The 72,089-nt window shown below is 42.3% G+C and overlaps 1 protein-coding gene across 1 annotated transcript; it reads left to right on the plus strand.

Annotated features, from left to right (window-relative positions):
- The first annotated feature begins 6,694 nt into the window (after nt 1-6,694).
- Nucleotides 6,695-36,078, plus strand: LOC148017044 (uncharacterized protein At4g37920-like). The gene is made up of 6 exons (XM_087663452.1): nt 6,695-7,080; nt 7,171-7,727; nt 26,105-26,273; nt 34,991-35,235; nt 35,317-35,504; nt 35,614-36,078. The coding sequence occupies exons 1-6, from the start codon at nt 6,924-6,926 to the stop codon at nt 35,768-35,770; spliced, it is 1,473 nt and encodes a 490-aa protein (XP_087519578.1). The 5' UTR covers nt 6,695-6,923; the 3' UTR covers nt 35,771-36,078.
- Nucleotides 36,079-72,089: the final 36,011 nt, after the last annotated feature.

Here is a 72,089-nt window from a genome sequence, read left to right on the forward strand (position 1 = left end):
TTCTTCTTCCTCATGATAATCCATGACATAAGCTGGCTGTCCTTGGTACCCTGCATAGTGTGTGCCATAGGCATTATTTGCACCCATATCATGCTCATATGCATAAGATTGATGCTGCCCACCATTCATGCATAATGCACAAGCTTCATACTGCCCATATGGATCATTATATGCATGATTATCCACCCTTCCAACAAAATATCCATGTCTGTCTCCCATTTTATACATGCAGTCTGAGTATACAACTGTGGAAAATCCTCAATAACTTGAGCTCCAATTGTCCAAATTGAGTGTTTTATGGCTTTATTTGAAGCTTATACAATACTCTTTCAAATGAGCTATCAAGCTCTGCAAATGGATAAGTATAGACAATTCTGGAAATGCTTTTTGTTGTCAGCCAGACACACTCTGTAAAGAGTGAATGCCTTGTTTCAAGTGTCTTTTTTTACTTCTCATCAAAATTTGAGCAAATATCCAACACCAAGACACTCAAAGGAGTAGGGAAGAGCTGTAGGGTATTGAAATAGATGAAAATAACCTCTGCAATTCCAAAACTGAAGCAAATCTTGCTTAAGAATACCCAAGAAATGGTCAATATGAATCCAAGTCAAGATTCACTGAAGGAGATTCTCTTTTGCCCATAGGAAAGCCAATGAACATGTATGCCCTATTCATACCCCTACATACATCAAAATACTAACTCTTCCAAGCGTAGGGCTGAAGTAGATTGTATTGTACATTCATTGCATACTCATCCCTGCATTCCATTTGTCCAAGGGAGAATACATCTTGCTGCCATTCTTCATTACCATGTTGCATCCATAACATTGAACCGTTGCATCCATAACATTGAACCATTTGTCCATAGATGTTCATTGATCAATTTCCATTGATCAAACAACCAAATACTTGAGCATCATACCCTTGAGAATGCTCCATCGGTCTATGTTGTCCAAGTTCTTCAACCTTCAAGAAATGGTCATGGACATTTTGATGTGGGCAGCAGTGAATTACAAACTCCTTTTGAATGCAAGGCTTTTCCCTGATATGAAGTTGACTAGCATGCATGCCATATTCTCAAGCAGTACACCAAAGCAAAATACATTTGTCCCTGAAATCTGCTGCATAAATCACACTTCTGTTGCTGGTTATATATATGAGGAACCTTTAGGAAGCATCAAAGGCCAAAAGCCCATTATCAAGATGAGGAAATCTGAGAATATCAGCCCGCCTCTTCCTCACGACTTTGTTGGCCTGGATTCAAAGGCCAATGCATGGATGAAGGTGAAGTCTTTGTTTCCCCTATTGAAAATGAACGATAGAGACAATTTGCTGCTGGCGACTGATTATGCTAATTCCATGACTTCCGTTTGTAGACGCTTCGCACCCTTGCTATGTTCGTGCTCTTGTTGATGACGATGTGGATCATTCTACTCTGGATCACTCGCCATGGCTATTGTAGATAGAAAGCTTGTTGATACCAGAAATGCCTTCTTGTTGATGATGATGCGGAGATGAAACTGGTGCTTCTGCTAGTGCAAATCATAGCATTGGAAGCAATGTTCCAGAGACAGCAGCAGGATTTGTTTTCTTGTATCTTTCAATTTATCAACCTGTACTTTGCAAGTCTTCTTCTCCCAAATGCATATCACTAAAACGATTTGCACACACTCTATTATGCTGTACAAAGGCCACCGACTGCTGCAGTAAACAATAATACATGCTTCTTAACTAGAGAAGTGAAGTTTGTTTTTTTTTTTAAATTTGAAGCCCAAAGAACAAGTTCTGATGCATATGCTGCTTGATCTCCAAAAACGGACTAGGAACTAAACAGTCCCTGCACTCTGGAACAATATAGGACCAAGTCTTGGAGTAGATGATGACAGGATTCTGCACATTCTTATTCCAATCTAAATCTTCAATTTGGCCAGCCAAGGAGGAGCCGTTGGACGTGCAGCTAACCAGAGAAGAAAGGAAAGGGAAATGCTACTGTGTGAACAGATGATAAACATAGCCTGATCAGGTAAAATCGTCACATGGATGGATCTTGAGCCTCTTCATTGGCCCTCTCCACAGCAGTATGCTCAGCCCTAGCTCTAGCCTCACTTTGCAGCTCTACCCGAACGATCAAAACGAAACAGGAATGAGAAATTAGAAGGCCATTGAAGGTGCTGCTGGAGATATAGGAATGATGAAGATTGCTATCCTAATCAGCGCAAAATGTATTGAATGGAAGCAGGTCTAATGCTCTTGCCATTTGAGATTCGATCATCCACAGCAGGCGCAGAGTCTTTAGGCATAAATGAAGACTATGAGCATCCAAGGACCAGGTTACCAGATTTCTCCTCCCATTGTGCTTCCATCAATGCAATCTGAGGCTTCCATTCTTTGGCTTGCTCTTTCAACACATATGTTTCCTGCTTGCCTTCTCTTTCAGCTATAACTTGTTCCCTAGGGCGTGCAGCCCCAAATGGATTTGGCCTATAGGCTCTCAGAGTCTTTCACCAGTAGGTAAATGAGACGCGAGGAATTAGGCACTACAATGAATGGAAGGTGTTTTCTGGTTTTCCCGAGCTCAAAACTGTTGTTGCAACTTACCTTTTCTTCTCCCTGTTCTTCTTTCTTTGACAGCGATGGTGTGAGTTCTCAGAAGAGGGATTGCTTGCTCAAATGCCAGAAACTGTCTGGCCTGGGCCGATTGCGCTGGTCTTTCTGATGAAAATTCATGAGAATGCTGCAAGGAAAACGAGAACTAAAAATGAGATGCAGAGAACAAGATCGACTTGGTCAAATGAAGGCGAAGGCATGCATAGTCACAAATCCCTCTTCCTGGCCCTTTGTAGGAATGACGTCAGGCTCTTTGTAGAGATTTGATAAGCCTTCCTTCTCCAAGGCCCGGAATGATGTCAGGCTCTTGAACGACCAATGGAATGCAGCCCCTGGTACCGTTGATGCATAGATGCAGGCCAGAAAGCTTGTTGATGCCCCTTTTTTGTTGCTCTCTTACTGCTACTGCTACTGTTTTTTTTTCTACTACAGCTCTCTCATTCACCTTCATCCACATCTGCTTGCAGCTCCTCGAACTCCTCTTCCAAGGCACCCTGCTTAAGAAGATACTTGTCCTCGCACCGTCCCAATGTACCAATCCATCAGCCATCAAGCCAAGAGTCCAAAACTAATGATCACACAACAATGTGCACAATAGGGCATTGCCCTAGCCTTGAAGTGCCCCTAGTGTATTCACACCAAGTCACTTCATGACCACTATGACCAATGCTACTAGTACCCATCCAAATGTCCAAGGATATAACTCTTTCCCCCTAATGAATGATTGTTGTCCTTAACAATATCCTCAAGGACGAAGTGGGAAAACGGCTCTTCAATGAATGTAGCAACTTCCATGTAGCCTTTGCCTTGGGCAATTCCTTACATAATAATGTGCACGATAGGGCATCGTAGGATGGAAAAAATCCTCCTGCTCTTCGGAGCGTCAATGCATCCAGAGGTATGCGGCAGAAATCTCTCTCTCTCTCTCATGCTCATATCTGTGCTCATTTCATGCCTAGCCAAAGCTTATATTAACTGTAGATTTTTGTGGGATCAGATCAACGTAAACAGCACAAGCTCGTGGAGGAGGAGAAGGTCAGATCAGCGTAAACAACAGAAGCACAGACTCATGTACCTCAAGACGAAAGTTTCCTTGATCAAGGCATATGTCTACTCTTTAGGAAGCTTAATACATGAAGAATCAAGCTGTGGTGTCTCATTAGGTAGTAGAAACCATTGAGAGAAGATAGAAGCAGTAGAAGCCATGGAGAAAAGCTTGAGAAGAGGAGAGAGAAAGACTGAGTCTAGAAGCAAACCCTTCCCTCTCAAAAGTAACCTTGGTTTAAGTGTCCTTCAGCCATGTTTGACCCTCTTTTGATCCATATGTTTTCAAAATGAGGTAAAATTTGACGACCTGTCAAAGTAGTTATGAACCTCCATCTTGCCCCCATATCTTTGTGAAGAAACACTAAAATAACCACAGTTTAAAGTAGTACAACCAGTCTAGTCACTGTCAAGGAGAAACCAAACCATGTAACTGTGTCTTCAAGTCCAGTTACACAGAAATGATGCCTGTAACTAGATCTTCCATGAAAATGACCTCCCCAGCAAGATCATAATCATGAAAATGATGGAATTAAAGCCTACCTTGGATCAAAGCAAGGCTTTGATACCATTGTAATGAAGGTCCTAGACTACCATAAAATCTAACTATGGAACAATGGAAAATGAAGAAATCACTACATTAACCTATGGTGAAAACATGAATACAAGAAAGGATTCTTGGAACACACCCCAAGCTGGTGCCATGGAAACTCACCTCCATGTAGGTGAAGGACAAGAAAACTAATGTGACTACCAAGAAAACTTACATGAATAACATGTCCAAATGGCAAAAGGCCCCTAACTTTGGCTAGGGCTGCCTATTTATAGCAAACCCTAAACCCTAGACCTCTAATTTTATCACAAAGGCATTTAGCCTGCTGTCATTGTTTGCCATTGGCCTTATTTGCTTCATTACATTGCTTAAGGCCCTAGCTTGAGCCCTTTACTTAAATCATCAACTTGCAACAAACGTGTCCTTGTACTTCCAAGAGACAAGTTACCCCTTGCTTATGCCATTGATTTTGATGAGACCTTTACTCCCACTTGCCATATGACAACTATTCATACCATCTATGCATTGACAGCTCATAGTGGTTGGAATATACATCAATTAGACATAAAGATTGTTGCTTAATCTCTACTCTCTCATCAAGAAGTGCACCATTCACATCTGCATCAGAAATATGTCAATCTATGTTATCATGAGCAACTTACATAGGCTAAAAAATTGTCTCATTTGGCACTGTATGTGACTACACACCTCTAAAAAGAGACAATGAAGTGTCAAAGATATCATGGGAGCTTACATCTCTTTCTTTCATGTATAAAAATAAAGGCTGAATATCATCTTTCATAAAGACAATATCATGCTTAACCAAGATACACTTACTTTGTTGATGGTATAAATTATAACCTTTGCTTTCATTACTGTACCTAACAAAGATGCATTTTACAACCTTATCATCTAACTTCTTGTATTGTTGTACTAGTAGCAAAGCATAAGCTAAGAAACTAAAACCATGTAAGTAATTCACAATTAACTTTTTGCCATGTTAAGCCTTGTATGGAGTGATAGATTACAAAGTGTTGGTGGGACACTTATTAAGTATATAAGATGCACATAAAATAGCCTCAATCCAAAAACTATGTGGCAAAGATTAACTCTTAATCATACATCGTGCCATCTCCATGTATGATCTATTTTTCTCTTAGCTTCACCATTTTGCTATGGTGTATACGGTATTACACATTGTACTTTACCCCACATTCAACTAGATATACATTAAATTCCTTAGATATATGCTCATCCACTGATCAAAATGGAGGGTTCTCACTATACATCTAAAAAAAAATTCAGCCATACTAACAAAGTGTTTGTAGCATAAAAATAGTTCGGACTTAGCTTTTAACCGTACCTCCATTCATGCTTAGAATAGACATCAATGAAAGTCGCAAAGTACAAGTAGTTGCCAAAAGATGCTATTTGCACTAGAGCATAAATATCACTATGTAGAAGCTACAATTTGAGAACAACTCTCATTGAACTATCTATTAGACATGAAGAACATTACATTTTGCCCAATATATAACAGTCTTCGCAAATGTGTTTCTCAAGTGTCTCAAAAGTAGGCAATGAAGGCACCATATTAGATTTTTGTAAGTGTAGCAAACTAGCAAATTTTAGATGACCAAAATGTGCATGCTAAAACTTTGCACCTAAAATAGCTTATGAAACTACAACTACATATACCACATCTTTCATACATTTACCATAATAATTGAGCTTGTAGGGCCCATGATATATGAGCTAGATGTAATAATTGTATCACCATAAGAGATATCATAAACTATAAATTTGTCATCAATAAACTTCACAATCAAGCCAATCCTGGTGAATGCAAAAATTAACAATAAATTAATATTGATCTCTGGTACATATAAAGCATCCATAAGTGTAAAAGTATTACCATTTATAGTAGTCAACACAAAATTTCCAACTTTTTAAACACTATAAGAGGAGTTATTGGCATATGCCATAGTATTGCCCTTAGGGGCAGGCTTAAGAGAAGTGAACATATTGCGTAAAGAAGTAATATGCTTCGTGGGACCACTATCAACATACTATATATTGGAGGCCAAAACAAACCCAAGTCGAAAATATGAGGATATAATGTCCTGAAGAGCTCACTTGTAATTTATCTCGATCTGAGAATGCTCATCAAATCTTGTCCAAATCTGAGGAAATCAAGTGGAGGGTGTTGATGACTTTGCCTAAGAGGTTGAAGTCCAATTTGATACCAATTCTTGGATTTAGGGTTGTAGGAATGCAAGTACATAAGTAAGAGTGAGAGCATAGCTCATCGCCTATTGAGAGACATGTAAGGAGAAGATTTACAAGACTAAGTATACCCTAAAGTAGGCATATATGCAAGCGGGGGAAGAGACCTACGGAGGCAAAATAGTACCCCAAGCGTTTTAAAAGTATTCACACACATCGCTACAGAAATATGAGAACAAAACCCACATAGAATCCCACTACCTGGGCTGCACTTTTCAACCTAGTGTATTGAAAGAATTACGATATTGTTTTGGGTGAGTGTACCCAATGGGTATCATCACATAGGTAATCCACCGATATGGATGCCGCCTTATGCGCTGCCTGTGGACGCGCACGGTCGCCTGCTAGTATCCCAGCGGTCCTGATGGATTGCCAAAATTCTCCATCAGGTCTCGTGAAGATTCTCTAAGAACAATAGCAAGCAGACCGTCATATGGCTACGCTGGGGTTTGCCGCCAGCTCATTCGCTTCTTCGTCGACAGACCTGAGCACCCGATTGAGGCTGAATGGTGTCGCACGTCCCGTGTCTTCCCCGCCTCCTTTTCTCAAGATTAAACTCATCTCGCCCTGCAGTTTTCTGCCGGAAGCAGGTAGTTGGCTTTTGGAATACACACAGCTGCCGAGATTTTATTTGTGTAACGTGTTTCCATTGAAATTCACTGTACGTCATTTCTTGGCAGCAAATGGAGGTCAAACAAGAATGCTCTACCAAGCGAACCTTGGTGGAAGGCAGGTTTTTGAAAAGGCAGAAGTCTCTCCACAGTCTCAGGAGGAGATTGCATCTACACCTGCTTCTGCAACTGGGAAGTTGAGAGGTCTCAAAGACGGAATCGTCACAGCTGTGAACAGGGATATGCATGAAGAACTGCGAGGAGGTGGACAACAGTTCAACGATAGCCATGGCCATGGTATTGATAACCACAATCTTGGCAATGATGAAATGGAGCTTGAAGATGAAAAGTACAATCACAGCTATCCCACTAATGACAATGATCTTGCCAATGATGGAGTGGAGCTTGAAGATGACAACAGGATGGCTCGAGTTTGTGACAAGCTTATTGATATATTCATGATAGAGAAGACTAAACCAGAGGAATGGAGGAAACTACTTGCTTTTAGTAAGGAGTGGACCAACATCAAGCCATACTTTTTACGAAGATGTAATACTAGAGCACAAGAAGAGGTTGATGCCAAACGAAAAGGTGATCTTCTGAAATTGTCAAGGAAGATGAAGGAGGTAATTCAGGGCCTTTTGCTTCTTCACTTTGTCCTCCACAGTGACCATCGGATTCTTATAGACTGAACTCTAGTTATGTGTTTTGGTAGTGCTAGTTTTTTAAAGCATATGATGTAATGTACATCAACTGTAAAGCTCAACCTTGACATCCACTTGAGCCTTGTGAAGGAGCGGGGCATCAGATATCTAGTGGTGTGGCATGGAGAACACAAACTTACACACTTTTCCTTGCTACTTTGATTGGTATGTATTGCACTCATAAGTATGCATATCCCTCTGAAGTTGGCTGTAGAGACCATGTAAAAATGCCAAGGAGGCCTTATCGATTGTGTTGCCATTTGAATAGCCATGGCAAGAACCTTGATCACTAAGGTAAATAACAAGAGGAGAGCTACACTACTTCAAGTGCACAAACTTCTCCTCCAAGCTAAGTAAAGTATGTGAACCTTGGACAAAAAGTCTCCAAAAAGAAAAGAAGCAAAAACAGCTAGATAGTGTGGTCAATGCACTCATGCCATATTAGTGAGAGCAGCAGGGATATTGACTGCGTCTTTAAAATTTTCTTTTCATTGTCATCTTGTATGTGTAAGATAGTAAGTTTAGAAATCATGTGTTTATGAAATAAGTAAATTCAACTGAAATGAAGTCATGAAGCCATAGTGCGCTCAACATCTCATAGTAGGTTCCATGGATGATTGAGAATCAAGAACCAAAGTACGTCACACTTAGTGTACATTGATATCTTGGCAAGCCCCCGTAGGTGTCGATCATCTCATGTGCTCCATTTGTAATATCTTTGGAATAAAGTGTATCCAACCTAGTCGCCAACAATTTGCATGAAGTCCCAATGATGGGGAGTGCATAGGCAACATAAAGTTATATTAACAAGCCATGAAAGTTACATTGGTAAACCAACTTGATCCAGCTATTATACATCTTAGTCTGTTGGAATGGAGGATTTTGAAAGAAAAGGAGGTTATCTTGGAGTTTCCTGGCTGTGGGCTGCCTCGGAAGAAAAAGGGGCCATCTTGGAGGTTTCTACCTGTATCCCTCTCATTGTGGAAGACTCACAATGATGGATGCTATTTTGTAAATCAACCACTCAGTGCTTGTTTCAGTGCCGTGGACATGAAGTCGTTGACTCTTACTGCCAGAATGCAGTGATGCGGAAGTGGATGCACAGGCTGAGATAGAAGATGAAACATGGAGAGAGAGAGGAGACTCTGAGGAAGATGAATGCTGAATACTGAAAAGAGAGAGCAGCTATGTACAAGAGAGTGTGTGTAACCCTTAGAGACCTCAAAATACAATCTCTGATGAAACAGACTGAACCAGATCAGACTGTATACTGATGACTACACGTACAGCCTATAAATAGATGAAGAATGCAGCCAGATTGCCCTTGAAAACTGGGCCAACCTGATGCTAGAGATGCACAATAAAATCATAAAATAATAGATGCTGCATGCAATTTTCTGTATATGACTGATTGCCTGGAAATGATGTTAGACTGCTATCTGCCTGTTCATGATCATGGCCCAACATGTCAGATTGCTGCTGGCCTTTCCACAATGCGAGGCCTGACTGACATTCATAGGAGCTGATCCTCTAAGGCCCCCTCTTAAGACCCTGGACGGGTCATGAGACTAAGCTTAGGATCTGAACTGTAGATGTAATGTGACAGGGGGAAGAGCCTTGATGAAGAGATCCGCTAAATTGTCTTCAGTCTTGCAGTACTCCACTGTGACTATGCCGTCCAATATCTTCTCTTGCATGTAATGATACTTGATCTTGATACGGTTAGTTCTTGTGTGAAACTCTAGGTATTGAGCAATAGCTATGCAACTTTGTTTGTCATATAGAATGGTAGTAGCATGTCTTTGAGGGCAGCTAAGTTTACCCAGTAGTTTGCGAAGCCACATGGCCTCACATGTGGTGGTACACGCCATTAGATACTCTTACCTCTATAGAAGAAGGGGCCACCATGGGTTGCTTCTTGCTGCTCCATGAAACAACACCCCAATTCAATAAGAAACAATAGCCCAACCACAAAGCATAGATATTGTCACGAGGACGTGAAAATTTGATGCTTTGCTTATGTTTAATTGACATTTATGATTAATCAAATGTGCAATTAAAAGATGCACATGTGTTGCACATGTGAGGTGCAAGCTACTTTCTCACAGTTGAAGACCGAAGGACCCTGTGAAAAAGATGGGTGTCAAAGGCAAAAGTTGTAACAAGTTACACTTGTTAGATTCTAGGTGAATTTTGGTGTCAGTTTGCCCCTAGGACCATTAATTGGCCATTAAGTGTCAGTGGTGACACTAGGGACTAGGCATTAATTAATGGATTAATGCTTGTCCAAGGGTCAATTAATGCATGGGACCACTTTGGGTTGCAAATGGCCTAGCCAATTAATGTTTGGATGGGTAAGGTTAATTTTTTGGGCATGGATTAAGGGCTGAATTAATTTTCAAAATTAATTAAATTTGAAAATTAATTAAATGGCTGGAAATTGCTGAAAATGGATTAAGAAGGTTGCCACTTGGCAAAACTTTCCCATGCAAGTGGGGGAAAGGCTAAATAGGGCTGAAGGGAGAGGGAAATCTCGTTTTTTCATTTTGGAGTTGTTGGAAAGAGGTGTTGGACTGTTGCTGCCAGCTTTTGGGGCCAATTCCCAGCCATTGGAGACCATTTTGGTGATGGAGATTGCATATTCTTGACCTTGGGAAGCTGACAATTGCTGCTGATGCACTTTCTCCTGAAGATCACAGTCTTTGATACTCCTATTGTTATTGGTGCATCCGTTTGGGGCTGGTACAGTAGGGCAACAACTGATTTTCATCAGTTCTTCTCGACAAATCTCAAAATTTTCTCTCTCTACAGTATTCTCTCATCTCCTTCAGCCTATGCTCAGCCATTCTCAGCAATTCTCAGCCATTCGGAGGAGATCTCAGCCATTTTTGGTGGGCTCATCTGTAATTTCTGCAGTAAACCCTAATTCACAGCAGAAATTAGGGTTTAGTAGCCACCTTGGGATCCGTGCCAAAGATTGAAGGCTCAAGGGATTGAAATCAGCAGTTGATAATTGAAGATTATCAAGGGATTTCAGGAGCCAGCCCATCCCGAATTGATTTGGGGCAGCATTTGGCCAACCGTGGGTCAAATTGGAGAAGAAGTCTTGGGTGAAACAAGGGGCAAATGACCCAAAAGGCTTGCTGAACATTTATGATAGCAAGAGCAATTGGTTAGCAGGAGGAGATTAAAGAATCTCAAGTTGTACTCATTCCAATTGAATGAAAGCTAAAGAAATACCACAAGGGGCGCCAATTTTGGGGCCAACAAGGTGTCTGCTGTCCAAGAATGTTATGATAAAGTGTGTATTTCATTTTATGTGCATTTATTTATTGCTGTAATTAACTCTTAAATTAGCTTATCACCACCCATTCCAAGAAGGAAGGTTGGTTTCATGGTTCCATTGCCGGGATACATCAAATCTCCTGATTTGGTGGGCCCGAGGCACCTAATTGCAAGCCAAAGCTTTGTGCTAGTGCTAATTTTTGTGCTCAACTGAGAAATTACAGCAACATGTCTTCATACAGTGAGATGGAATCAAGTAGTGATGATGCCTCTCAGTATGGACATTCTCATGGAAATGAAGAAAATGCAATGCCTAATCTTGGACAAGGCTCTCATGATGGACAACAAGCTGAAAATGTTGTTGTTGGGCAAGATGTAGGGCCTTCAAGCCGTCATGAGGTAGATGACCAGCAAAGTGAAGAGGAATTTGATGACCAGTTCAAGAATCGGATGAGGGCAGCAGCAAATCTCTTTGTTGAATTGGCAAAGGATCCTTAGTTCACCCAATTTTTGAATGCTCCGAAGAAGGACAGCAAGGGCAAGAAGAAGTCAACTTCTACACCTTCGGGACAGCAAGGTGCATCGAAGGTAGTGCCAAATCCTTCACTTGAAGTTCCTAAAGAGACCAATGAAGCTAAACAGTTGGTACCTATGGGGCAAGGAATGCAAATGCAAGGCCATTACGGAAGTGCCAATCCAATGGATTTTGGACAACCGGGCATGCATGCTATGATGGGGCAGCTAGGATACTTTGGTGGTAGTACGATTTTTCATGCAATGGTTGGCCAAGGGCTGCATACGGGAATGCATGGCACAAATCCCTATGGTGTGCAGCAGCCAATGCATGGTGTACAAGGCCCATTGTATTCGGGTATGGCTGGAAATGTGCAAAACCCTATGTATGGTAGCATTGGCTTGATGACTGGGGCACAAAGTGGAATGTTTGGCAATGCATCTGTACCCCCGAATGCTTATGCGGCTCAAGGAATGACTGCTGGTCATCCAAATGCTTCATTTGGGCTTGGTTATGATGTAAATACAGCGAATGCACCCTTTTTGCAGCAGCCAGTGTATGACAACTTGATTCCCAAAGGGGAAGCAAAAGACTATGATGAGGGTGGAAAAGCAGTGAAGTTTGAGTCCTTCAGTGGTGCACAAGATAGGTTGAAAGCTTTGACCTTCATTCAGCAATTTGATGCAGCCTATTTAGGGGGAAACTTCACCGAATCCTGTAAGATTTGAAAGGCAGCCACTTTCTTGAAGGGGAATGCATTGTAGTGGTGGTCCACGCTCTTGATGCAAGGTAGAGCACCGTCAACATGGGTACAATTCAAGCAAATGTTTGCATCGAATTGGTTAACTAGTACCTTTGAGGTGGACATCATGACAGCTTGGAACAAAGCTTGATGCAAAGGAATGCAAGAATTTAGAGCAATACAATAAGAAGTTTTGGAATGCATTGCTGCCCGTCACTTCTTATCGTGCCGTACCCCTTCATGAGCAAGTGGAAAAATATGTATATGGGTTGCCCAAAGGAATCAGGGATTTTTGCATAAAATCCACCATGTCTAGCATGTCTCAGTTCATAGAGACTGCTGCTACAGCTGATGCTTTGCTGCGTGGAAAGGATTCGGGCTTCCAAGAGAGTGAGGAGAAGCTGAATAAAAAGTTGTTTGAGAAAAGGGGCATATTTGATAACTAGCCTAAAAAGAGGCCAAAACAGCAAAGAAAGGGCTCGAAAACATTGGCACAACGCAGGGAATTGATGGCTGCAAATAAATGCTTTATTTGTGAACAGGAGGGTCATATTGCAAAGAACTGTCCCAATAGGCAGCAAGCTGCAAAATCAGAAAAGTAGGCGGATCCTAAGGGTAAAAGGCCCAAAACATCAGTGGGATTGGTACATGATGTTGTTAGTGATCAGCCCAATGATGATGCTACTGAGTTGTGCAAAGCATGGGGCAAAATTAGGGATCAGCATGCATTGATCTTATTTGATAATGGTGCACAAGCCAACTTCATCTCTACTGACATGGCAGCCCGTCTAGGCATCAAAGAGGATGAGATGAGAGCCATGGGGGAAGTTGGAATGGCATGTAAGGGTCATGCAGAACCTATCACACCACTCATTGGAAAGCTTTGTTTGCACATACAGGGATATGTGGACAGCAAAGAGTTTTACATTGCTCCACTTGAGGGTTGTGATGTGTTGCTTGGTATGCCATGGTGCCACTGTATACATGCAGTGATTGATTCAGACGCAAAAGAGATCACTATTCAACATAAGAGAAAGATACTCACACTTGATGTAAAGTTGAAAGGGAAATTTATCCATGTTGTATCTGCAGTTGCTATTTCTAAAGTAATGAAAAATCATCTTTCAGTATATTTAGTTTTTGCTAAGGATAAGGATGATAGTGAGAATGTTGGGAATATGTCTAAATTAGAGAATGATTGCATGTCATTTCTGAAAATGTAGGCTGATTGCTTTTGTTAGTCACTTCCAAGGCAGCTACCACTTGAAAGACCCAAAGATCATGGCATAGACCTTATCCTTGGAAGTAGCCCTCCTAATAAGCCACCCTATAGAGTCAGTTCAGCCCAACAGGAGGAGATTATGACTCAGGTAAATGAGCTGTTAGAAAAAGGGCTGATTCAGCCCAGCTCATCTCCTTTCTGTTCTCCAGTGCTTTTGGTGCAGAAAAAGAATGGTTCATGGTGTATGTGCATTGACTATCGTGCTCTGAACAAGATCACGATAAAGAACCGCTTTCTGATCTCTCGGATCGATGATGTTATGGATAGATTGCAGGGGGCAGCAATATTCAGCCGTATAGATTTGAAAAGTGGGTATCATCAGATACGCATTAGACTAGAGGATGTGCCTAAGACAGCTTTTAGGACATCTTTTGGGTTACATGAATTTCTTGTCATGCCTTTTGGACTTACGAATGCTCTTGTCACTTTTAATCGGATGATGGATCGCATCTTTTGACCACATAGAGCATTTGTGGATACTCTCTTTGATGACATGATTGTCTATTCAAAGAATGAGACAGAGCATAGAAAACACTTGGACATTGTTTTCAATGAGCTACGTAAGCATAGGCTGGTTATCAATGACAAGAAGAGTGAATTCTTTTTGCATGAAATCCACTTCTTGGAACATATTGTATCGGCTGATGGTATTCGTATGGACCCTGCTAAGGTTGAAGCAATACGTTCATGGCAAGCTTTGAAGAATGTTCATGAGATCCGCAGCTTCTTGGGTTTATGTTCTTACTATAGAAAGTATGTACGCGGGTTTGCTGAAATTGCATCTCCATTGCATGCTTTGCAAAAGAAAGATGTGCCATTTAGATGGACAACAATGGAAATTTCAGCATTTGAAAAGTTGAAGGAAAAGATGACTTCAGATCCTGTGCTTGTGTTGCCTGATCTACGGAAGTCATTTGTGGTTTAGTGTGATGCATGTGGTAACAGCATTGAGGCTGTCCTTATGCAAGATGGTCGAGTTGTGGCTTATGAGCGTCGAATTCTCCATGGTACAGAGAGGAATTTACAGGTTTATGAGAAAGAGCTCTTGGCTGTAATTCATGCATTGTCTATGTGGAAACATTGTTTGTTGCGGGTTGATTTTACAGTGCAGACAGACCATCAGACTTTGAGGTACTTTCTGATGCAAACAAAGTTGTCAGAGAAGCATATGAGATGGGCAAATTTTCTCTCTATGTTTCATTTTCGGTTTGTACACATTGATGGTAAAAAGAATGTTGTGGCTGATGCATTGTCACGTAAGCCACAAATTTCAGCCGTCATTATGGTTTATTACATTGAGTTGGATGCCATGAAAGAGCAATATACTGCTGATTCAGACTTTGCTAATGTTTATGATCAGCTTTGCAATGGCCAAAGGTATAAGCATTTTATGCTAAGAGATGGGTTTTTGTTGATGCATGGACGACTGTGTGTCACAAAGTAGTTGAGGCATAGAGTGATCATTGAAAGTCATGCCCCTCCGTATGCAAGACATAGAGGTATTGATGCCACAGTCAAGGCAGTGGAGCATTTCTTTTATTGGCCAGCTTTGAGGCATGATGTAGAGCAGTATGTTAGGGCATGCATCATATGTCAGAAGGTAAAGCATGATAGGCAAAAGATGTCGGGCTTGTTGCAACCCTTGCCTATTCCAGATAGGCCTTGGCAGAGCATTGCTATGGACTTTATCTTTGAGCTTCTTAGGACACCTACAGGGAATGATGGGATATAGACTATTATTTGCAGGTTTAGCAAACAAGCCCATTTCATTCCGGTGAGGAAGAATATAAAGGCTGATCATATGGCACGATTATTTATGTAGCACATTTTCAAGTATCATGGTATGCCTGAGTTGATCATCAGTGATCGAGACCCTCGGATGACCAGTCTATTCTGGAAGGGTTGCTTGAGAACATGGGTACCACGCTGAAATTCTCATCATCCTTCCATCCACAGACAGATGGTCAGTTTGAGGAAGCAAATTCCACAGTGTTGGATCTTTTGAGGTGCTATGTTTCAGACCACAAGACATAGTGGGAGCAGTATTTGCCATTGGTTGAGTTTGCATACAATAATACAGTGCATAGTTCCACTGGCAAGGCTCCATTTGAGGTGGTTGAGGGTGGCAAGAAGGTTCCACCTATTTTGCACACTAAGGATAAGATCTTTGAGGCTGATTGCTTTGTGGAAAGCTTAGATGCAGCCTATGCAAAGATAAAGTATGCACTTCAGAGATCACAGGACAAGCAAAAGTGGGCAGCTCATCACCATAGACGTGCTTTGCAGTTTGTAGAGGGCGATTATGTATTCCTGCGTTTCGAAAAGGCAAGGCTGAAAAAGATGAAGGGAAGAGAGAGGTTGTATCCGAAGTTAAGCATGAGATACTATGGGCCCTTTCAAGTGTTGGAAAAGGTCACCTATGTTGCATATCGGCTGAAATTACCTCCACATTGGTGGATACTCAATGCCTTTCATGTTAGTTTGTTGAGACCTTTTCGTGGTGATGTGCCAGAAGATGTATCTGCTGAAATTTAGCTAGAGGTTGAGGAACTAGATGAGATTTTGGTACCCGAGCAGATTTTGGCACATAAGGAAAGGAAGGTTAGAGGTAAAGTTTCCAGAAGATATTTGGTGAAGTTTCAAAATTATTCACCAATGGATGCAAAATGGATGGAAGAGGATGACTTGGCAGACCATCATCAGTTTTTGCAACTTTATCTCGATGCCTTTCAGTTAGAGCTGACTTTGGATCGGGCTTACTTAGGTTCAGCAGAGCGGGCGTCTGGAGCATTGCCTGATGCTCTAGGGGGAGGTAGCACTTCCACTCCACCGGTTTTGGACAGCTCTCGTATGTATTCAGCATGTATCCAAGGTACTGTGCTGACAGTATGTCTGCCATGAGGTCACTGCTCGATGTACTAGTCACTGTGAGATACATGTATATGAGTATGGTTGTCACCGCGGCTCTGAGACTCTACTTATGCATGAGTTGTTGGACCAGTTTAGCATGAGTTTTTGGACCAGTTTGGCATGAGTTTTTGCCTCAGTTTTGAGATCAATTTCTGATTAGTGTCAACTCAGTTTTTGATTAGTTTGAGAACCGTTTATGATCACTTTGGGATCAGTTTTGCATCAGCTTTTGCATCAGTTTTTGATCAGTTTTTTTTAAACCATCAGCTTGTGATCAGTTTGGAGTCACATTTGTAGCCATTTGTGATGAGTTCTCATATCAGTCCATGATTAGGTCATGCTCAGTTTTTAATAGTTTACAGCTGCATCTAGATGAATGTCATTGACAATTCAACCATAGTTTCCGCTCGGTTTATGCTTTACTATGGTTGTGTAGTCAACACTGTTGAGAAACAAAAGTTTGGAATGCGTCCGATGAGTTTTTGGCAACAGTTCTGAACTATTGTTGAGCTTTATGCTATGTTTATGCTGGCTGGAAATTTTCAGCAAATGGTGGGCATATGAGATAGATAGTCAGCAGTGGCCAATGTTGTGTTGACTATGATGCCTTGTGAAAATTCCAGTGCAGTATTGTTTGCTTTGACACATTACAGTGCAATCGAGGACGATTGCAAGGATTTCAAGGGGGTGGTTGTTAGAGAGGATCACAGCCAGGCAGGTACAGCCAGCCTGGTGCAGTCCAGTCGGACTGCTGCAGTCGGACCTGCAGCAGTCGGACTGCCACGTGGCAGTCCGACTGCCTGCAGCCATTTTATTCCAGGCTGCGCCCCAGTTTTGAGCCCCGTTCTAGGTGATTTTTCGCCTATTTATTGCTGACGTTTTCAGCAGTTTGGCCACTATTCTCTGTCGCAGATTACAGACCGGTGCCGTGCAGATCTCTGTCTCTGTTCACAGATTTCAGACAGCAGACAGTGCAGACTGCAGCAGACTTCGAGGTGGACAGCAGGTCGCATCGTCGAGGTGGAGACACGCAGTCCAGCGCACTGCGCCCATGTATATCTTTGTATTCAGCATTCTTTATACAGCAGATCTTCAGTGTACACTGTCTCTTTCTCTCCCTTCTCTCTCTGCGTTCTCTCTCCCTCAGTCCTACGCTTCCGCACCGCTGCACTCTGACATGGTATCAGAGCAGTGTTTGAGGGCTGACTGAGCGCAGAATCAACCTGAAGAGGAGTTTCCATCGCGACACAAATTTGCGTTTTTTGCGTTTAAGGGCAGACAGGAGGGCTGCGCCTTGGAACAAGGCTGAAACAAGTGTGGGCGCACAGGAAAGGAGTACAGGTGGTGGATTTGCTGCTGTTTTACTGCTGTTTGACGCGGAGAAAGTTTGAGTTTTCAACCTAAAAGTGCAGGTTTTGCTTTTTCATTGCCTCCGGTGGGTGAAGAAGCTTCGGGACACGGAAGAGCCTTAGCAGGCTGAGTTTACTCAGTCAGAGGGGGCTGCTTTTGCGTTTGAGAAGGCATTGCAGGTGAAGATGTCTACAGAGATGGACTTGGAGTTCCAGGCGATTATGGACCGGAAGGTGCCTGTCCTACCGGCTCTTCCTACAGATCAGAAGCTCGACGGCGACAACTACCGCATTTGGCGCGTTATGATGTTGGCCATTCTGGAGTCCTATGATTTGGCGGAGTTGGTACAGGAAGATATTGACCGGCCTTCGGTAAGAGATGAGTCCAAACTCTCTTCCGATGCTCGTGCGGAGTTGGCCAGGGCCCAGTCTCATTGGGACAAACTGAATGCCAGGATTCGATCCTTTCTCTTTCTATCATGCACTACAGCCGTGATCGCTCACATCGAGCACTTGACGGTGGCTCGTGAGATATGGCTGGAGCTTGATCAAATGTACAATCGGATGACCCTGATGAAGAGGGTTTCTTTGGAGGTACAGATGCGGACCTTGTCCGTCAATAAGTCTTCTTCGCTAAGGGAACACATTAACAAGCTAAGGCAGCTACAGATGCAGGTTCAGAATGCGGGGAAGCCGATCTCCTCCGAAGACATGGTGATCACACTTTTGTCCCAGTTGCCGCCACGATTCGGTACATTTTACTCTGCCCTTATTGCTTCGGGGCGAGAGTCTACTCTTCGGTGGGAAGAGTTGGTTCCTATGGTCTTGGACCAAGAGGAACAGTTAAAGGGACAGAATGCTTCCAAGACGGAGGCGTTGACAGGTCAAGCCTCTCAGAAGAAGGGGAAGGACCAAAAGAAGAAGAAGGGGGATAACAAGTCCAAGAAGGACAAGGACAAAGACTCCACATGCCATATTTGTGGAAAGACTGGCCATTGGAAGAAGGATTGCCCTGACAAAGACTCGAAGGACACCAAGAAGAAGGAAACCAAGGATTCTGGAGCGGTGGCTGCACCCTCATCAGCTGCATTTCTACATTTAGTTGTCATTGAGGACGCTTCACCGAATGCTTCTGATGCTGCGATGGCGGCTTCCCAATCTCGAGAGTGGATTATTGATAGTGGTGCCTCACGGCACATGACTCCTTCATCAGATGGTGTTGCCCAGCTGCGACCTTCGCGTGGGCAAGTTCTCATTGGAGACAGCTCTTCAGTTTCTATTGCAGGTCGGGGTAAGATGCAGCCTATTCCGGATGGACGAGGTGGCACCCATACCTCAGAGGTTTTGCATGTACCAGGATTGGGGTACCATCTCCTTTCAGTCCATAAGATTTGCTCCCTTGGTCTTCTGGTGGAGTTTGACAGTTCTACAGTGCGAGTCCTTGATCGTGAATCGAGGAAGGTTCTATCATCTGGATATGAGGAGAACGGCATTTACAAACTGAAGTCTTCCACTGCCCTCTCTACTCTTCTTCTTACCTCACAGTCAGTCTGAATTATGGCATGCTAGGTTTGGTCACCTGAACTATGACTATCTTTGGAAGGCGTCACGGGGACAGCTTGTTCGAGGGTTGCCAGATATAGTGGTGAGCCAGCAGCCATGTGTCTCCTGCATATGGGGGAAGCAGCATCGGGATGCCATCCCCCACACAGCTTCGCGGCGGTCTACTTCACCGATGGAGTTAGTATCTACGGATCTATGTGGCCCTATGAGGAATGAGTCCCTGCGTGGGAGCTCGTACTTCATGCTGATCGTGGATGACTATAGCAGGATGACATGGGCCTACTTTTTGGCACTAAAGTCAGAAGCTTTCTCGCACTTCAAGGATTGGCTTCTCTTTGAGGAGAACCGATCAGGCCGGAAGTTGAAGACCTTGCGATCCGACAAGGGAGGTGAATTTGTGTCTAATGAATTTGCTTGGTTTTGTGCAGATAGAGGAATTCACCAGGAGTTTGCCAATACTAATACTCCTCAAGAAAATGGTATTCTAGAACGGAAGAACTGCAGTGTGATCGAGATGGCGCGCACCATGATGGAGCACCGACAGACCCCTCAGGTTCTGTGGGCCGAGGCTGTGGCTACTGCAGTCCACATCCTTAATCGATCCCCTACTTCGGCCGTGGAAGGGATGACTCCATTTGAGGCTTATTTTGGGACGAAGCCAGATGTTTCTTACTTTCGGGTCTTTGGGTGTGATGCCTATGTTCACATTCCCAAGGCTCACCGTGACAAATTTGAAGCGGCTTCCCGAAAACAGGTATTTGTTGGCTACAGCTCCCAGTCCCAAGGCTACCGACTGTATGATCCCGTCAAGCGGGATGTATATACTAGCCGTGATGTGCGGTTTGTGGAGGTTCCGGCTACTTCAACGGGTGAGGAGCATCCCGTTCTTGGAGATCCAGGGGAGAGTTTGGCTCCTTCTACAGTTCCACTGGAGCCTGTGCCGTTTGATTATGATTCTGTTTCTGACACAGAGTCTACTGTTCCACCGGATCCTTCTGAGGAGTTACCACCGGTGGACATTCCAGAGTCTTCTACTGATGGAGAACGACGAGGGGAGGTTCGGCCTCCTCCTCGCTGGGCCCGTGACACACTCCGTGATTCAGGGATCGAGGGGGTTCCTGAGGAGTGGGGACCGCAGGATGGTCCGCGGCGGTCACGGAGGCACCAGGCGCATTCTTCGGAGCTAGTGTGCTCCAATTATTGTTTGATGTCTCGAGTTATGCAGGATCGAGAGCCCACCTCCGTGAAGGAGGCTTTACAGTCCACCCCATGGAAGAAAGCTATGGAAGCTGAGTTGGAGGCTATTGAGAGGAATGGCACTTGGTCACTTGTGCCACGCTCCCCGAAGAAGAAGGTGATTGGAGTCAAGTGGGTCTTCAAGACCAAATATCTCAGTGATGGTACTTTGGATAAGCACAAGGCTCGCCTTGTTGCTAAGGGTTTTGCCCAGCGCCCAGGGATTGACTGTCATGACACCTTTGCCCCTACAGCTCGTATGGCAACCATTAGAGCTGTTCTTGCTTTGGCTGGCCATAGGAGATGGCCTATTTATCAGCTGGATGTGAAGTCGGCCTTCCTGAATGGTGATTTGAAGGAGGAGATCTACGTTGAGCAGCCTCCTGGCTTTTGTTCTTCAGATGGGAAAGTCTACAGGTTGAAGAAGGCCCTGTATGGTCTCAAGCAGGCCCCGCGAGCTTGGAACGAGAAGATTGATTCGTTCCTCCAGTCTCAGTTGGAATATCGGCGGTCCAAGGCCGATCCGCAGCTGTATGTTCACACTTCCGAGGATGGTTGTGTGCTGTTTGTATTATATGTTGATGATTTGATTGTCACAGGTGATGATGCACAGCAGGTCCAGGAGACAAAGTCAGCTTTACATCGGACGTTCGAGATGACGGATTTGGGGCTACTCCATTTCTTTTTAGGCCATGAGATTTATCAGTCTCAGAGGGGGATCTTTCTCTCCCAACAGAGATATGTTCAGGAGCTCTTGGTGACTTTTGAGATGGAAGATTGTCGGACCCTCTCTACTCCTATGGATCCGAACTGGAAGGCCACTTCCCCCTCAGCTTCTCCTTTGGCGGATGCTTCCCGCTATCGACAGTTGATAGGGTCTTTGATTTGGCTTCTCAACACCAGGGTTGATCTATGTTTTGCTGTTGGGCTCTTGGCAGGGTTCATGAGTGAACCTAAGACGGTGCATTGGCAGGCTGCTCAGAGGATACTTCGGTATCTGAGGGGGACGTCTGATTTGGGGATTCATTACCCCGCAGGGACAGATGGGTCAGATCTTGTACTTGTAGGTTGGAGCGACTCGGATTGGGCCGGTGACGTGGACCACAGGCGGTCTACAACAGGTTACTGCTTTACTTTGGGTGCAGGTGTTATTTCTTGGAGTAGCAAGAAGCAGCCCACGGTAGCCCTTTCGTCTACTGAGGCGGAGTATCGGGCCGCGTCTTCCACCACATGCGAGGTTGTGTGGCTTCGGAGATTGTTGGAGGAGCTTGGGTGCCCCCAGACTCGTCCTACATTGCTGCGATGTGACAATGAGAGTTGCATTGCCTTGGCAAGGAACCCTGTTTTTCATGCCCGGACGAAGCACATTGAGATCCAGTACCACTTCATCCGAGAAAAGCTTCTGGATGAGACCATCACTGTGGAGTATTGCAAGACGGAGGACAATCTTGCGGATTTGTTTACGAAGGCGCTTCCTCAGGCTCTACTTTGGCAACATTCCAGATTCCTCAGGCTTCTGCCCTGCCCAGGCTTTGAGAGGGGGTGTTAGAGAGGATCACAGCCAGGCAGGTACAGCCAGCCTGGTGCAGTCCAGTCGGACTGCTGCAGTCGGACCTGCAGCAGTCGGACTGCCACGTGGCAGTCCGACTGCCTGCAGCCATTTTATTCCAGGCTGCGCCCCAGTTTTGAGCCCCGTTCTAGGTGATTTTTCGCCTATTTATTGCTGACGTTTTCAGCAGTCTGGCCACTATTCTCTGTCGCAGATTACAGATCGGTGCCGTGCAGATCTCTGTCTCTGTTCACAGATTTCAGACAGCAGACAGTGCAGACTGCAGCAGACTTCGAGGTGGACAGCAGGTCGCATCGTCGAGGTGGAGACACGCAGTCCAGCGCACTGCGCCCATGTATATCTTTGTATTCAGCATTCTTTATACAGCAGATCTTCAGTGTACACTGTCTCTTTCTCTCCCTTCTCTCTCTGCGTTCTCTCTCTCTCAGTCCTACGCTTCCGCACCGCTGCACTCTGACAGTGGTCTGTCACGAGGACGTGAAAAATTGATGCTTTGCTTATGTTTAATTGATATTTGATTAAAGGATTAATCAAATGTGCAATTAAAAGATGCACATGTGAGGTGCAAGCTACTTTCTCACAGTTGAAAACCGAAGGATCCTATGAAAAAGATGGGTGTCAAAGGCAAAAGTTGTAACAAGTTACACTTGTTAGATTCTAGGTGAATTTTGGTGTCAGTTTGCCCCTAGGACCATTAATTGGCCATTAAGTGTCAGTGGTGACACTAGGGACTAGGCATTAATTAATGGATTAATGCTTGTTCAAGGGTCAATTAATGCATGGGACCACTTTGGGTTGCAAATGGCCTAGCCAATTAATTTTTGGATGGGCAAGGTCAATTTTTTGGGCATGGATTAAGGGCTGAATTAATTTTCAAAATTAATTAAATTTGAAAATTAATTAAATGGCTGGAAATTGCTGAAAATGGATTAAGAAGGTTGCCACTTGGCAAAACTTTCCCATGCAAGCGGGGGAAAGGCTAAATAGGGCTGAAGGGAGAGGGAAATCTCGTTTTTTCATTTTGGAGCTGTTGGAAAGAGGTGTTGGACTGTTGCTGCCAACTTTTGGGGCCAATTCCCAGCCATTGGAGACCATTTTGGTGATGGAGATTGCATATTCTTGACCTTGGGAAGTTGACAATTGCTGCTGATGCACTTTCTCTTGAAGATCACAGTCTCTGATGCTCCTATTGTTGTTGGTGCATCCGTTTGGTGCTGGTAGAGCAGGGCAGCAACTGATTTTGATCAGTTCTTCGCGACAAATCTCAAAATTTTCTCTCTCTACAGCGTTCTCTCATCTCCTTCAGCCTATGCTCAGCCATTCTCAGCAATTCTTAGCCGTTCGGAGGAGATTTCAGCCATTTTTGGTGGGCTCATCTGTAATTTCTGCAGTAAACCCTAATTCACAGCAGAAATTAGGGTTTAGTAGCCACCTTGGGATCCGTGCCAAAGATTGAAGGCTCAAGGGATTGAAATCAGCAGCTGATAATTGAAGATTATCAAGGGATTTCAGGAGCCAGCCCATCCCGAATTGATTTGGGGCAGCATTTGGCCAACCGTGGGTCAAATTGGAGAAGAAGTCCTGGGTGAAACAAGGGGCAAATGACCCAAAAGGCTTGTTGGACATTTATGATAGCAAGAGCAATTGGTTAGCAGGAGGAGATTGAAGAAACTCACCAATTGAATGAAAGCTAAAGAAATACCACAAGGGGCACCAATTTTGGGGCTAACAGGGTGTCTACTGTCCAAGAATGTTATGGTAAAGTGTGTATTTCATTTTATGTGCATTTATTTATTGCTGTAATTAACTCTTAAATTAGGTTATCACCACCCATTCCAAGAAGGAAGGCTGGTTTCAGATCTAGCCTCGTGTTAATACGCCATATCAAAGAAGCCATTGGCCTTTAGTAACTAGAATCATTCACAGCCTTTGAATCGCCACAAGCTGTCACTTTTCAATTTTGATGCATCAAAGAAGAAATCGATCGACAAGCTGCCATTCCAAAAGCCATTAATAACTCTTGAACATATTATTGTTGAGAAAGGGAAATCCCCTCTCATTTTGCCATATCTCATGGCCAAGAAAAAAGTGTACCAGCCCCATGTTTGTAATTTTGAACTCCTAGTTGAAAAAAACCCTTGGTCTTTTGTAGTATCTGAGTGCATTATCCAATCAAAATTTAGGTTGTCTAACTAGAGCATGAACACAACTGTCTAGCCACGTTAGATATGGACATAGAGAGTGGAATTGGAGTTTGATCTTTGATATCCCCGCCTTTCCTTAAGACTGGTGTTGATCTTTTCATTCCATGCACATGGAGATTTTTTCAAGCCATAAAGAGCCTTCTTTAATTGGCGCGCCTATCCCTTGGCACCTAAGCTTGTGAACTAGGGATTGCTCAATGCAGATATCCTCTTTCAAATTTCCATTGAGAAATGCAGATTTCACATCAACCTAACAGATTGGCCATGGCCTATGGCTAGCTAGAGCAAGAACAACCCTATACAATTGAGTGCAAACCAGAATTTTAGTGGCACATCACCCTTATCCTCTCTATACTGCTCTTAGCATTGCACTCCCTCATGTGAAACATATAGATGTAGTGGTTTGCCCAATTGTGAAGTTAATTGTGAAATGTTTTACTCCCAAAACATTTCACCATTGGTGAGGTCCTAAGTGAAACACTACATAAAGTGGTAGAATAGCACAATTAGAATATGTGCATTCAATAATTTAATAGGACTTGTTTTGTTTTGTTATTTTTTTTGGGTAGTGAAATGGGTAGGTGAAACATTGGAAATTGATACATATCATTATTTCACATTTCACCTCTAATGAAACATGTGTCATGGTTATCATGCCAATTGTGCATTTGTCAAGGCTTGTGGTGGATGCTATGCAACCATGCATTTGCAAAATAGATATAGGAGGCTATGGATAAAGAGCTAAATTGTAGAGTCTTTAGTGTAACCGTATGAGCTACCCATGATAAAGGTGTCATATCCATATAAGATCATGTTAGATCAATATTGTTGCAAGGACCAAAACACCAAACCCAACCATTGATGCACACAGCTAGGTTCCCAACAATCGGCCATTGCTCATGTGCAAATGGCTAGATTCCCAACAATCAATCAATGCTTGTGTGCTTGAACTGCATGGCCATGCTTCTAAATGTGATGCAAACCATCATGGCAAAGTGTACCATAGATGCAAGAAAAGTGGAAATTATAGCTGGCCTCCATATGTTTACGACAAATATATTTGTGAGTGAGCTCTTAGAATGAGCCTAGAATGGGACATTGTTCTAACCTACACCAAGTTGTAATTTGCGTGGGAGCTTGAGATGTTTATTTCAGCTTGTCTTTCATATCTCAGCAGTGTAAGGTATGGGCTTTTTCAGAGAGGGGCCTTACTCTATACTATGATCATTATTTACTAGCATCTTGCATCTAAAATTCTTGCTCTTGGCTAGATGGCTTTGCAAAGCAGAGGGGTGAAGTGGCTTTAGCTTTTTTATAAGACAAGATTCAGCAAGTGACATATGACATCCCATTTCCACATTCTTGCCTTCAATGCAATTCTAAAGGTTGTATTACTCTTGAAGCTATTTCAGGGTAGATTTGTACATGATCAAGCTTGCTTGAAGTTCTACCTTGATTACGGCAAATCAGTGATAAGTTGGACTATGTTGTCAGCTGCATGGGCAACCAAAAGCTGACCGATCTTTTACATAATATCAAAATGACATAAGGTTTTACATGAGCAAAGTGACTGTTAAACAAAAAGTTAGTAATGTGGTTCTAGTGTGGCCTAATCATGACCATGGATCTTCATTTTATGAGCAGGTTGATAGTGACATGGAAAGGCACAATAACTTGCTTGCATATATCAAAGAACATGAAACGGACTTAGATGCTGTAGTGGCTAGGCGGCGGAAAGACTTCACCAGTGACTTCTTTGAACATCTTGGACTGCTGTATCAGGCTTCATATGACAATCCTGATGAACAACAAGGTAATTATGAAGATCTTCAATTTGGAAGTCCACAATACTCTGAAGGTTTATACAAGTTCTAAAGTTTTAGAGGAGGAAGAAGATACCGGCAGGGTTTGTCTGCGCTAAAAGAGTTCCTGCATCGTGCTTTGTTTGCTACTGTTTTCTGTATCTATTTTGGATGGCCTTGATTATCCTAGGGTAGAGTTGAGAAGATTCTGAACTGGTTTTTTACTTCTTTGCATTGCGAGACGTAAGCTGGCTCACTGTAATTGTGCATGATATTGCTGTATATGCTATTTGTAACTGCAAAACCCTTGCATCACAGCCACACAGTCAAAGTTTATGGCCAACCTCTATTGGTCGTTTGATACTTGCAAGTCCCTATTCTCATAGATTGCCCCACCTTTTGCCTATAAAGGGAGGGTGAGTGACATTCATTCACTTGCTGTGCTGAAAGGGAGCCTATGAAGCATGAATTGGTGCGCTAGTTTTTATATTCTTGATCTGATTGTGGATTCATGTTTCTGCATACTTCTGTGTTTTACATGCTTATAGTTTATTTGCTTTGTTTCTTTCATTCTTCTGCTGTGTATTGCACTTCACTGATACATGGGAATGGATTTTCAGGTGGAGTTATGCTCTTGCTTGGAATTTAGTGTTCATGCTTGCTTCTGCAAATGCCACATGTTTGTTTAAGGTTCAAGGCAGATTTTGTCCCTGCCTTAGGTGGTTTTGACATGTGGATTTCTTATTAATCTGTAGTAGCAGTTATGCTATGTACCTTAGCATTTTAGCTCGTTAGGAATTGTACCCATGAAGGGTTTGAACAAACTCACACGGAAAGCATTGTGTACCTTTCAATGCTCTGGAGGTGCTAACCTGAATGCGAAATTCTTAACTGTGTTAATAATGTGGAAAGGCCCATTATTACTGTCTGTTGGACAGCTTAAGTTGCTGCCTTTCTTTTGCAGAGTGCTTCTTGAGTCTAGCTTTTTTCTTTTCAAACATTAGATGCACCCAATTTCCATTTTTCAGGCCTATAAAGGGAGGGTGAGTGACATTCATTCACTTGCTGTGCTGAAAGGGAGCCTATGAAGCATGAATTGGTGCACTAGTTTTTATATTCTTGATCTGATTGTGGATTCATGTTTCTGCATACTTCTGTGTTTTACATGTTTATAGTTTATTTGCTTTGTTTCTTTCGTTCTTCTGCTGTGTATTGCACTTCACTGATAACACGGGAATGGATTTTCAGGTGGAGTTATGCTCTTGCTTGGAATGTAAATTTTCTTAGGTTTAGTGTTCATGCTTGCTTCTGCAAAGGCCACATGCTTGTTTAAGGTTCAAGGCAGATTTTGTCCCTGCCTTGGGTGGTTTTGACATGTGGATTTCTTATTAATCTGTAGTAGCAGTTATGCTATATGCCTTAGCATTTTAGCTCGTTAGGTATTGTATCCATGAAGGGTTTGAACAAACTCACACGGAAAGCATTGTGTACCTTCAATGCTCTGGAGGTGCTAACCTGAATGCGACATTCTTAACTGTGTTAATAATGTGGAAAGGCCCATTATTACTGTCTGTTGGACAGCTTAAGTTGCTGCCTTTCTTTTGCAGAGTGCTTCTTGAGTCTAGCTTTTTTCTTTTCAAACATTAGATGCACCCAGTTTCCATTTTTCAGGCTCATCTAGTGTCTACCCTTTTTTTTTGGGGAGGGGGGGAGGAGGGGGGTGCTTTTTCTTCATCCTTACAATATAGCTTGCTTGACCTTGTCAAATGCCAATGTGATTGCCTCCACAAAATGTTCAGCAACTATGATTTCATTTTTGGTCCTCAAATTAGGTTGAGGAATGACTTAACCATATGCAAGTGCAAGGGTGGTTTCCCGAATAAATGAATGCACCAGATTGCAGGCAAATTTAAACAAAGGCAAATATTTCTTTTATGCTGATTATTGATTTGCAACATAGCATTTCAGCATATCAAGTAAAGTGGAGTTAACAATCTTGCTTTGTCCATCGGCTTGAGCATTATAAGTGGAAGAAAATTTACTTCTTGTCCCCATACTGTTTTGAAAGTTCTCCAAAAATTTCCATGAATTTTGAGATCATGATCATTGACAATGATCTTGGGAAACCAGTGATGTCTAAGCACATGCACAATGAATAGCCCCGTGATTAGCTTTGATGGTTTTCTTCATTGGTTTAAATTGTGACATTTTGCTATCCTGATTGCATCATTTCCCCATTGAGACGTGGACAATTCCATGAATCCATACTTATCTCTTGCCATGGTCTTGGAGGTATAGATAATGGTCGTGACAATCTTGGTGTCTTGTGCTGATGTTTCAAAGCCTCAATATCACTTCATAAAGTCGGCAAACAATAATATTTTTCACATAACTCCTAGAGGAGCATGGTATTTTCCATCAGCTCACCTCAACCAACTCTCCCTTATAGAATGGAGTCAGAGAGTGTAGGAACTGGATCATCATGAACACGGCACGCTCTATGGTGTTTGTAGCAGAGTCCCTTGAGCGCCTTTGGGTTGAGGCTATTAATACTTAGGTGTAACATCTTCAATGGGGGATTGACTCTGGTTGTTCCTCAAAGGACTCTATATAAGGCATTCTTTGGCTCTCGGCTTGTAGTTTTTCACTTTAGAGTCTTTGGGAGTCATGCTTACACACACACCCTTGATGACAAAGTAGGTAAGCTCACTCTTTGGGCTAATCTCTTGATTTTTGTATGATACTCCTCTGAAGCAAAAGCCTATTGTCTGTTCGATCCTCAGACAAACAAGGTGATCTTTAGGAGAGAGTGTTTGATGAGAGGGACATTGTGTAAATCTTCTATATCAGATTCTATGCCCTTTCGTTACATTGTTCCTATTGAGATAGTGCCTTTTGAGCAAGGTCTACTACCTGCTCTTGATCCACCCACAAATTCTTTACCTCCTAGGTCCCCCTCCGTGAGGCCAATTACCTTGTTGGTACTAGTAGAACATGAGGGGTTAGGGGTTTTTCCACTAGATTCCACTCTAGAGGGACCTAGAAGATTTGCTTGGATTGCACCTTAGGCTTTCTTTGCATTGTTGATTACATAGTATATTTTGAGCCGAACAATTGGTAGGAGGCTCTTCAACATTCCCAATGGCGAGAGGCCATGAAAAAGAAGCTAGAGAGTATTGATTGAAATGAGACTTGGACCTTGGTGGATTGTTTGAGCCATAGAAAGTCATTGGGACAAAGTGGATTTAAGGAGTAAGCTTTTAAGTTGATGGAACTTTGGACAAATACAAGGCTTGCCTTGTGGTGCAAGGGTTTCAACCGAAGCAAGGTATTGACTATGAAGAGACCTTTGCTCCCACACTGCAGTTTGTTAGAAGTGGTGCGGTAATGGAAGCATAGACAAGTGCTGAAATAAATTGTTGAACACAAGACAGAAGAGAAAGAAAAAAAGGAGCACAGCAAATGAAGAGAACTCAGAGATGTACTCAAGATATGGAATCCATATACCAAACACAAGAATGATGTGTACAATGTGAAGGAAACTGCTAGTGTTTGCACTGAGGACACACAGAGTGTACGACCACGACAGAAACACAAAGAGACAGACACAGACACAGAGGGCAAAACTCAAACCCTAAATGCAAAACTCAAAACTCAAACACAAACAAAAGAAGGGAGAGAGAGAACACAACTCTGAAGTGAGTGAATGCTGTAAATGAATCTAAGAGTGTACAGTGTGCTCAAGGGCAGGGCAATGTCGGAGTGTGACGTCCACCGAAGACAGATCCCAAGTCTATGATCACCAGTCGGAGTGTAGGAGTGCTGAATAGTGAATGGCAGCAGGCTGGTCACCAAAGCGCAACAGTCTGGAGGCTGGAAACTGGTAAACGCAGCAGTGTACCACCGAGCGGAGGCTGGAAACTGTGCACAGTCTGCTATAAACAGCAGGCTGAAACAGTGTATGAGAGTGTCAGGGCCTGCAATGCTGAAAATGTAGGCTGGCTGGCCTTGGAGATGATGGACAGCAGGTTGAACAGCAGTTTGGGATAGTCTGGAGTAGTCGCCAGCAGCTGAGAGCTCTCGCCTACAGCAATGGACAGGCTGAAGATAATGTGGTTGTAGTCGATGATGGCTGGATAGCAGATGGAGGCGGGCTGCAGGCTGGAAATTGGGCGCCAACAGTAGCAGAGGGTGTGTGGACTGGTGTAACCTGCAAACAAGGGTAATGGCTGAATGGGCACAGCTTGTCTATTTATAGATGTGGAAGGGTGCTCCAGAAATTAGGGTTTCCATTGAACTCTCTCGAACCGCTCCTTGTTTTAGGGTTTTACTCTAAAAGAGCATTTTTAGTGTGTTTTGGGGCTGTTTAAGAGGCTAATCAACAAGTAATGCATATTTTAGCTCAACATACAATAGTGATTCACTGGTTGCGTGGGCACTGGTACTAGCTTCTCTCTTCAACAAGAAGACCACTTGAAGAATGATGATGATTGAGTTGGGAGAAGGAGGAGCCCTTACCAATTATGGCAGCTAGTCCCAATATTTAATGTTGGCCGATTGGCATAAAATACCAAAAGCCACGTCAAATAATTATAAAAATAATGCCTAAAATACGGACTAAAGTGCCTAGCCCATCTACCATGTATAGACTCACACATGAGCTGACAATCTTGCTAACACGGTTAACTTCATTTCATATGTTGGTTGTGCTAGCCGCTCACTATAGTTGGCCGATCTATCAGATGGATGTCAAAAGTGCATTTTTGAATGATTATTTGAAGGAGAAAGTCTATGTGGAGTAGCCTCTCGGATTTTCTTTTGTTAACCAGAAGGATAAGGTCTTTCACTTGTGGAACGCTCTCTATGGGCTGAAGCAAGTACTACAATCTTGGTTCGAGAGGATGGATGAGTTCCTTAGGACTCACGGATACCATTGTACCCCTTATGACCTAAACTTATATGTCTGTAGTACTATTTTAGAGGGGGTCAACTATATTCTACTATTTGTAGATGATTTATTTATCATCGACTCTGATTCTACTACTATAGTAGAGATAAAGGCCCAGCTTTGCTCTACTTTTGAGATGATAGACCTTGGTTTGTTATTTTATTTTTGGGGGATAGACGTAGTTCAATCTGAGAGAAGTATTTTCGTCTCACAACAGAAATATGCTCTTCAGTTAGTGGACCAGCATTGCATGGATCAGACATGGCTTATAGCCATTTCTCTTGATTCCACTGTCCATCTTTCTAGGGATACCTCGGTCAACCCTTCGACTAGCACACCTACACACCTATAGGTTTGTTGTAGGAAAGCTTCTTTGGCTGATTCACACTAGGCCAGATTTAGCTTACTCAATTAGTTTGCTCAGTCAAAATTTCATTGCACCTAGGATGTTACATTGAATTGTTTATTTGCGTGTTTTGAGATATTGAGATATTTGCGGTGTACCTATTCTTATGGTCTAACTTCTAGATTTAGTTTATGGTTGCAGGGATATATAGATTCTAATTGGGTAGGAGATCTTGACATTTGGCATTCCTACAGTGGCTATTTCTTTATCTTGGCACGACTCCCATCTCTTGGACTAGCCCTAAGCAAGAGAAAGTGATAGCTTCCATGATGGAGGGCGAGTATCAGACTTTTTTTAATGGTACCATGGAAAACATCTACTTGAGAAGCTTACTGGCGGTACAACACTTTCCATGTGACTCTCCCACCATTGTCTACTACGACAATTAGAGTGCCATTGCCCTTGTGGGTAATCTGATCATCACATCATAGATGCGGTATGTGGGGGTTCACTTTTACTTCACGAGAGAACAGGTTGAGCTAGGCACCACCATACGTCTAGAGTTGCATTTTTTTGTGATAACTTTGCAAATATATTGATCAAGGCGGTCAATTGGCCAGCGTCGCAGTATCTTTTATCCATAATCGGCTTGGGCACACCCTCTACTTCTTGAGATTGATGGGGAGAGGGTGCTTTCCCCTAGCTTTTTCTTTTAGTTTGAGAGGGAGTGGCTTTCTTCTCTTGATAGTGACAGTGATGATACTTACAAATTTCAATTTAGACATTGTATTTATTCTTTTGAACATTGTATCTTTATTTGCACTGTCAAGATGATATGATTGTAAAAGGGCACTTGGGCAAGTAAACAATTCCCCTGCGAGGGTACTGTCCAAGTGGCACCCTTACATAGCATTTTGCATGATCATGATCACACTTCATTGCCTCTCACATGACTACAATGCATTGACATTTTGTTCTTGTAAATATGCATTTGTGTGCATTTATTCATTTTTGATCTTTTTGAGTGGTCAATTGTGGATTCACTATATTTACGGCATTGGACATGGCAGACTTCCTTGCTTGCTTAGCCTTGGTAGCTTGCCTTTCACATATCTTTTTTGTCTCTCCACATATCCCCCATACTTGCCACACATTCCATTAGCCTATTTCTTTATCATCAACATCCAATGGTGGTAGGGGATAGCTTGTTTATTTTATGAAAGTCTTTGGGACTAGCTACTTGTTTCCTGTTCATTACTTAATCAACCTCTACCTCTCTTTTTGAAACAATCATTATCAAATCCCTTCCCCCTCCCTCCAAATCCCCAGCTTTCAAAAAAAAAAAAGCTCACTATGGTTTCATTTGTCTTTGCAAGACCTAGCAGGCCACTAGGCAGCCGGTATGCACCCTTTGTTCGATGCCTTGGACTCTCTAGGGTGACCACTTGGACTTCCTTGGTAAGATAACCATCACCTTTGTAGTCTTGTTAGGCCACTGGGCAGTGACCATGCACCCTTTGTCCAATGCCTTAGCTACTTTGGGGTGGGATGCCTCGGGATAAAAACACACAAAAAACAAAAACACTCAAAATTTGGTTTGGGCTTTCTTTCTTGGTTAGTTTTTGGGCTTGAGAGGAAATGTTGGTCTAACATAACCATTACATGCTGAATTAGCCACTTAAACAGCCCAAAAAATGCTTAATTAATTTAATCCCTATAATGGTGAATGGTACAAGGTCCCAAAACTCTCTATCATAGACCAGCTGCCCTCCATCCAGTCTTCATATCTCATTTTTGCAAGTTTCAAGCCCTCTAGCTTTGTTGCCCACACCCTGCTTGTAGAGGATATGTCAGTCGGAGCTGCCCGTTGCTATGCACATGCATTAGGCACTTGTTTGGAGCCTTGTCTTCATGGTGATCAGCTGCAGGAGCTGTCATCAGCTGTCGCCCACCTTTCAGCACTTGCATTTGCAGCCTGGCAGCATTATACTCGAGTTTGCTGCTCACACGTCATCCCCATCAGTAGGTGATTTCTCTAGAAAGCTACGCTTTGTACCAGCTGGCTGTGTTTGACTGTGTTCTCTACATTTATCACTTCATGGTGCTCTCTTGCCTATTACCTTGCTCCCAGAGACTGCGTTTGCAGTTTTCTCTCATCTTCTGCGTGTTTGCATCAGATCCAGCGTCCTTGGGCACGTCTTATGTTTAGCACCTCTACCTCGGTCCTCGAGACACAAGAGTTTGGGGTACAATTTTCATTCTTGCACAGTTTGTTTGCTGCATGAGCATTGTATATTCAATATTCAGTCATTCTTTCAGTTTCTTTGTGTTCATTGTCTTTGAGTTACCCTAACCCTAACTGTGTGTTTCTAAGTATATGCTTTGTCGTACGCTTTAAGTTATGTTTCTGTGTTAGGGTATTTCTTCACATGGGGATGATTGCGTTCTCTCTTTGCGTACTCCAGTTCCTAAACAACTTTTACTAGGCAAAGTTACATAGTTCCAACATTAGGAGGGGGTTCTTCCTTTGCCCCTTATTTCATTGCTTTTTGACTCTTTTGGAATTTGCTTCATCCAGCTGAAGAGCGGCTGTTGACAATTCATTCGTCTTACTTGGGTTGGCTCGGTGTCCCTTGAATGCACAGCCTACCTACACTAGTATATTGAGTTGATTTGTACATACGTGGCATGTTACATTCTGTCATAGATCATCCCACACTGGTCCTACATGTCGCCTATTTATGGAGCAGGATAAAGAGACCTTTCACCAATCTTCTTTGTTTTGATTAAGAGAGATAATAAGATAATTTCCTATGCTTACCTGAGTAGTGTTGATGACACAGTCAAAGCAATCTCAAAGTGCCTTGAAAGGATTATTAACATTGATGTAGGCTTGCTATTTAGGGAAAAAATTGTGCTTTTGAAAGCAAAGCTCTCTATCACTTGGAAGAGGTATATGAGATTCCTTACACCTCGGAGCTCATAAAACGAAGAAGAGATGCCATAGATCATCCCACATTGGTCCGCGTGTTTTGGTAGGAAGTAGAGTGCATCCTCAGGTGAGGTTGTTTGCTGTTCTTTCAGGTTTTCTCATAAATACGTACATAGACTGTACACTTATGAACTTTAAATTTTGAGAGAGTTTTTAGACAAAGCGTGAAATCTCACAATCTTATGACAAGTGATGACATCACCGATGATCTTTTAGACCCTGTGTATGAACTAATAAATGCTGTTTAGATCATGGGCAAATCTAATAACATGAGTAATCTGTATTATTCCTTACGCAGCATGCTAGACTGTTGGTATGCTGTTTTTAGACCAGCTTGCTTTTTTTGGTACTTGTTTGGCTCATTGATGGGGTTTCTTTGAAAGCTTGTAACTTGTATACATCTTTTACTAATGTAAGAAGAACATTTGTTTGATTAATGCAGGTCTTGCTAGCATTGCAGAAAAGAGCTATGCAGCAGTTGAAGCTTATGACATGATGGCTGAAGAGAATGAGCGAATGAGTGCTGCTCAGATCAAGCTTGATGATATACTTAACTCTCCATCTCTTGATGTGGCATGCTCTAAGATTGATGATTTGGCGAAACGAAATGAGCTGGATTCCAATTTTATGCTTCTCATAACAAAAGCATGGGCAGCATCAAAGGAATCAAATATGATGAAGGAAGAGGTCAATAAACAACTGGGATCTTTCATCGTGAAATCAAACTCCATTGGATTCCTTTTACTGAATATGTGATTTGTGAGACAGGTCAAAGATATACTCCATCACCTCTATATGGTGGCTCGAGGGAACATGCAAAGATTGATACCAAAAGAGGTTCGCATTATACGTCATGTTCTGTCATTGGATGACCCAAAGCAACAATTTGCAGAACTCACTGATGCCTTTTCTCCTGGAGTTGAAGTGGAGGGAAAAGACATTGATTTTCTGCACACGTAAGTTGAAATAGCATGTTAGAATTGAGTTCTTTCTTACATATGTATTGTCATCTTTGGCTTGTGATTGTATCTGAATTCTTGTACTTCAACAATTTTTAATCAACAGGACGCCTAAGAAGCTGTATGATTGGATCAACATTGTGCTAGATGCTTACTATCGCAATAAACAGAGCAGCTTGCAGTCAGTCCGTGAGTTGCTGAACCCCAGGATAATCAGTCGGTTAGAAGTACTTAAAAAAACAATGGAGGACCAGTTTCTATAGCTTTTTCCCTGGTTTCAGAGAAATATCAGTGAGCATGGGTGATTTGTAGAAATTCAAAAAGCAGGTTTGGTGCACTCTATAATCCTTAAAGGCTGGCTGCACGAGAAGAGAGATTCTTGAGAATTTTGGCCTCATACTTTTAAGGGCTTAAGTCCATCTTTGACTTGGATCATGCTGGTAGGTTTCATGTGAGATATTAGTCTATAAGGAGAGGAGTTGCTTTTGTTTCAATGTATATATTTGATGAACTACCATTGTTAATATTAATGCTTGATGTTGCCATATTTACGCAGTCGGTTGGTCTCCCTAGGCACTATGGTACTCCTCTTTAGGTAAGTTTTCGGGGCCCCCATTTTTCTCCTTCTTTCTTGCAAAATAAATTGTGGCTAATTGTATTACTCAAAAGAGGAAATACAATGAACAAGTGCTTGACAGTCTAGCTGTAGCTGAATGCCAAACCAACTCAATGAGTACAAGGCCTCTCAGGGCAGTCTGAGGGGAAGATATTGAGTGCATGAAAACAACTAACACACAAAAGAGCGTATGTGCAATATAAGTATATGAATGAGAATGAAATGAATGAAGAAGGTACAAATGTGTGGATGCTCAAGGAGTGGAGCTGTCCAACAACCATGGACTCTTGTGGGAGGGCAAAGTGAGAGATAGAGAGTGGTGTCCTTCATGTATAGATCATGAGTGCAGCAAAACCTCCAATGAAGATGTTGATGTAGAGACTGAATCTGACTATGATGAAACACAATGTGGGAGGGTGAGTGATGCAAAAGATGGTGGTAATGATGTGGAGGAGCAGCTGGGAGCCAAAATGCTCCCATCAAGAAGAGCAGAGAATGCAGCTGACAGTTGCATGTAATGAGGATATTGGGCAACAACCTGATGTCACAAATGCAGCCTCAAGATGATGCAAGATGGCTGGTGATAACAGCAACAATGTAGAGGAAGGGCTAAGACTGAAAACGCAGCAGCTGTGAGTATGCACCAAAAACATGCTTAAACGAAACAGAAGGTAAAGTAGTAGAGTACTTGTATACATGCTTCTGCTTCTAGAGCCTCCTCTATTGATATTTATATATTGATATCAGTCTAGTCTTCAGAGTATCTTACAATTGGTTCTTGCATATTTGGAGTAACATAGAGGGCTTTCAGCTAATACACTACAAATGGATAATATGAACCTCACATCAGGCTTGGGTTGAGGTGAAGATGATAGATTGCCAGTTGTCTGGAAAGGGGCATGTTCTCCATGAGCTGAGAATTGGCCAGTCTCATTAAATGTCTTGAATGATGCACATCTCCTGTTGGAGTTAAGAGAGAGATTTAGGAGAGTAGTTGAGCCACCTTCTATGCATGTGTTCCATGGAATCTGCATTCATCATTTGCTCAACATTTGGAAGAGGGAGATGATCCTTTATCTTCCATATTAGAATCATAATGCCACATTAAATCCTTGAATGATAGAATTGCTTGATTAGACATTGTGTGATCTCAATATGGAGTATCTCAGACATACAATTTACATATTGCTTGTGTAAACCAAACTTTCTATAATCATTGTGTAGAAGAGCATCGACTCTAATACCATGTGGAGATGCACTAGGATTTGCAAAGAAAACACTTAAAGAGAGTATGGACATGACCAACACACAAAATGAACATAGGTAGAAACACAAAAGGAAGAAGTATACAATGAATGAGTGAAGTGAAGAAGATATAAATATGGGCACTCAAGGATCAAAGCTGTCCAACAACCATTGACTCTAATGGAAGAAGGATGAGGGATAATGCTTGAGAGTTTTATCCCCTATGTGTGTATTTCAACTACAACAATACTACCAATGAAGATGTCAACGTGAATGATTGGAGTTGAGGTTGGAAGTAAAACCACAGAGGGCCAATTGATGTAGATGTGTTGAAGATGATTTTGATGAGCCATTGGTGCCAAAAAATAGGAATGGTAGCTACAGTGGAGGTATAGGTAGCTCTATGAGGTGTCCAATAGCTGATGTAGCATCAATAGGCGAAATGATGTGGATGATATGCATGATACACATTGATGTAGCATCAATAGGCAAAACGATATGGATGGTATGCACCAAGTAGAAGTGTGGATATCTAGATAACAATACATATTGGTTGGAGTGTGTTGTGGTAAAGGTAATGATGGAGTTGAGGATGGAAGGTTGGCACAATATGTGGAAAGAGGGATAATAATAGGTGCATGATGACTTCCTATTTATGAATATTTTGAAGCAAAAAAATTATTTACTAAAATAAAAAATGGTGTTTTGAGACTTTAGTGAGCAAAAAAAAGAAGCTTTAACTCAAGCTCCACCTCTTAGAGTAACTTGCATGTCTAATCGCGTGATGCCAAACTCCATAGTGTGGAATAGAAGAAGGAATGAAGATATTAACATAGAAGTAGAAGCCAAGAAACTTCATAGATGTCAAAACACAATGTGTTGGATTTGGGTGAGTGTAAGCTACACTAGTGAGGGAATTGTTGAGAGAGTGCTACACATCCATCATGTGGTATCAACAATCTAATATATCACTCCACTTTTCAAAACTCATACCACATATGTTCAATCCAACTCTTCCTTCCATTGTTTTGCGGTATTACTTTGATGTATAGTTCACGTCTAACCAAGGCTCTCTTGATTCATATAAAATGATGTAAATGCGAGCAAATTCCTTTTAATTCTACATTTGTGCTCCAATACGATTCACAAAAATAGAATACAACAAAACTTCTACTCATGCAAGACCTAAATATTTTTCTCTACACCAACAGAAGAAAGCTTACCTAGTTGTGTGCATTTTAGAGTTGATACATGTGTCTCTCTCCTAATCCACTAAGCAATGCATATAAGGAATTTTGTGGTTGATATTTCCAATGGACAACGTGTTGCACTTTATGAGCTCAATGTTACACCATTGGACACACCCTTATTAAGGATTTCAACTCACAAAGTGTGTGGCTATCTCTCACTAACCTGCTCACACATAATGAATCTAACGAATTGATAGGAACTAGATAATACACTTACCAATACTCACCATGTTGTGGTTGTAGTATTGATAAGCCACATCCATGACCCACACATATACTCCTTTGCTCTCAACCTTGCTTTTGTTGTTGCCCATGAAGGAGAGGAGTTGCCAATGATGAGCTTGAGGAGAAGAAGAGAGCTTCACGAACCACATTCCTTGCTCCCTCACTCTCAACTTCATATGCTTTTGCTTGCTTTCACAACTCGTCGAGAGAATGGGATGGAAAATAAGGGAAAATAATGCAAGGAGCTTCTTATTGCCATGTTCCTCACTCCACACACTCACACTCCCTCTTGTTCACTCTCGCTCAAGACAATATGGTAGCAAGAAAGCTAGAAGGCAAAATTTGTGCACACATGAATAGCTTGTTCTATTATTTTTCATCTACATTATGCATGAGTTCTAGGGCTAGGGTTTCATGGAACCATCCAATTGCTTTGTACAATAATCTTTCCTTCAAATTCTTATTTTCGAGTAATAAATGTTTGCACCTCTATATGTTTTTCTACCCTTTGGAGGCGATGGCTTATTTCCTCTAGCGAAGAGCCATTGAATGGATGCCTTATTTCCTCTACTCAAGGGCCATTAGGTTAAGAGATCTTATGCTTCATGTGTAGACAAAGGACAAAGTTATCAAACATGAAGTACATAGGTAACGGTATCGCTAGAATGAGATATGAACTTGTATAAACTAATGAACATTCACTTAAGACTTTTAATTAACATAAACTCTAATTTTGGTATCTCTAGCTTTTGGCATGGTGACAATGATAGTGAAGGATTTGACATTAGGTATGTAGTGGGATGAGTGTACATGCTCTATGGAAAAAGGGCAAGGAAAATGAAACCTTCGTAAAATTGAAGGATTTGACGTTAGGTATGCAATGGATAAGTGTACACGCTCTATGGTACAAGGGCAAGGAAAAATGAAGGTTCAATATGAAACCTTCATAAAATTGATAGTTCGGACTTTGAATTAAGTTACATGGAAAGTTTCATCCAATAAGCAACTTTCAAATGTCAAGTGATCTCCTTATCATTTAACGGGATTATAGAGAAAATTTTATTTACAAAGACATATATTGCCAATTGTAGCTCTCTCTCTTCTTTCTTGGTACCCCATATCCAATTTATTGGCATTTTTCTTTGGTTTGTTATGTTTTACACACTTATAGTCATGGAGAATGCATGTACATGTTGGGGGGGGGGGGGGGGGGGAGATTAGCAATAGCCATTCTTCTCTCTTATCATGGGGAATCAATAGACCAACTCCATAATTAGATAACTAGTCACTATCGTTGCTATTTTTTCTAAACTTGATTCTCATCATCACATATTACTACAACAGTGCAAGTCAAAATCCTCTCTTCTATTCTGATATCTTAACCATATGCACTTTTTCGACCAATTTATTTTGAGGAAAGTGATTTTCTTATAGTTCCATATAGCGAGCAATCCTTTTGTTTCCAAAGAGGAATACTGTGGCATTGCAAAGGGACCATGCAAAGTAGATTTATGAAGACCATATGTGCTTTCTAGAGTTTGGAAAGGTTGAAGTCTATGGATGGGTATTTGAATAATCTTGAGTTGGTTTGAGTCCAACAATTAAGGTGACAGAGTCCTTGGATGCCTAGAAAGTCCCAAGGTTGATTGGAGATCAATTGTTTCGTGTAAAACTAGTAGAAAACCAACCTATGTTAATTAATAGTTAGAGAAAATTTTTATTATATCTTTGTTGTGCATATATTAATATCATCTGACAACTTGGATAGTAGTAGTTCAATATGTGGTTACTATACATACAGTGACGCAATGTGGACTAGTTGTTGTTGTACATACAATGAAGCAATGAAGTAATGTGGACTAGTTGTTATTGTAGATATTGTGAAGCAATATGGATAGGTTTTTGTAAATAGTCAATTATTGGATTCCTTCTCTCTTTTTGGTGGTTTCATCATTAGAAGCATCTTTTGACAATTTCATTGTAATGAAAGTGATATTGCAACTTTTCTATAGTAGAAAATGCATATGATATTAAGGAAATTCAGGTCAACATATAATAGAATTCATATAACATGGATTAGAAAAGTTCCCTTTTGTTTTGAGAATGAATTAAATGTTGGTTTATTGTGGCAATAGTACGGGTCTAAAGTGCGAGTCTAATTTTGCTCAAGTCGATAGTGAATTGGGTATACGAAGGTTATTGGAAAAGCACTAACATTGATGCATGAGTAGGATTGAGGCTTCATACAATAGATCAATTCAGTTTGGAAGTGAGATTTCTTCTCAATCTTGGAGGATGCTCAGATTTGGATCTCAATTGCATGTTCTTTACCTTCTACTTCAACCTTGTTCCAAGCTTCATAGATTTGATCTACATCTTCAATGCTTTTAAAGGTTCCTCTAGAGGTTGGTCATTTCCAACATGCTTCATCAAGTTTTATGGGTGATTGCTTTCATGGAGTTTAGTGGATCCATCTCTATGCTACATAGATGGATGGTGTCATGCAACTCTAGTGGTGATAATGTAGATTTATCTATGCATGCAGAGATTCACCATGATATTTGATGGCATGGTCTCTTTTGTTCGGCTAATGGAAAAATGGCTACTACCTTGACCATTAACTCTTGACTTGGATGGTGATTATGTACTAATAGGAAATTTGACTTCTACAATATGGCCAAGCTTGGTAGGTTTTCCCATGCGAGTTATGGTATTCTTAGATCTCTTCTAAAATGACACTTGTTCTACTCTATTGCATACTTTGGGACGAAGCAAGGATGCCCCTACCCTATAGTAGTAGACTTACACTTTTCACATATCCTCGAGCAAGAGAGGGATGATTGTGAAAGGCCAAACAAGGGGTATGTTGATGCTTGACATATATCTGTATGATGTAATGGACCCTAAGGAATGCTTTCCACATGCTTCAAATTAGTCTAGTAATTTAAATCTTGGAGCTGGTGTGACATGTAGGTCCATAGGATGTTTTGTACCAAGTGGGATATTGATCCTAGTCTTGTTCTCGCATGGGGGGAATTCTTTGGTGATTTGGATAGAGGAGGGGAATCCATAGTGACAATGTGATTCTACATGGCTATTCATGATAATTGTTGAGATGTAACTATTTCCACTCTTGGTGATTAGGATTTTAGTTTGGACAACATCACTTAGTGCTTCTTCTTTAGCCGTTTTCTAGACTAGGATTCATGATCTAGAGTTGGAATCTCGGAGTATTTCAATGATACATTTGGATACTTGAAGCATCACTTTCCATTGTGCTATGTATGATGTTACATATGTCAGAGGCCAACAAGACTTGGGATCTAGTACAGTTGCCCAAAGGAAAAAAAAGCTATTAGCGGGTCTACAAAATAAAGCATAATGGAGATGGATCTATTAGGGGGTATAAGGTGATGCTAGTTGTTGCAAAAGGCTATGCATAAACATATGACGTAGATTATGAAGAGACATTCAATCTAGATGCTAGGATAGTAACTGTCAAATGTGGTGATATATGTGGTATGGTGGTGGTCCCTAGGAACTTGTGTATCCCATGTTGATTCTATTGATCACCTATGATTTGAGAGAGGTGTTAACATTATACATTGCATTGGTGTTAGGCATTTTTATTAGCCTATTATTTAGGCACTTTTGTGGGCAACTAGATGGTTCATTTAGGACTAGCATAATTGTTTAGGGTGTTGTCATGTAGCCTATATATATCCACTCCTCCTCCACTCTTCTACATACACATGTAGAGGAAGATGAGAGGAATTTTTGTTCATCATTGTGCCATTGGTTGTTGTTTTGTACTTCTCACTCTCATGTCTAGAGTTATGGGATCCATTTACTATTCACTTAGAAGATGGTCTTATGTAGATGAAAATATAATCATTGCTTTCAAAACAATTAGCATCTCATTACATTTTCAAAAAGGGATTTCTTTGAGTTCTTGTGTTTTCTCTTTCATTGTTCATCCTTCTCAATGTTTAGCAAGTGTGTTCTTCTAGTTCCATTGCTTTGCTCATTCTCACAAGTTTGTGACAAAAGATCACTGTAAGATTTCAATAATGATATAGCAATACTATAAGGGGTGCCACCATTTGTGGTTTATTATGTGTTGTCTATTGTGCAAGAGCATTCTAGCTCTCCAATTCAGTGCATTTTTGTTTATTTATTGGTTTATTTCATGTGTGCAAGTTAGTTGTGTTCTCAATTTTACATGGTGCTAGAGTGGCTAAGGTTGGTTGTGGAGGTTCTCTACACAACAATAAGTGCAAAGATCAATAGGCATAAATTGGTTGGTTTTCTTGTGGATCTCAAGATCAATGCAAACTAAAGAGTTTTACATGTGTCGCATATGGATGAGAAAAGGGTAGACACTCAAATACCTTGGGTTCCAAGTGGGAATTGGTATCATAGTGTTCCAATAATTTGTTTCAATGGTTGGCTATATCCTATCGAAACTGACTTAGTCAAGCATTGCACAAGCTCTAGTGATCAACTAGGTCTTGCTAGCAACCACTTATATGATCGGGCTCAAACATTCCAAAGAATCTTGAGCTAAAGTGGCTTGATAGACCATCATCTAACACTATTTAGACGGAGGCACGAAAATCATTGACTAAGACAAGAGTCACACATATTGGACAAGCTAGTGATCCCAAGACTCACAAAAGTTGGATAGATCTAGAAGCTTCTCCTCCAAGAAGGCTCGCAAGAATGTCATCATGTCTTTCTAAATAGAGAAGGGGAAATTGAGATTTCTCTTTGAGGTTAATCCTCACTAAGGCTCAAACTACCCTCTCTTGATCCTCCTTCCTTCATAATTTTGTGTGTGTTTAGCAATGCCTTGAGAAGATCAACAAACACTCAATCCTTTTGCAATGGGAGGTCAAGGACACAAAGGTCTTGCAACTTAGGGAGCACAAGCAAGCACATTAGAGCCTTGCCCTGCTAGCCTTCATCAAAGTTTGGAGGGGCATTTTTAACGTGAAAACTCTTGAAAAGGTGGTGGAGAGCAACATGCAAGTAGGGACTTGATGACTAAAGATGCTCTCATAATAACTAATTTTCACCACTACATATCATAGTGCAAGTAGCAAGTCTAGCCATCAACATCGTGCATAACACCTTCTTTGTTATATAGGAGGCTAGTTGCCTAGCCTTGGATAGAGGTTGCAAGGCCTACCTTTCCCCCCTGACCTTCCTTAAAGGACAATCCATGCCAAAAGACTCTAAAGGAAATCATGGGTACTTGACCCATACATTACTTGGTTGGACATCAAGGATGCTTACATGGACTTGGAAAGATTGAGCCTTCGATGATCTATATTAGGATCCAAGGCAGTAGAGTTGTAGAGTTAAGATCCTCCATGAGTAAGTCTCGCACATAATACTATTCTTTGATTACATGGCTCTAAAAAGCAAACATGCATACATTGATGCAAGATGTTATGGATTGGACCCTTGCAGCAGTTGACAATTGGATAGAGCATAGCACACAAGAGAGTGAAATCAATGCAACAGTTGGGAACTGAGGAGGGTCTCATATGTCCTTGGCTAGCAACTCATGCAAGTCTAGCATTAGGTAGTCAGTTGACCCAAATGAAGCAAGATGAGATTTGCTAGTGTTGACTAGTGCAACACTTGGAGACAACAATGCACCTTTCTTAGTCCAAATGCACAAATGCATAGGTTCCTTTTCTTATACCTAGCCTTGATTAAGTGGCTTTCTATTGCTAGATTTTTTACACAAGTAATATGGGCCCTCTAATCTCTCTATTCATGGCTTTCCTCCCCTTAAAGATCTTGACACTCTTATCTATCAGTAATTGGGATTTTTGCTACCGATATCATTTTAGTTTGTTGTGGTAAAAAACTTTAAGTCCACCCAAACATTTTAGTTTTCCCTTGGGGTTTTCCAAATATAAGCCATGGTGCTACTGTTCTTTTTTAAAGAAAAACATTTGCACCTAAATTTTTGAATGCACAATGCACTCATGGTATAAAGATCCTTATGCATGGAAGAGGCCTACAAAATGTAATTGTATTGTGCATGACAAGTGTGCACCAAAGACATCTAGCAACTTTCTTTCATATGAAGGATTTAAAATTAAGTATTCCTATACTATTTCTAACTTCATGACATTTACACTTGAATATGGTAGGTGCCTATAACTTGCATCCATCATATCTTTCCCCTTGAAGGCCACCATGAGCTCCCAATTCCATGAACTCTTTGCCACTGCCACAGATCACTCATGAAATAAATGGAACCTCCTTGACACCTAACCATGATAGCATTGATTTTGTGCCACTCAACTAGGACCCGATGAGGCTTTTTTTTTATTTTGAAAGGCCCTTGTTAGACTTCAATTTTCTTAGATTGTCGCTACCAAACAGACCCTCTTATCTCTCCCACCATCTAAATCACACCCTTTGAGCCTCCCCTTACTCCATAGAGGGTTACACAACCCTCCTCTAATAGTGCTTTTAAGCATGTCTTGCCTTCATTGTCACCTTCTTTTGGTCCATCGCGGCCTTTGCTTGTTCAATCTAGACCTATTGTTTTTTCGTTGCATGTATTTCTAATAAGCAAGAAAATTCCCATCCTACATCACTTATATCTTGTCATTCACTCCACCCCACTTTTATTAGTTCCATCTTCATCTTAGATCCATGGACCTCTTGTGTCTCTTTGCTCATTTTCCAAAATTTTTTCACTTCTTCTTATGTTATGTTGGTTCATCGATTATTTCATTGTTTGTAAGTACTATATTTTATAATGATTTGAGAAATCTCCAAAGGATACTGTTTCAAAAGTAGTGCATTTGAGCAATTTGTGCCCCACTTCTTCAAGAGTAATTGATGAGGCATACATAGAGACCTTGATGGTGTTTCAATGGAAAAAGAAAGATTGCAACATCGTAGATGTTGAACTAGTTGGTCAATTACAAAGAAGCAAGTCAATACTAAATGAAGGTACTATTACAATGTAGCAGTGCTCACACTACCCTTACCAATGTTAATGCTACATTAGGACAAACATTTTGACTGTGTGGACACATGCATGAGGCAAGGCAATTCTCGAGCCTTGAAAATCTTGCTATATTGTATGGCACATACAATTCATTGAGATCATTCAATTAGTAAGATGTACTCATACTCATCCTATGTAATTCATACACAATTATGCACTTCGCTTTACCTAGTTGATTGAATGATACCCATGTCTATAAGATATTATGAGGAGCTACATGTACATGTGAAAGGACGTCTTGCATGTATATGTTGAAACGGTTCATGTGACATGACAATACTCTGAATAAAATAAAATAAAATACTTATCATAGATGTGGATATTTTTTATCTTCACGTATATTCATAGTTATAGAGAGAGGGGAAGAGAGGGTTCTAACTACTTATCTACACCCATTTCCCTCAATGCCACAAAAACTGAAAAGTACCTCTTATGCAATTGTGAATTGCTTGACCAAAATTTTGGCAAAATCACGTAGTATATTTCATAGGACTAACACATGTGTGTCTTCACACATTTTCTAACTTTGTCATAATGTAGCAATTTCATTGATATGAGTAGTGCAAGCACCAATATCATTCAATGTTTCATCGTAATCCTTATTTGACAAGAGAACGCTTCAAAAACTAGTGAGAAATCCTTGTTTGAACTGTAAACACTTTGGAAAGTAGTGAGAATTTCATCATACTCCATGCCATATGATTGTGGAAAGCATTTTGCAACATGCCCTACTTTGTAACAATCAATGATATCAGTAAGATTGTGATTTGACTTTCATTACATATGATGTTTTAAAACCTTGTGGGGAACTTATTAACTCCCAAGTTTATCTAATTGTGCAATGCATTCATCTCTTCTTACATTACATCAAGTTGCTATTTGATTTGTATCCATGACATTGTAGTGCCTCATGAACTTTCTCAATCATTATCGTATGCATTGTAAGACATCCTATTTCTTCCTTGATCCAACAAGGGTAATGCTATCTTGGTACCACTTTGAGCAATATGAGACTACCAACATTTATATGGAAACAACTCGCCATTATATATGCATCATTTGTTGATTCTTGCATGTCATAGACCAATGATACTCCTCTTAATCATAGCAATAATGCATTGATGAAAGACTATTTCCCAATTCATTATAAGAGGTACAAAACTAAAACAATTATATGGTTCCTCACTAATCATTCTAAAAAATAAAGAATTGAATGGCCATTCATATATGCACTTGTTTTCTATTTCGAAGTTCTTCATACATGTCTCCCATATTCTATTTTCTAACTTTATGACATAGGGCTTGGGGGTTCAACTTTGTAAAGGGAGCTCTTGCTCAACTGCCAAGACCCATGGACTGCTTATTCCTTCAAATGTTTCAAGCAAGTACTAATGGCTACCTCTCACATAGCCGATGCACTATCCCTCTCTACAAGTGTATTGAGCTTACCTTGGTGCCTGATTGAGTTGCTTCCTCTCTCAAGTACTTCGATAGCTCCACGATTTGCGATGCAAGCTCAAGCATCCTCAATCCTCTTCCTCCAAGCTCCATCCTCCATGGCCACGCGCGAGACAAGAGAAGAGAAGAGAAGAGAAGAAGAGGAGAGGAGATAGTGGAGGGATTCACCTCCAAGATCACTCACCCTCACACACTCACTTCCTCACTCACTCACACTCCCTCCCTCAAGCACACACAAGCAAGTAAGCAAGAGAAGAGAAGGAGAGAAGAAGAAGAGTCCACTTTGCCACACACCAAAGAATGTGCTCTTCATTCACTTTTCAACTTTATATACAAAATCCTAAGTCCCTTTTGGGCGGTCATCCCCTTATCCCCTTTTTACATGGCCGGTCGTGGCTTAGGCCTCTTTTCCCATTGTCCTCCTATCTTCTTCCTAGCTTTCTTTCTACCACCCATCTACCTTTACAATTTGCATAGGAGGGAGCCTGACGCTCTTTTACAAAAAGTTTTAGGGGCGCCTTCCGTTTAAGAATGCGCTTCTACCTTTGACTTAGCTTGCACTTTTCCACTTTTTTGCTTTCTTTTTGTGCTAAGGTTAACATTAACCCGCTCCTAGTTTAGCGCTAATCCCATAGCACTGATGGGGGTAGTAGTTGGAAGGTGGGATGGGTGTAGCCAGATGGATTTTTGAGTTTGTATACAAGCCCTTGAGGGGGATGGTGTTGGGTGGGCTGGCCTTGAAATTGAAGATATAGTTGGTGCAGGTCCTTCCCTGATGCTGGCTTGGAGTGGATCTCTCCCTTGAATATGGTGTTGGACGGATCTCCCTCTTGCCAGTCGAGGTTGCAATGACACAAGTAGAACTTAACATTTTCCCATTCCCTTTAAGTTACCTTATCTCTTCACACATGTTTGTTCAGAGTTCGCCATTTGCATAGGAGGAAACCTATATTCCTTATAGAATGAATTACATTGCGCCTCGCACTTTCCTTGTGAGGGCCTTCGAAGGTTCTCCTTGATTCTTGAGAGAGCCTTGCTAGAATATTTGATGCTTACCGTCATCCTTGAGAGAGCATCTTTCATCCTTAACATGGTCTCCATCATCCTTGAAAGGACCTCGTAACAATAGGTGGAGCTCCCTCTTTTTTTGAGCTTACCATGTCCTACGTTGTTCCAAATGAGCTTCTTCATTCACTTTTTGACTGGGGCTGCCTTGGTCTGTATTTGTTGTGTTTTGTTTGCATGGTGACATGTCTTGTAAGAGAGCCGCCCTCCTAGATGGGTGCTAATGCCATGACACTTGCAGTTTGGAGTTGATGAAGGTTCATTGATTTAAAAGGGCGGTTGTGTGAGTCAATGATGATGGGGTCTTGAGACTATTGGTCTTGGAAAGAAATTGATCAATCGGTCAAGGTGGTGGAGGCCGAGAGCGCATTGTATGGATGATGGGACTCCGATGTTGGTGGTTGGAGCCTTATTTGTACTTGAAAGAAAATAAGGTGCACTACTTGGGGGTATGTCTGCTTTGCCGTGTGGTGCATTGTGCTTGGGCCAGTAGAACTGGGAGATGGGTTGAGCCTAGGTGTTGCCCCACACTTGAGTACCCAAATTGTGCATAAGGGAGGTGTGGTGCATGTAGCTTAGGGTGACACGTGTTACCTCCCTAGGTATGTCTTGCTGTTGATGTGCCCGAAGTGTGAAGTGAGGAAACAAAATGAGGCTAGGGGGTTGGGACGGATCCGGCCCTTCGGCCGAAGCCACCAGATGCACCTAACTTGTGAGCCCCTAGGTGCATTGACTGTGACCTATGTGGAGTTAAGTGCTTTTATTGTGTTTGCTTCTCTTTCATCCAGACTTGTTTCTTCCTTTTCTTTCTCTCTCTTTTTCTTTTCTTTTCCTTTTTTTTCTTTATTTTCTCCTTTTTTGGATTCTTTCTTTGTTTTGGATTTACATAGTTATGATGAAAGCTAAGCTTTTTCCTCAGAGTTATGATGAGGTGGAGGAGGGGTCTAAGAGATTTATTGAGGAACGGGCAGCCTTTGATATATCCCTTCACATCGAGGTGGACTTGGAAAGTGGTGGTGGAGAGGAAAGGATGATTGCAACGGGTGAACTGACTATCGTTCATGTTCTCCAAGAGAGCTAATCAAAATGAAGGAAGTAGTGTAGCTCACATCATTAGTCGAGCCATTGCGTAGCTATCTATAGCATTAGGGTCAAAATAGAGGGTCAAAAGGCCACACTCTTGTGGGGTGGCTAAGCAGTATTCTAAGTAATCTAATATAATTATAGGTGGTAATAAAGGCGAGGTCAAGGCATGAAGAGAATTCTTCGTGGAAGTGGAATAAGGAATCATAGAGGTCTTCCGAGGTGAAGACAAGGGCGACTTTAGGCTTAGTGCATTGCGCATTGTAGGTTATAGGGAAGTCATACCGGCAATGGACATTTGGGTCAAAATCCACTCCTATCCTTCGAGGATATGGCATGAATGTAGGATTATTTTGCTCGTAGGGCATGATGTTACAAAAAGCCATCCAAGTGTCTATATTTATATCACAGATATGCCTCCTCCACGTAGGCTGGCCCTCATAGCCTGGCACTGATCTCGGGACTTCAAAAACCTTGTTTTGCCAAAATTCTACATCCCCAAGGTCCCAGAGTGTGGGGTTCTACTCTCTCTCCTTTAGTTATCTGTCTCCTAGCATACTTGCAATGGTAATCACCTCTTCCACCACCTTAATGGGCAAGATTCAAGTTGGCAGGGAAGTGAAAATTAAGATCAAAGGGCTGTCGTGCATTCTCTTGTTACTCCCAAGCACTGAGATCTGTGTGGAAGCTTGCTGGGAGTTCATGTGAGGTTGGTGGAGTGGGTGTAATTGGCCCTATTATTGGTCTAGCATTCAATATTCTCCTGGTTTCCTCCACCATCTGTTTCCTCTTTTCCTTCAGTGCTGCTCTCTTCTCAATGGAGGTGTCTGTTGGTTGCTGGTCTTCTAGGGGTGGAGAAGGAGGCGGTGGGACTAATTCCTCTTCATGAGGTCCCATCTCGAAGTTCAGTCCAACCTCTTCCTCTTGTTGGGCTTCTTGCTGTGCCTCTTTAGCAAATCCTGATGCGTCCACCTCTTGTGGGGTCTAGCATGCTTGCAACATATACTTTCTTTGTTCTTTGGAGCTTAGGCAGACTCCCACTGGTTGCGCCAGCATCTGCAGGCCAGCCTTTAGGGCCATGCGTGCAATCCCAAGCTTCTTCTTGATTGTTTCAATGGTCTCCCTTTCCTCTATCTAAGTGATATCAAGTAGCGTATTGAGGAAGGCGCATTGCTAGGCCTCGAAAATCATGTGGACAACCACTGCTTTGCTTTCAGCCAATACTTTGTCTTTCTCCACCTGAGCTAGATGGTGTGCCAACGCCTTGACTTGTCTTTCGTTATGTGCCACCCACTATCTAGCTCAGGTGAATAGGCAACACATAACGAAAGACAAGTCAAGGCCTTGACTTGTCTTTTGTTATGCACTGCCCTTCCCGTCATTTCCTCGAGGCTTTCCTCCTGCCTCTAAGCTAGCATTGTTAGCCTCCATTCTTGATCTTCCATTTCTCCTCTCAAATTCTGTTGCTCTTCCTGTGCCGAGGTTGCTTGTGTCAGTTTTTCCACCTCTTTTTCGTACCTACGTGCTCTTTCCTCCCTCAGCGCCTCCAGTTCTTTTGTGGCTTTAGTGATCTTTTCCATTTCAGCTTGCAAATCTTTATAAAGCCCCACGATCTCTTCGTTGTGTCTTCGCAAAATGCCGTATGGCTTCGGTTTCTTCATCGAGTCTTGCGCACCATTCGGCTTCCACTTCGTCCTGAGCCCTCTTTGAGCTCATTAATCTCCCTTTGGGCCATGGCTATTTGGCGTGTTTTCTCCAATTGGAATGTAGCCGTGGCCTCCTTTTCAGCTTCAAGCTCTGCTACTACTATTTTCTTTTCTTCCTTGGCTTTTTCCAACTGCGACAGTAGTTATTTTATATATTCATCATACTCCTTAGCTAGCAGCTCTGTCGTGGGTACAGAGGTGGTAGAGGCTTCCACCTTCTCCCTCTTCGGATCTTTCCTGGACTTGGTATTAGTAGTAGTTGTAGTCGGTCTCTTGGTCCCTGTCATTGGGGTACCCTCTTCTGTCCCTTGGGTCATCTCCTTATCTATAAGGTACTGCACCAGGGCTAAGACATTGCTAGAGTCTACTTTTGGCATGGAGCTCTAGGTGGTTGACTATGGGGCGTGGTTGGCACTAGGAGGGTAGGAATGGGCACAATTGGTTCCTTGCCCTTGCCCTCTTTTGGAGGAGGCGGCATGACTTCCGGCACATGGGTACTCGAGCCCATCCCTTCCTCTCTTGGCGGGCTCATGGTATCCATCTCATCTCTCCTACTCTGCTGCTCTATTGATCGGGACATAGCTAAAGCCATATGCTCATCCTCCTTTCTTTCCAGCTTTGCCTCTTCTTTGGCTGCCTTTCTTTTTCTCTCCTCCTCAAACCTTCTCGATTCTCCCCTCAACCTTTCCGCCTCTTCTTCTACTTTCTTCTTCCTTTCTTCTTTGGTCTTTTTAGACTCCCTGTGAACCCTCTGCATTTCCCCTCCTTTTTTCTTCGGTCATTCCCTGTGAAGCCTTCCTCCTTTGCTCCTTGCGCCTCTATCAACTAGTCTTTGCAGCTCTCCTTCCCCTTCATCATTAGTCTCCGTCTCTTCACTTGTTTGCATCTGCTACTCTTGTAGAGGAGGTGATCTTAGTGGTGTCTCTCCAACTCCTTCTTCTTCTCCTTCTCCCTACCCTTGCACCAAGGCTTCTTTGATAATGGCCATACGGACCCCACCGAATCCAATGGTTGAGGCCTTAGAAGATGAGGCTTTCCTTTTAGCCTTGGTAGCTAGGGACTCTCCTCCTATTGGCCCTCCTCCTGTTGCCAAGGCCTTAGCCGAGGTCTGGATGGTCTTTCTTACGAAACCGTTGAGATTCACCTCATCCAATGATTGTGCTGCGATGCTCTCTAGCAAAGGGACATTAATGTGGCTCATGATGGTGTTGTGCCTTTGACTAGAGAACAACGCATGCACTATTTTTGTTTGGAGTTGAATCTCAGGGTCAGAGATATCTGCCAAGCTGATGCCATCGTTGGTATGGACCTTTAACTTGTCCACTCCCAGCATGGTGTACACATCTCTCTTTGGCTTCTGTTCCACCTTATTGGCCAATCCTAGGGCCCTTTCTACCAAATCTAGGGTTAGCTCAATCTGTACCTGGCGAGTTTCTTCCCCTTCTCGCATGGTGATGGTGCCACGGTTCCTGTTAAAAGTTCTTATAAATTCTGCACAACAGGTATAATCAACTCCTTGGCTCATTGCTTCCATGTATTTCTGCAAATGGCATTGGTCTATGATATGCCTCATGGTGTGTTCCTCGATGGCCACATCTTCTAGGTTGAAGACATGTCGGAACTTAAACCGGTAACATGCCCATGTTTCCACCGAAAGGCCATATTTTGCCTGCTCTTCTTCTGAAAAATGCAATTTTCTAGCCTTTTCTTGGCCTGCCATGATGGGTGCTTATCATGAAGCCATATTCACCATTAGTGCTTTTCAGAATAATTACAAGGAGAAGGAAACAACTACATACTTGCTGAATTGAAATGCTTGAGTGCACAAGTAGACTTTTCCTTGGAGTAGTCTATTGATTTCAAATTTTATTGACATTTTTCTCAATTACAAGTTGCTTTATCCTTCCATTTTTATTTTTAGGCATTGACAAATGTTTCTAATGTGTGCTTTTCCTTTGTTGTTTTCCTTATGTGTTTGGTTTGATTCACCTTACCCCCTCCCCCCTCTGAAATGAGAAGAATCCGTCCTAGGATTAAAGGGTTAGAGGATGAAGGGCCTTCAGCACATAATCTTCGTGTTTTACTTTCACATGAGTCAAGCATAGAAATTAGGATTATATTCTGAATTAGTATAGTTTTCCATGTCGAAAGGACAGACGCCTACATGCGCAATGTAAGTGAGGACATCAAACAAGAAGTCACCCGAGTCCACTCTGCTAGCAATGTGCAACTCCTTCTTGGTGAGGATGCGATCTAAATAGGAATCTCCCCTAATGTGTTCTTCTAAGGGCCGATTACGGATGGTAGTCAACACCCTATATGAAGTTGGAGAGCTACCTAGGTTGGGTCATATTCTGATGCCTTGATTGCGCATCGCTACTCAGCATTGGTCATTATTTGCCATCCCTCTAGCTCCCATTACAATTTAAGAGCGTACCATTTCTGAAAGAAATAGGAGTCGTTGTCACCAAGCTATTTCAACTCCTTGATTTCTTGGTCTGTGGCCATAATTGTGTTCTTATTATACAACGTAATGAGATGTTGTTTGATTGCTTGTTCTCTAGATATCTCAATGGCAATTAACTTCTCAGTTGCTTCGGAAGCGTTAACGAATACAAATTCCGACTCCTCCCAAGAGCAAGGGAGTGTAAGCACTTCCGTTGCTATCAGCTCTTCCAAAAGATCTAAGTCTAGTTGATCGTAGCTTTTAGCCAGTGTCATGAAAGTAGCGTTCAAGCATCTAAGGCAAGCAACTAAGTCATCCCCCATATTTTCAGCTAAGTCGATGGCCAAGGTTAGAATTGATCACAACTCATAAGAGGATCTAAGGCCGACAGCAGGTGGTTGAGGTTTGATAAAACTAGTGAGTTCAGCAGCGCTGATGGTTGCTTCTTAGTTTTCTCCTGAGGTTGTGGCTTGACCTCATGTTCGATGGGTTTGGTTGGAGCTACAAGTGTCACACTACTAGTTGCTTTTAAGGTCTGAGGGACACTAGTAGGACTAGATTTGGACAGTTTGTTAGTAGTAGGCTGCGGTTTTGGGCGATAGATTGGCTTAGGCCATGTTGGTCTAGCCTTTGGAGGTTCTATGGACTTAGCAGTGTGATTCTCTGGTGGCCTAAGTGCCTGACTTGTTTGGATGTTTCATGTGGTCAAGTTTGAGGGTGGCTTTTAAGGAGTGCCTTTGGCCGTCTTGGCTTTAGGTACCCAAATATGGGTGTTACCCTCATAGTAACCTTGTGCTTGCAATAAGGTCTTTGGGACCCATTGCAGCTTGACCATTCGTCGATATCATTAGCTTCTTATATGCCTCCTAGGTTTCCAGTGTGGGTTCTTAGACTTGTAAGGGCGTGGGTGTTTGCTCCTAGGCAGTGGTCCTTGATGTTTAGGTACCCATTTGAACTGGGGTTCATGGGAAGCTTTGGGTTTAGTGGGTTGCTGGCATTGAGGCTTGGTGGGTTGTGATGAGTCATGACCCCCCTCCTTAGACTTGACGGTGGGTTTCTCTATTGGTGGCTTTATGGACTTTGATGGAGTTATGCAGTCCTTACTTAAAGCTATGAATATATGTACGTTGCTTGTGGGTGAGGTGAATTTGTTGGGACTTGTAGTCAACATGGCAATGATTTTTCTTTTTAAACATGCGTCTTAATAGTGATTTTGTGCATGCATCTTTAGTGTTTGGCAACACATAGACGATCATTGGCATGCTTTCAAACTCGATAGAAATGGCAACCTTGCACTTTCCCAAGAGAGCGGATGATCAGCCCCCCCATAGGGGCTGAGTTTGGCGTTAATGGGCTATAGTTGTGGTTTGCTGATTTGAAGCCAATGATCATGAGTCAAGACACTTAAGTCGGCTCCCTCATCGATCAATGCATTGATAGTGTGTGTTTGCTTAGTATTGACCGTTATGCTTAGGTAAGTTGGTTCTATGGCTTCCTCATCCTCATTGTCTATCTCAATGATAGTGACGACTTGTACATTGGCAGGGGACTCTAGCATCGGCAGAGGCTGATGTAGCGGGTGCATGGGAGGGTAGTACTTCTTTATGTGGCTGCATTGAAGAAGTCTATGTCCTTTCCTTCTAGGGTTTCAAGTTCTATGCTACCAATTCAACTAATGGCACAAACTCTGAAAAGTCCTAACCCCCGAAATTTCATTTTCTGTTTATGTCCCTTAACAATTGAGTACAATAGTACTAAGTTGCCCGGTTCAAAGTCTCGCTACTTAACATTCTTGTCAAACCATCTTTTGCATCTTGCCTTGTCGCTATATTAGCACATGGGTGGCTAGAAGCCAAGTCTCTGATAGGCGTTCCAGATTGACTAAGCCCTCCGTCCATGCCTCCTTTCCATCCCATCTCTCTTAAAGAGCGATTCTCAAGCTAGGAACGAAGAACTCTACAGCTCATGCATATCGAATTACATTGATGAATAAGGACTTTAGTATGGTTAGTAGACTTATATATAGGTTTGACAAAGTTTTGAAGCCTCTGCCAAACAACTACTGATCAAAAGGCATTTGAAATCCTCATTATTCCACCCAAGGTGTCTAGAAAATAGAAGGAGCCATCGGTGCCCAAGGTTGAGGATGCTACTCACTTGTATCCTACAAGGGTTGCAAGTGAGCGGGAGGATGTCTTGGAGGAGAAGAGGGAAGAGATAATAGAGAACAAAGGTGTGATCTAGCAAAGAAAGATCAAGTCTCTTGGCCCTATGAACTATGAGAGGACCGGCAAAGTGTATGGCCAAATGGTTGTAAATGTTTCTAATAATCCTCAAAAAGAAGAGTACATCAGCATATCTTCTGAAGATAAGGCCCTATTCGGGAAAAATGATTGTCAACTAACAGATTCAGTAGTTCATTCTTTCTCATAGCTCGCGATTTCACCCACTTCGTGAGATAGTCTATGGCCATGATGATGTACTTAGCTTGTGAATACTGTGCCGCGGGACTTATTGGTCCAGTAAAGTCCATTCCCCATTTCTCAAATGGTTATCTTGCAATGATTAGACTTAACTCCATTTTGTCCTTGCAAACTGGTACCTTGGTCCTTTGGCACTCATCACAATGGTTTACAAATCGTACTGTGTCTCAAAAAAGAGCAGGCCACCATAGCTGAGACTGCATCACCTTGTGGGATGTTGTGTCTCCATTGAAATGCCCTCTTGCTATTCCGATGTGTGCTTAGTGCGTTGTGCATTTCATGCTCACACACACATCTACATAGTGATCTGTCTTGCCCTAGCCGATAGAGTTGGCATGCTATCAATTGATAAGGTTGGACTTTGAGAATCAGTCACATAAGTTAGGCTTTCTCTATTGGTTGTTCAAGGAGTTCGTGCTCAAGAACTTGGACTATCTCATTTTCCCAGTAAGGCATCAAATAAGCTCTAAACAAATCTCTTTCGCTGGATAGACTGAATAGATGTGCATCAGGTAGTTTGTCTGCAATGCCTTGCCTAGCGGCTTCTCCTGTGGGGATGCAAGACATGTGGTTGGCCATATAATGTTGCTTTCCTTTACGCACAACCATGGAGAAGTCGAATTCTAAAAGTAGAAGTAGTCATCGAGCTATATGTCCTACGGTGCATGGTTTATTAACAAGGTAGAGAAGGGCTTGATGGTCAATAAAGAAGGTAAAGGGCATAACTAAAAGATAGTGTCGAAATTTCTTTATAGCAAACACCATGGCTAACCGCTCTCTCTCATTGTCGAATAATTCATTTCCATATTCGTGTGAGTTATTTGCTAGCAAAGCTCATAGGATAGTCTAAGCTATGTTCACTAGGCTGGCACGACACCGCTCCTATAGCGAATTTAGAAGCGTCAATGTGAACGTGAAAGGTGATTGTCCAATCTGGGGCCTATAGAATTGGTGCAGTGGTTAGAGACTTTTTTAGTTGCTCGTACGCGTGTTGACATTCCTCAGTTCATTCGAATACAATTAGCAACTTGTATAGAGGTCTAGAGATCAATGCATAGTTCAACACAAACCACCAATAATGCCGTGTATGGCCTAGGAAGCACTGAACTCCCGTGTAATCAGTTTTGGTGGTGGGAGATTGACGATGACCCTAACTTTCGAGAAGTCAATGGTGATGCCATTCTTCGACACCGCATGCCCTAGGATGCATCCGTGCTTCACCCAGAACTGGCACTTTACAGGGTTCAATTAGAGATGATATAATCGACACCGTTCGGAGATAGCTCGAAGCTTGTCTTGGTTCCAAGTGGAGCAAACACACAGATCATCGAGGAAAACCTCTAACTCCTTCCTAAGCATATCATTGAATATAGATGAGCCTCTAGAAGGTAGTTGGTGCATTAGTCAACCTAAAGGGCATGACTATGCATGCAAAGATTCTCCACTCAATGGTGGCAAAGGTGATCTTGTCCCTATCGTCAGGTGCACATGGTTGTACCCTAAAAAGTCATCTAGGAAGCTATAGGCCTCTTTACCAACTACTCTTTCGGGCATGTGTTCAATATATGGCAATGGATAATTATCTCTCTTCATAGCAACATTTACCTTCTTGTAGTTGACGCATACTCTGATCTTCCCGTTCTTCTTTAGCACGATGACTATGGGTGAAACCCAGTCCGTGTGCTCAATCTCGTAGATGAATCTTGCTCTCATTAGCTTATCAATTTCTTCCTTGATAGCATAGGCATGCTTTGGATTCATAGGGTACGGTCGCTACTTGACCGATGTTGCATCAGGTGTTATGGGTATGTTGTGAGACACTACACTCTAATCTACCCCCTTGAGTTCCTCGAGAGACCAAGCAAAGACGTCTATATACTCTTGCAAGCAAGCAATGAGGCTTGCTTCCTCTTCCTCAGTAAGGTCATTAGTGATAAAGACATGTCGAGGGGTTTCCCCTTCCTTAGCTAAATTGACCTCCTTGACCTTGGCGAGTTCTTCAGTTGGTTCGCTTGCTTACCCTTGGCGTTTGGCTCCTAGCAAGATCACTACCCTATCTCCTTTTTGGAACTTAGTGAACCTCTTTGGTAGGTCTTGCAATTTTTTTTCATCTTCTGCCCGTATGTCCTTAGGCTATTTCATCATTTCCTCCTTTAACCTTCGGCGCCTCAGGTGAACGAGTAGTTTCCCTCTGGTGCATCTAGTCTTAGTAGGTTGAGGTATCTCAAGATCACTCTCTAAGCTCACTTCGGATTCGGAATCAAACTCTTTGTCTTTGCTAGAAGAGGGAGTCTCTCCTGGTGGTCGTAGCTTAGAAGGTGAATTCGTCATATATGGACGTAGCACTTGGCTGGACTAGTCCTGCTTGCTCATAATCTATTGCATCTATGTGCTCTAACCAAGTGCGATCACAATCCATGCACATGACTCATTTTTTGACTCTAAAAGCATTTTCCTTGCACAGTTTGGAGTCTGCTCATATTTGCTAGATTGTGCATCCCTCAGTGTCATATTCTATCATATAAATCTCCCCTTCACTCTCGTCACACTGAAGGAGCAGCACTCCTCGTACTTGTCATTAGAATCACCCTCATCTGACTGTCCATCATCTCCTAAGTCCTGATACTCAGGCTTCTTCTCATCGGTGACTAAGGCCCAATTGTACATCAAGTTTAAGTCGTGCACTTTGGTCCATCGCCACTTAGGTTCTTTCAAGATATCTTCGAGTAGTTTAAGATTTGTTGATGAGTTACCAACTAACTTGTCAATCAGGTGCTCTAAGATTACATGGAGCTCTCGCTTATTATTCGGTACTTGGAATGTGACATGATTGGGTTTTCTATGTGAGCTTCTAACCATCATATAGATTGGCACTGAGGGCATGTCGTTGGCCTTACCAATTGCCTTGATGTCTTGTTCGTACTCCTTATCGTCCGAGAACGGTAGGTCAATTGTAGCAAGGACATACATCCAATCTTGCTCGTCCTCAGAACAAGGGATATACTTAGTCAGTGGCCCATAAGATTTTCTATTTGGGCCATCACCCTTCAGCATAGTGGAGATGGCATCTAGGTCGATTGGCGTGGTCTTCCATGTGTCCATCTCTATTCTTACGGCTTCCATTCGATTGCCTAGGAAGATTAGACCATTGCCCCAGTTTTCTATGACTCTTGCATTGCACATCTAGGGTCGGCGCTGCAGGATATCATAGTCCACTCCCTTCATGACTATAAAATCAATCAAGAACTGGACTCTTGCGATTTTTATTGGCCAATTCTTTAACAAACTGAATGGTTTCACTTTCGTTCCATTAGCCAGAGTGACATTAAACATGTTCGTCTCGACTGATGGGATTCCCCAGGTCTAGAGCATTGCATGGCTTAGCACACTAACTCCCGCTCTTGTGTCCACAATCCCTTTCCTTGTGGTGTCGCCTAGAGCTAAGACTGGCAAGACAACGTGTGTTTCAGTGCTTTCCAAGAAAGCATTGGCATGTAAGGATTTTGGCACTAAGTGTAGCATCAGACTCGGTATATGCATTTCTGCGTTGTGTTTGTTCAAGTCAGTGGCACCTTGTCCCATTGGTCCTTCAACCCACTGTTTCAGCTCTTGCCACAGAGGCCAATGCTGCCTAAGCAGATCTCCTAGGCTTAGTATCACAGGGGTGGTTACCAATGAGGTGAGAAGATTGCTAGCTGCTTTTCGTGCTTCTGTCTCTGTGCTTCTTGGCCAATGGCCTTGGCTAATTCACTGGCTCGTAGTGTTTAGGGTTTGTTTATGCGGCATTGTTTGTGGTGCCACTGCATCTCCCAACTTTGGTCATGGACGTGACGCTGGCATGCTTATGCTTGAGAGATCATCGATCTCATCCTCCAATATGGGCTCGGTGTCTTTTAGGTGTTCCTAGGCTTCCTTCACTGACGACTCCACCTTTTTGATGGCTTCAAGTTGGCGCTTTGGATTGGGGTACTCCCCGACCCTCGCACTTCCTTTCTCAGTCATCTTTGGAGCTGACGTTTCTATCTCTGCATCGGTCACTTTCTTTCCAGCAGGCAGTGTTGTGGCACTCTAAGTTTTCAGTGTGACCTTCGTATGTGGTCTCTCCTTTCTTCGTCTCCAGCTCTTTTTTCCTATTGAGGCTGCGTCTAAGTTGCTAAGCCATGGCAATGATATGTCGGCATGCTTAGTCTGCGTGCGGGTCATGACATGCAATGGGATAGGCATGGCCTCCCCATCGAGTGTCTCGACACCGAACAGCCCCAATGGAACTGATGTCTCGTTTTGAAGATGGCTTCCCTCTAGGGCAATCAACAAAGAGATGAGTGATTTCGCATTCAGCGCATCTAAGATCAGCCTTATCTCGACCTGCTTGCTTCCTTTCGGGCCAGCTCAAAGAAAATGTCATGGGTGACCACAAATCCAACACGTAATTGGTTCCTGGGTCTGCCCCCTAGGCCTCTACCTCTTCCTCTACCTAATGCCATCACCGGTACTGGTTGGTAGTCCATAAGGATTGGATGGCCTTCTTCGCCATATGATACATAAGGGTGTACAAAAAGCTCTTCATCGTTTGGCTCCTCCACACAGTGGACTAGAGTGTCACTAGTAGGTGGATGGGTCACGTAGAGTCCAGGTGGTCTAGGGATGCCCGTAGGGTTTATTTCCATCCTAGGAACGGCTGGCTTGGCATCATTGGGTGCCGCGAGAGTCAATGGGGCTCCCCTTCCAAAGAAGTTTGGCCGCCTATTCAATAGGTAAGGTTGATTGTACGGTTGTGAGTGTGAGGGAGTCTCCTCGATAGTCTACAGTGTATGGAATTATGACCGAACCTACCGCAATTCGCGCAAGGTCGGGACCTAGGGTCCTGATGCTCAGCTCGCAAGTGATTTCCATCGCAATACACGCACTAGACGTGAGGACGTGTTGATTGTCTCATCATCTCCTATAATCTGGCTAGCTCCATCTTCATCTCCGCTAGCTCTTGACTTGAGTCCATGCCCTTTCCTTTATCTTGAGTAGCGGGGCCTAATCTCTCACTCAGTGCTAAAGCTCTTTCTGAAGTTCTAGCGTTAGGCTCATCTCAATTCAAGCTCCTGGAGCTTAGTTCCTTAAATTGGTCATCCACTCTGATCGCCTCATCAAAGATCCTAGTCAGCACATCTGATTGCAAGCTCGAGTTGCTTGCCAAGGCCTTGTAGAGCTCTTCGCTTCGTATCCCATTGATGAATACCATGGATATCGCTCTTTCGGTTGGTCGCTCGCACTAGTAGGTTGTTGGAGTATCCTGGCTTGAAAAATCTCTTAATGAAGAGACACTTGGTTGGTAAAGTTAGTTTGCTTGGCAGCGTCTAAACTCGTGTACCAAATCCTACCCTTATCTCCTAAGCACGTACCAAAAGCTTGTGAGCGCAAAGTAAGATCGGTGAGGTCGTTGGCCTCACAGACTTACTTAAACTACTCCACGAAGCTATATGGGTCATCGTTAGGCTGGTACTTGTCTAGTTGCTTTGCAACTATCAGGATTTTAGATTGGCTCTTGGAGCCCTGAGTAACTCCCAATCCTGCACGTAACGAGGTTGTCATTGCAGTGGTACTTCACTCGGCGAAAGCATTGTCCTAAAAGTCGCTTCATGAGAAGCTCACTCAACGTAAGATCTCCCTCTACAGCTCTTTCCCTCTCAGCATCAAGACCCATCCTATTTTTTCTTGCTAGCGCTAGCACCCGCTGAATTTCATGCACTTCCATGTTCTGTCCCAAGCCCCTGGCTTGTTGTTCTTGATTGTAGGTCACTAGGCTTCGCAAAGCTTCATGCACTAGTCCCCTCTCCTCTCCTAGGTCTGCTATGACATTCTCAAAGGTCCTATCCTTGTAGTCTATCCAAGCTTATAGCTCGTAATTGGCAACTAGCCACTGGATTTTTGGTTAGGAGACTTCCTAGGTCGAGCTCCTCGTGATTAGTGCTTGTCTCTGGCATGTCCGGGTCTCGTGCTCCACCGAGTTGTCCATGAGATTGATTAGGTCGGGTAGATCCACTTCTCCGATGGGGTCTGTCCTTGCTATGCCTGGCTTCTCTGTTGCATTTTCAACTAGGTCCTACACTTGGGGTTTCAATCACCCAGCCAAGTCTCACAGTCTTCTCCTATTGGTGGATTCCTTCATGTTATTACATCTGAGTGTGTTCCTTGTTACTTACCAGCAATTCTCAATTTACAATCATCGTGCGCAATCAGGCTTTCAGCTCTTATCAAGTGTACTTCAAGTATTGGAAAACAGTACGAGTGCAAAGACAAGATGACTATTTAGCTTTCACACTCCCGCTTGTGCTCGTGCCCTGATGGGGCTCTAAGCTCGATTCTTGGCCTTCCTTGCTGCTTGTTAGGGTCTACGTTGTGTCATTCAGCTTGTTTAGGGTCAATTTGGGGTCTTACAATTAGCCTGCATCACTAAGTGTGTCAAGTTTGCTGAAATGTGCATCATCACAGTTCCTGGCTATTCAGCTACTATTTCTAGGTCTCTAACTATCTATATGGTATTCGATGAGTTCTCTTGGTGTGGGTCACGCTCTTTGTCGGTCAAGGTTTGTCGAATTTCTAGATTTTGTCTCTTAGGCTGTGTTCGATTTACTAGAGTCTGATTTTTCAATGTCCAATTCTAGAAATCGGATAGGGTTAAGTCAGATTGTCACAATCGGATAGGGTATGTTCGATCGAACAACATGGGGTGGTCCAATTTGGATACATCTGATTCTAGGAATCAGACAAGGGTGCTTGGTCCAATTCGGGTTGGTGTATGATCGGACACATCACTGGATCTAATTCTATGGTCTGATTATTACGATCAGATGATTAGATGAGGTGGTGTGTCCGATTCCCACTTGTCTCATTCTCGGAATCAGACAAGGGTGAGTTGTCCGAGTGGTGATGTGGCAGGTCCAATCCAAAGTGTCCCATTTTGAAAATCGAACAAGGTGGTCTGAATGTCTAATTCTCAGAATGGGAATCAGACGTCCGATTCGGGGAATCAGATACTATTACAGCCGTCCGATTCCTGTGGCGACCGAAACGACATACTCGAGTATCATTCAATCAAAAGCTACTGATACAAGCAATGCTAGCACTTCAGATTTTCCTAAAAATGCAATCTCTCTCTCTCTCTCTCTCTCTCTCTCTCTCTCTCTCTCTCAATGTCAAGTCACAAATGAGGCTTTCCCTTGCCTCCCAGGGTTGTAAACCCTTGTTGGGCACAACCTTAATCTCACTAATCACTTCCCTTACTATTCCAACACATCTAATCACTTTTTTTTTTCATTTTTTTCCTATTTATGCCCTATTTGGGCATGTTTTACAATAGTGAACCCTAAGCTTTCCGCTTCGATTTCTCGATCCTAACCTACACTAAATGCAACAAAAACCAAAAGCAAAGTGCTAAAATGATTTCTCCTACTCAACTAATCATCAAAAACCAAAAATACTTACTTGTAGTACGGATTAAAAACCCAAAACCTCCTATCCATCTCAAGCTCCAGTTCAGGGACAAAACCCTTACTTCGATGCCCGATTTGAGGTGCGCAAGCGCTCAACCTTGAATTCATTGGTCTCGGAATGGAACCAAAATGTAAAGGGAGCTCTTGCTCAACCACCAAGCCCACGGACTGCTTATTCCTTCAAGCCTTTCAAGCGAGCACTAATGGCTACCTCTCACATAGCCAACACGCTATCACTCTATACAAGTGTAGTGAGCTTACCTTGGTGCCCGATTAAGTTGCTTCCTCTCTCAAGTACTCCGATAGCTCCATGATTCGTGATGCAAGCTCAAGCATCCTCAAGCCTCTTCCTCCAAGCTCTATCCTCCATAGCCACACGTAAGACGAGATAAAATAAGAGAAGAGAAGAAGAAGAGAGGAGATGGTGGAGGGCTTCACCTCCAAGATCCCTCACCCTCACATACTCACTCCTTCACTCACTCACACTCCCTCCCTCAAGCACTCATAAGCAAGCAAGCAAGAGAAGAGAAGGAGAGAATAATAAGAGTCCACTTTGCCACACACCAAAGAATGAGCTCTTCATTCACTTGTCAACTTTATATACAAAACCCTGAATCCCTTTTGGGCGGTCATCCCCTTAGCCCCTTTTGCCCTCTTTTCCCATTGTCCTCCTATCTTCTTCTTAGCTTCCTTTCTGTTGCCCATCTTCTTTTACAATTTGCACAGAAGGGAGCCTGGCGCTCTTTTACAAAAAAAATTAGGGGTGCCTTGCATTTACGAATTGGCTTTTGCCTTTGACTTAGCTTGCGCTTTTCCACTTTTTTGCTTTCTTTTTGTGCTGAGGCTAACAAACGTATACTCACAACTTGATTCACCATGGAATTTCAAAAGGAATACTTTCACCCCTTGTTTATACTCATGTTAATCAACCATGTGGGACCAATTAAAATAGTTTGTACTTGTGGTTGTACTTGTGGTTGTACTTGTGGATCATCTTCTGAAACTTTAAAAATCCTAACCTATGGGAGTTGTAATTTGTGGCAAGAAATGGTTGGACAAATCATGACTATGCAAGCTATGGTAGAAGAGTCATTCATGAAGATATTGTATGAGGCAAGGATCGAGTTTGATGATTTGTCAAGGAAAGAAAGAGGGGATTGCAAGGTAGGATTGGAGGAGTCTTTTTTATACATTGTTGAAGTGATGTCTTCACTGGAGCATGTTTTGAAAGATGGTGCCAAGTTTGATTGGGCTAAGGTTGATATGCTAGACTTGAGCTTATCTATGGTTATAGGCTATATGCTAGCCTACAAATTTATACAGGACATCAATGAGAGGATGTTATATGATGTAGCAACTTCATTAGTGCAATGTTGATGCAACTTGGACGAGGGCTCTTGTAGCACATATTAATGGTGTATTAGGTGTATAGGGCATGTGATGATATAGAGGCCTAGGTGTGTGCTTCCCTAGATCCACACACTACAAATCATAGAATAAGCAAATGGTGTTTGTCTATGCAAATGTCATTTGGAATAAGCAATTTTTTGCATTGTCCACAAGGTCCATTGAATGGAATGGTCCAATCTAGCATTTCATACCCTAAGCCGAAAAATCAGTAATGATAAGAAAATGTTTATTATCATATATGACAATGACTTGCTACCTAAAACCTTTTGATAATTCTCAATTTATAATGATTGGATTAAAAATTCAAAATTATATTGCTTCTTGAATGAGAGACAAATTTTGTATTTCGTACTTAGATCAACATACATATGCAAAGGTGTATTGTTCAACACATTCAATTTTTTAGTACCTAACCATCAAATCACAATGTGATTTCCAATTGTGGCTTCAAAATACAGAAGAGCAAAGGTTGAGCAAATGAAGTATTAACAATTGCAAGCCAAGGATTGGGTGGTTATAAGGCCAAGAGAATGATCTGGGAAAAAGTCACCTCCCAAGTATTTCCTTTGCATACCTATTTGAGAACACGTGAATGACACAACTGCAAGAAGTTATATGTCTTATAAAAAACTGAATGGGCAAGGCAACTACAAATTTTGGGTTAGAAGGTTTGAATAAGTGCACACAACAAGCAATCCCATGTGTTGTTTCCAATCCATGGAAATTTGTATTCACTAAAAATGAAGGTATGATAGAAGATCAAATAGTAGAGTTACACACAATGAGTATATCATAGGAAAGGATTAATGCTTTGTGATTGTGTCATATTATCTTGCTATGCAAAACACGCTTTGGAATGCAAATGCTCAACATGCCATTTTGTATATAGTTACCTTAGATTATGGTTTTGTGAAATTGATTGATGGCATACCAAAAAAAAGGTAGTGTGTGAAGGCAAAAAAACAAAAAAAAAAAACTTAAAATAAAGGGAAGTGCATTGTAGCTATAGGGACAAAAGTACATGTGTATGAAGATAGCATCATGCTATTAAGTATGAGGAGAATGGCACTAAGCATATCAATCGTCCCTTGTCATTAAGTTCACATACTCCATCAAATTATTTCTAACATGTTCATCTTCCTTACATTGAGTTTCCATAAAAATTTCATCATCCCAGTCAGAGAAGTCATTGAGGGGGTTTTCCACTAGCGGGTCATTCAAATCAATTTGCACAGGGGTGTCATCCTCATCTTCTTGATGGTCAATGAGTATATTGTGCAAAATATAGTGAGCGTTGATTATCTTAGGTAATGATTGAAAGTTGGGGTTTTGAATAGTCTTACCCTAATATAACCATGACATTTTGAGCCTCTTGAATGCTCGTTTGACCACAACATGCATAGATGATTGCATGTACTTGTAGCTATGTCTCTCTTCTATATAGTGAGCTCATCCCTTTGGAAAGGCATAAGTAGCCATGGAAAAAGAGGGTAACCACCATCTCCCGCAATGTACTCCCTTATTTGCAATTCTACAAACTCAAATGAAGCTCCAATCAATCTGGCTTGTCCATGCCACAACATAAAAAATGTAGAGTTGCATAGCACTCTAGAATCATTTGTAGGTCCAAGCCAACCGATAGTTACATGCTAAAACTATATGGCATCCACTATCCCCTGTGCAATCATACTACGATATTCGAGTGGGGGGGAGGGGGGGGAGGTCCAATTTGAAATGTGTAGCATCTATTGCTCTGCAACAATTAGGAAATCCGTGAAGAGCTTTGAATCCATATTTTATCTCATTCAACCTGGATTCTATATGAGGCCATTGAAGCAAGTGTCCTCCATCATGTCCCAAGGAGGCTACAAATGGAAGCATGATCTTAAAGACAGTTGATTGACTATACTCAGAATGCTCAAAGACATCAATGCATCACATATGTGAAGCAAGTCAAAGAATTGCAATGTCAACTTTGCACTTAACTGAGAACACTCTTCCAAGGACCTTGCGGAGTGCAATAGGGATCGAGCCTTGTTGTAAATCATTCTGAAAAAGAGTACACACATTGTCAAACAAGGCCATAGGCAAGCAAAACACTTCTTGGAACCTTGCATCATTGGCATGCATATAAGAGACATTATAATTCCACCAAGTAATAGAGCATCTTGATTTGACATACCAAGATACTACTGGCTATTGTGTTGATAAGGATGTTTTAAGGCCTCGAAAGTGGACCACAACATGGGCATTACTCACAGAGCCTTGAAAGTGGACCACAACATGAGCATTACTCACAGAATGAACTCCTCCTCAGCATTGCTATCCTCCTCATCTTTGAAGGAGGCAAGGCCTTGATGCCAAAGAGCTAGAGAATGCCCAACCACAAACGTGAGTGTCAACAAAGTTTGTAGCGGGCAAATGAGTGTGAAACTCGTGGTGTGAGCCCTTGCACATAGTTGAGTGCTAGCATTCAAAGATTCAGGACTCACTACAATGGTAGGGTCATTGGAGTGTGGAGAGAAGCTTGCATTGTTTTCCATTGTTTAGGAAGGAAATTTATGTTTGCTATCGAATAGAAGAAGTATGCAACCATTTGTGATAGGAGAGAGAGAGAGAGAGAGAGAGAGAGAGAGAGAGAGAGAGAGAGAGAGAGATGTTAATGTCTACATAAGGCCAATGTGGCCTATGAGACAAAATCCAACGTACATCCATGTCTAATGTCATCTTATTAGTAAGATACATATAACATTAAAATAAGTAGGTGGCCTATGAAACAATGCTGAGAATAACTGTACGACAGGATTGTGCTAGAGTAGAATCTTGTCTAGTGTTGTCCATCAGTATAAAGAAAAAGGAAAATCAAATTTAACATAACTATATATAGAAAATATAGTGGGGGCATATAGGTTGTAGTTCATCTTAAGGTCTATATATGATCTCGGCTATGATGCAATCCCTAACTACTCCACTGATATACCTAGTGGTGTGTCCTCACTGTCTCAAGTTAATACCTTTAATCTATGGTGCGACCTCCTCAGGTATGCTCTTGGTAGACATGGTCATCATGCTTGACGAAGTGAAATGGCTCTATCCAATGTAACTCCATGGCATGGAATGGGAGGTACTTGGTGGGATGGCTCTGTCGTCTCTATTAGGCTAGTAGTATCAATAGAATCAGATCTGTGAAAAAAGTTTACCACTGCTCTTTGTGTGGGTCCCTCTAGGTGAGCTATCTTATTGTCTCACAGAAGTGTTGTGTGGTACCTCTAGAGCTCTAGGAGAAAGAGACCTAGGAATCTATGGTTCTCGTACTTAATGACATGATGAAGAGGCCCAAAACCATCGTGAAGATGCCTATGATACAAACTGCAGACCCATACCTTTGCTCCATATAGTAGTGTAGGAGCGACTAAGGTGTTAAACAACCATAGTTTGGTGCAAGGCTCCTAGAACTGTATGTGTGTGAGATTTCTTCTACAAAGTAGTATTTGGGATGTTTGGAGAGGCATGGTGTTCCATGTTTCATATGTCCACAAGAAAGCACAAAAGTCAAAATAGAATGATCTACTTATATGCATGTATGTTGGCAAGCCTATCCAAGTAGTCCACAGTACTTGCCTCTCCTTTGGGATTCCAACATATCAAAGTGTTAGATCCTAGCCATTGTGGTCGACGATTAAAGATGGCTAGTCTGTGTGCACTTCCCTAAGCCAATAGATACATCTCATAGGTACTCACTTATTTATCTTGATCTCTCCTATATAGGCCTACTTCATCTATGTCAATCTCTTTGAATATAGCATTATGATGCATATAAAAGTCACTCTTTCTATCTCCATTCTATGGAATCCATAAGTATCGTGCATTATCATCAATCTCCATTACATGCACCATCCCTTTGAGATATTCCTAGTATAGTATGGCAACACCTCCACTAAAGTACATCTTTGTCTAATGTCATCTCATCATGAAAGTGAAAGAAAAATGCATCTTAGTATAAGGTTAATATTTGAAGATCTATATGTCTAAAAATTGAATGTATAAAATATCTAGCTATAGTAGCTCCTCTCTAAATGTCAAGATCAGCACATGATCCCAACCATGATATGGTTCTAGGCCGCTCTTCTAATGTGTCAAGGGGCGAGATTCTTATGTCTCGTAGTGTGACTCTGATCTCACTATAATATGGGCCCCTCAGAGTCGACTACATAATCAAGGTCGCCATGCTCAAAAAGTGCAATGGCCCTGTCTAGTGTGACTATGTGGTGGTTAGAGTAGGTGCAGTTTGGCATGATGAACTTGTGTTTATTGAGGTAGTAGTGCATGTAAAGTTTGATCTATGGAAGAAATCAGTCATTGCTCTCCACCTGAGTCCTTGGGCGAGCTAGTCTGCGGTCTCATTAGCAGTGATTTGCGATGCCTCTAGAGTTTTAGGAGGAAAAACCCAAGACATCTCTAGTCCTCATACTCAATGACATGGTGAAGAGGTTGAAAGCCCTTAAGGAAGAGGTAGTAATACCTTTCCCATATGGCATAGTACACTATACACCTGCATATGTAGTGCTCCTCTATCACAGAGCTAGCATATGTAGTGCTCCTCTATCACAGAGCTAGCATATCCTATCCTCCGATTGGCATATTTTTCCGTCTACATGTATCTATCCCTCAACTAGTGGGAGCAAGTATGCATGTGTCCAATAGCAGCCTGCATACTCTGGGACATGTCCATATACTATGGTCGAACAATAAATCCATCCTCAAAGAAGAGGTGTAGAAAGTGGTTGTGGTAAAACTTCGACTTCAGTCTAGAGGGAGCATTGGTTGGATCCAAGTCTTCCTTGTCTCAACTCTCAAGACATCAACCCTAATGAGAGAGAGAGAGAGAGAGAGAGATTTCAAGGACAACTAGAGAAGGAAATCATGCCTTTGGCTTGCTTGCAGGGTTTGGGAGAGAGAGAGAGAGAGAAGGTTGGAAGGTGACAACTAGAAAAGGAAGGACAAATGGATAAGAAAATCATGCCTTGGCCTGATTGCAGGTTTTTTTTAATGGGGGCCGGGAGCAAGAGAGAAGGTTGGGGGGTGACAAGAAGAGACTCGTAAGAGAGAGAGAGAGAGAGCTTTGAAATTGGTGCGGTTTGCACGAGCGTGTAGCTGTGCTGTGTTGATTGACACTCGCCCAAGTTTTCATCATGAATTGTTTTGCCTTGCCTACGCATGAAGCGACTCTAAGCCTCTTGCATGCGCATAAGCCTCCAATAAATAATTCATCAGTGCTATTTTTGTCAACTTGACGCAAAAACGGGGCGGGGCGGGGCGGGCGGGGAAGCAGGGAAAGGAATAGTAGGTGATGCCAGAGTTATCGCTTGACGTGGTCTTTCAGTCGATTTTCATCGCCACCAACAGACTGCTGTACATTGGCCGCAATCATAGCCTTGGCCTACGACGGTTTTCTGCCCCTCGTGATCATCGGCTGTCTTCTCGTATCGCCATTGACTCTTGTCGCTCCTCCTCATACTGGTCGCCCTGCTGTTGTTCCGAGTCATTGCCTTGATGCTGCGGCTCCCAGCTTTGCTTCTCGTTATCGTCGTCGACGTCACCATGGCTCCTCGATCACGCGGCCTGGGATGAAAATTACCGCTGTCTTATAATAGGCTGGAAGACGCCGCCTGTGGCTCGTGAAACGCTGCCTGGTGCTGCCGAAACTGCCGCCTAACAAGCTCAAATTCTCCGGCCTGTGGCCACAAATCGCTGATTGCAGAATCGGGGTAGACACTCGGCTGTTGAGGGCAATCGCTTGCCTACTGCTCGTCATATCGAATCTCAACACCACCATCATCTTGATACCTATTGGTATTCCTCGGCTTGCAACTGTCGTGAAGCCCTTCAACCGACTTGTGCAAGTAGCAAGAGAGAAACAACAGGCCACTTGCTCATCCAACCTCCTGATCCTTACCTTAGGCCACTGCCGGCCCTGCTCTCCCACTACCACTCCTTTCTACCAGTATTTTGCTTGCGGTGTTTCTGCTTTTGCCTCTACCAATAGCCTCCTCTACAGCTCCGCCTACCTCTGTACTTCCTTCCCTCTATCCCCACAGCCCTAAACGCTCTTACCCAAAGTGTCGCAAGCGGAAGCTGACCATCTAGAGAATCCGCCAAGTTAGAGGAATAGAGAGGAGGAGCCACCGTGGGTATGAATCAATTGGGAGTTGCAACCATTACATCAGAGATCCAAGATGTATGAATTTATTGTGGCCAACTCTTTCTGAGTCAAGGTATGTGAGGTTTTCATCATGGACGAGGGAATGTTGCATTGAAAAAAGAGAGTGGGGGGAGCCACTTGACACTGTGGCTTTCCTGACGTCCACCCTCTTCGTAAGGCGGGAAGGAGAGAGAAGATTTTAATGGGAGGAGGGTGGCGTGAAATGCATTTGATTGTCTAATAACATTAAAACGGTCAATATTCCTTAGTCATGATTCTGACCTTGTGCAGTGTGCACTATGCATATTGCATAAGGCACATCATAGACCTCACACACACAAAGTACACACCACCATATCCTGCACATACTTAGCACCCACATATGTACATAACACCTTGCACTTGGAACAACAACATGCTAATGCACTAGTCGGACCTCTCTCTCTCTCTCTCTCTCTCTCTCTTTCTCTCTCTCTCTCTCCAAATGCCCTACTTGTTCACAAGGGAGGACCAAGAGGAAGGAGAAAGGGAGGTGATACCTTTAATACCCAACCATTTAGCATAGTGCATTGTAGCACACACTAGTGCACCCACTAATGCATAGTGCACAGGTGCACATACTCTAGTATACGCATGCACTTGTGGACCTACTCATAACCCACCTCTAATGCACCTGTCTAACATTACCTTAAGACACTTATCACACACTACACCTCTAAATTAGCACACTAGTACATTAGCCTATTATGCATAGCAATCCTAGCCTCATCCTAGTGCAACAATGCACAATGCATGGTGGACATGCACGTGTGCACATGCACTGCAATCCTAGCCTCATCCTAGTACAACAATGCACAATGCACGGTG

This window comes from Lygodium microphyllum, chromosome 22 (genome assembly GCF_053477565.2).
Source record: "Lygodium microphyllum isolate KBCC chromosome 22, Lygodium_microphyllum_v1.1.10, whole genome shotgun sequence".
In the NCBI taxonomy this organism is placed as follows: domain Eukaryota; kingdom Viridiplantae; phylum Streptophyta; class Polypodiopsida; order Schizaeales; family Lygodiaceae; genus Lygodium; species Lygodium microphyllum.

Excerpts from the sequence above, each read along its gene's own strand:
- LOC148017044 (XM_087663452.1), top strand. The coding sequence starts at position 6,924 with ATGGCTACGCTGGGGTTTGCCGCCAGCTCATTCGCTTCTTCGTCGACA. Across the intron at positions 35,236-35,316 it reads CAAATATGATGAAGGAAGAG|GTCAAAGATATACTCCATCA; the intron begins GTCAATAAACAA and ends TTTGTGAGACAG. Across the intron at positions 35,505-35,613 it reads GACATTGATTTTCTGCACAC|GACGCCTAAGAAGCTGTATG; the intron begins GTAAGTTGAAAT and ends TTTAATCAACAG.